At 32.4% G+C, this 72,089-nt stretch overlaps 6 protein-coding genes and 1 pseudogene across 8 annotated transcripts; 5 read left to right on the plus strand and 2 right to left on the minus strand.

Moving 5' to 3' along the window:
• The first annotated feature begins 7,864 nt into the window (after window positions 1-7,864).
• LOC105778476 ((+)-neomenthol dehydrogenase) lies at window positions 7,865-12,022 on the plus strand. Of its 2 annotated transcripts, none has more exons than XM_012602190.2 (4): window positions 7,865-8,058; window positions 8,178-8,439; window positions 11,202-11,384; window positions 11,454-12,022. In XM_012602190.2, the coding sequence occupies exons 1-4, from the start codon at window positions 7,994-7,996 to the stop codon at window positions 11,844-11,846; spliced, it is 903 nt and encodes a 300-aa protein (XP_012457644.1). In that variant the 5' UTR covers window positions 7,865-7,993; the 3' UTR covers window positions 11,847-12,022. The 2 variants fall into 2 exon arrangements, with proteins under 2 accessions (XP_012457644.1, XP_052477700.1); XM_052621740.1 differs by having other exon boundaries at window positions 11,490-12,022.
• A 2,741-nt stretch (window positions 12,023-14,763) lies between these two features.
• LOC105775332 (putative lipid-binding protein AIR1B) lies at window positions 14,764-15,621 on the plus strand. The gene is made up of 2 exons (XM_012597853.2): window positions 14,764-14,859; window positions 15,061-15,621. Exons 1-2 carry the CDS (start codon window positions 14,764-14,766, stop codon window positions 15,385-15,387), a joined length of 423 nt encoding a protein of 140 aa, XP_012453307.1. The 3' UTR covers window positions 15,388-15,621.
• A 2,121-nt stretch (window positions 15,622-17,742) lies between these two features.
• LOC128033721 (zinc finger BED domain-containing protein RICESLEEPER 2-like) lies at window positions 17,743-21,881 on the plus strand. Its single transcript, XM_052621691.1, has 3 exons — window positions 17,743-18,361; window positions 21,531-21,560; window positions 21,661-21,881. Exons 1-3 carry the CDS (start codon window positions 17,743-17,745, stop codon window positions 21,705-21,707), a joined length of 696 nt encoding a protein of 231 aa, XP_052477651.1. The 3' UTR covers window positions 21,708-21,881.
• A 7,645-nt stretch (window positions 21,882-29,526) lies between these two features.
• On the plus strand, window positions 29,527-31,058 carry LOC105776603 (uncharacterized). Its single transcript, XM_052621658.1, has 2 exons — window positions 29,527-29,690; window positions 30,648-31,058. Exon 2 carries the CDS (start codon window positions 30,690-30,692, stop codon window positions 30,873-30,875), a length of 186 nt encoding a protein of 61 aa, XP_052477618.1. The 5' UTR covers window positions 29,527-29,690; window positions 30,648-30,689; the 3' UTR covers window positions 30,876-31,058.
• A 139-nt stretch (window positions 31,059-31,197) lies between these two features.
• LOC128033712 (shewanella-like protein phosphatase 2) lies at window positions 31,198-32,760 on the plus strand (annotated as a pseudogene).
• Window positions 32,761-33,254: 494 nt separating this feature from the next.
• Window positions 33,255-38,187, minus strand: LOC105776604 (stearoyl-[acyl-carrier-protein] 9-desaturase, chloroplastic). 2 transcript variants are annotated; one of them, XM_012599359.2, is made up of 3 exons: window positions 37,952-38,187; window positions 34,381-34,882; window positions 33,255-34,081 (listed from the first exon to the last, which is right to left on the minus strand). In XM_012599359.2, exons 1-3 carry the CDS (start codon window positions 38,074-38,076, stop codon window positions 33,521-33,523), a joined length of 1,188 nt encoding a protein of 395 aa, XP_012454813.2. In that variant the 5' UTR covers window positions 38,077-38,187; the 3' UTR covers window positions 33,255-33,520. The 2 variants fall into 2 exon arrangements, with proteins under 2 accessions (XP_012454813.2, XP_052477616.1); XM_052621656.1 differs by lacking the exon at window positions 37,952-38,187 and adding an exon at window positions 37,043-37,104.
• Window positions 38,188-63,870: 25,683 nt separating this feature from the next.
• LOC105778627 (stearoyl-[acyl-carrier-protein] 9-desaturase, chloroplastic) lies at window positions 63,871-66,944 on the minus strand. Its single transcript, XM_012602353.2, has 3 exons — window positions 66,672-66,944; window positions 64,646-65,150; window positions 63,871-64,561 (listed from the first exon to the last, which is right to left on the minus strand). The coding sequence occupies exons 1-3, from the start codon at window positions 66,785-66,787 to the stop codon at window positions 64,001-64,003; spliced, it is 1,182 nt and encodes a 393-aa protein (XP_012457807.1). The 5' UTR covers window positions 66,788-66,944; the 3' UTR covers window positions 63,871-64,000.
• Between the last annotated feature and the right edge of the window lie 5,145 nt (window positions 66,945-72,089).

Below are 72,089 nucleotides of genomic sequence, written 5' to 3' on the forward strand. Positions count from 1 at the left end.
AAAAGAAATCCCAAGTTGTGATTGGAAAATTGAAGCAGGAGAGCGAAAGGCACTTTGAAAGTGTGGGATTCCAAGCATGCGGAGCGTAATACAACAGCCTTTAGCCCTCAATTTTGGACCTAACATAAAAATACACTGTCTATATGATATGATATATTAAAATAAACATTATAATACTATAATATTAGCACACCACACCACATCATTTTCTTTTTATATTTAACATTTATGTTCCAAATTTTAACAACATTCAATTATTTATGTCGAGTTAAAATATATAAAACACCACATGCATACTTAAACTACTAAATATATATTACATTATAATATAATTATAGTGTGAGTGGACAAGATTATGTAAAATTTTATAATAAAAAAACTCGAAAAAATTAACACGATAAAGATTATGATTTTTGGGTTCAAATCTCATGATTCTCATAATATGTACTTATTATTTTTAGAAAGGGCATAAATGTACTCAAGATAATATTTAGGTTAAAGCATACCATAAATCCTCATACTATTCAAAAGTTTGGAATTTAGTTCATATAGTTTTATTTCTAGGAATTTTGCCCCTACCCCTAATTATTGAGGTAAGTTCGTATGAGCTGAAATTGTTTTAATATTAGCTAAATTTGAATATTTGCTATGTTTTTGTAATATAAATGAATTTGAAGATAAATGTATTCATGCTATGATGAATTAATGGATAACGAGTCCCAGTTGAACCTTAAGAATTCTTAGGATACGAGACATGTCATTAGAGATTTCATGTTTCGGGTGTTGGCCTTGAATGTCCTACTGATGGCTAAGGTCTTGCATTTGTTGCGGATTCTCCATAGCTCGTGTGAGCAGCATCATGTAGCTTACATTCCGATCCACAGCTCGTGTGAGCAGGCCCATTTCACAGCTCGTGTGAGTATTAATGTAAATGAAAGGTTACAGTTATATGTAAAGGCACACTATGTGTGAGCTTTTTCGAGTATCCGATATAATTCTAGATGGTTAAGCGGGTAAGAAAAGGAATGGAATGATTAGTAAGTAAATGGAATGATTCATAATCTTATGAAAAGGTTGATGAATATGTGATGTATCTTATGAAATCCACTTATGTTATAAATGAACTTATATGTGGTGTTGATGAACTTACTAACTTGTGAATTTGATGGTGTTTCAATAGGCTTCTACTAAGCTTATGGCATCGGTAATGGTTTATGCTTAATCTATGAATTGTATTAATGAAATGGTAAGTTATGTGTAAAGTTTATACGAGCTTACTAAGCGTTCGTTGCTTACGTAGTTACTTTCTTTTGTTTTATAGTTAATCGGAAGCTCGATCGGTTGAAAGCTCGTCAGAGACCTATCACACTATCCAACAATCATTTTGGTAGATTTTGTGTAATTTGGTCAAGATTAATAATGGCATGTATAGGACCTTTTATGATGGTAGTTGATGAAAGTGTAAATGGTTGATTTAGTATGTTTATGTCTTTGAAGTTCATGTATGGTTGATGGATTTGTAATGCTTTTTAAGTAAGGTCATCTTGATCACCTTTAGGTAATTGAAATGCATGATATTTTGGTATGTTTGTGATGACTTGAAAGTGGCCATTATGATGTGTTTTGGTAGGAGTTTGAATTAGGTTATTATGTTTGAAAAATGGCAATATTGGCATGTTTTGGGTAATTGATGTTTTGATACAATTGTGGTGCCTTTGAATGGCATGATTAGGTGTGTTTGAATGATGTTTAAAGTCATTGAATGTGTGCCCAAATGAGATGGTTAGTTATGCATGATTTGGCTTTGAAGTGGCTTAATTTTAGGTACATTTTTTGGTTTATACAGCCTGGGACACGGGCTGTCACAAAGGCCTTCTGACACACACGGCCTAGCGACATAGCTGTGTGTCATTTGAGATTTCTTAGTGTTCCAAGTCAGTGGGTTACACGCCTGACCATATGACCGTGTGACCTTTGTTTTCCAAATTTTACAACTTTTTCTTAAAACTTTTGTTTTATTTCAAATTAGTCCTGAATTGCTTCTAAGCTATTTTTAGGGCCCCGAAGGCTCGATTTAGGGACAAAATGCATATGATTGAATGGTTTATAAGATGTTTAGTTTATTTAACGTTATGATGTAAAATGTTTTTTGATTGATCGGTAATGCTCTGGAACCCTAATCCGGTGACGGAGATGGATTAGGGGTGTTAAAAACTGCATGCTTGGAACTGTCAAATTTTGCAATTTTGCACTAATGTCTCAAGACATTAAGAACATATCTCGTGAAATCAAGAACATGTTTGACCATTTGGTGCATTTCTAGGTAAGAGTCTCAAGATATACCATGCTTATCTTGAGACATTGAGTGTCATATCCAAGACATGGAGGCCTAAGTCTTGAGACACAAAATATCGAACCTAAATTAGGAGAAAATAGGTCTAAGGTCTCGAGACAAAAGGTCTTGTCTAGAGACAATTTTTCATTTGTCTTGAGACACAAAACTTCAAAGCTAAAATGGTTTTTCAGGGAATGCATGTCTCATGACATGGTTGCACAACTTGACTGTAACACCCCTCGCTCAACCCGATTGTCGAGTCCGAGCTATGAAACGCTACATTCATTTTCGGAGCAACCATAATCGATCAAAAAACATATAATCATTTATACATGAAGTCAAGAGTTAATCATATTCAAAATTATGTTAAATGATCGATTTCGAGTCTTAATCAAGCTTATGAAAGCTCTTTTGACAATCTGAGTATGAAACAAGACCAAATTGCAAAGTTTTAAAATTTCAAGACCGATATCGTGACGTCATCTCTTCCACGTTGTGACGTCGTGAAGTAGTTTGTCACGTTGCGACCTCAAACCACTCAACATCGTGACCTCACATACTATCGGTTGACGTTGCGACGAGGAAAGATGCTCGTCAAGACAATGACTATTTTTTTGGTAAAAATAAACCATTTGGTATCTATTCCAAGTTTCCAACAACTACGATTCAACATATATCCAAATACCAATTTCATTTGAATCAAAACATACTAAAAACATACCAAATGAGTTCAAACATATAATTTAAATTTCATATCAAACATTCCACATCTATTCATCAATTAAACTTAAACATTTCAAGACCATTCAATCTAATGATAAAGTCATGAAATTTCCAAACTATACCTATGCCATACCATTTTGAAACTTACCTTTCCACTTCATTTACCTAAACTTGTGTGCCTTATGAACATCTAAGACATACAAGCCTTAAGCTTAACCATCTACCATAAAACTAAACCACATTTTTACAAGCATGTTTCAAGTTGCTAATGTTCAAATGCATTTCCATTTCATTCACTAATCAAACAAGCTACCATTTCTAACTTATTTCATATGCCATTCATACAGTTATCGAACATCACATCTTTAGCATAGAAGCACATATATCTCCAACATCATAGGCAATCCAAAACACCAATTCGATATAATAGGTAATGGTTAAAACAAACTTGCTACAAGTAAACACATTCACACACTAAGATACACTTATTGTCACTTATATATATGCCACAACATTTGACTTAAAATGACCAAATATCTACCAAATTGGGGATAGTTTGAGCTTCGAGATGATTCAATGTGATGTGTTTTGCAAGGTAGTGATCTACAAGGAAAAAAAGGAAAACAACTAGTTAAGTATATAAAATGCTTAGTAAGTTCATAGACATTAAACAAAACTTACATTATCTTTCAAATACAATAAGCTAACATAAATTTGGCATAGTTTGGCCAGAAATGGCAAATAACAACATCAATAAGGTGAGTTTTGGCATATATTCAAACCATGTAATATCACAAGTATTTAACATGCCATTTCATGTCACAATAGGTAACGAACTTAAATCTCAATCAGTCCAAGAGTAATGTAATCACATATATATCAAAGGCTTTATACTCAAATAATTCATTAATCTTTCATTTAAACATCGAGTTCATTTCATCTCATTTCAATTTCTCGTTTCATATAAATTGTTTCACTTGATGAACCCTAGTAAACGGACTCGGATACACAAGTAACTACACACTAGTTACTCGTTCAAGCTGAATATATTTGTGTCAGGTTACTCATCTGGACTAAACCTTTATAACGACTCATTCGATTGCTTATCCAAGTTGAATAAATATATAAATGTCAGGTTCACCGTCGGGGCTAAACCTTTAAAATGACATTAGGTTACTCATCCAAGCTAAACCTGTGTCACATGTATTTGAGTATCCGCAACAAATGTTGGACCTTGGTAACATCTAAAATCAACATATCCAAAAATGGTTAAATTGTCATTTTAGACCTTTGGTTATTTGCAATTTAAGCCCCTAAATTTTTGGCCAATTAAAACCTTATAGCGATTGGACTTTTACAATTTAGTCTCTGTACCTAAATCAAATATTAACAAACAAAATTGACTAGACCAAACTTAAATATATTTTTATACCAACTCCTTAAATATTCATATTTAATATTTACGAACCCGATTTACGGAAATGAGATTCCGAAACTCTCTTTTCTAGCACCACTAAAAATCAAGCTCTTACATTGACTTTTCAGCCCATGATGCTTATCTTGGCCCCGTTTTTGAATACCTTTGACCTCGTACGTTTGTAGTTGGCCCTATTCATAATGATTACACCCAATTACATTTGGTTAAAAATTTATTATGGACTTCTGCTACTTGAAAGTTTGATTGTTTGAGTTGCTTTGGCAACGAATGTGACGTCTTGCATTTGGATCTGCTGTCCAGGTCAGGTGTTACAAACATTTATCAAATCATCCGTAAAACTCAAAAAAATCACAACCATAATATGTTGTTTTAAAAGTAAACACAAAATTAAACAAATTCTCAATTAACATTGAATTTATTCTATTAACAAAATCATAAACAATTCAAAGCTAATAATATTAGAAATTAACTTTATCATTCAACCCTAAAGCGGAATTAAACAATGAAATGTTAGCATTATTATCTTTACTTACAAAATTGTTTAACTTTTATTAAATACCAATACTACATTGATAAAAATAGATGTACCACATTAAAAAATATTAAACTCTAATATATAAAACCTTTAATATATTATCTAAAATAGAAGACTTCATCTTATTCAAACTTTCATATATGTACAAAAATCAAGCTGAATTCAATTTAATTTTTAAAATTTTAGGATGAAAATTTAAGGGTAAATTATACAAATTGTTACCCAATTATGACCGCATTTCTATTTTGGTCACCTATCTTTGAAAATTTTCGATTTAGGCACTAATGTTTAAATTCATTCCTAGTTTGGTCACCCAAAGTTAAATTGATAATGAAAAGCCTTTTTTAATTGTTATAATAACACATTTAGTCCTCAATACTTATATATTCCATCAATTTGATCCTAATTTAAAATTTTAAACCTTCCCATTTACAAGTTTTATCAATTTGATCCTCAAACTTCCTAACTAAAGCTTTCACTTTTAAAATATAGGTATTCCACATCTATAAATTTATAAAACCCATAAAAGGAAAAAAATTTCTCTTAACTAACTAGCCGTTTTCGAGCCAATTCCATACTAATGAGTTTATCTTGAAACTTTATTTCTTTTTCTTTTATTAGTTTTCTTCTAAATATAATATTTTATAACCATTTGATTGATAAAATTTTGGTTAATTAAAATGAAAAATTCTTAATAAAAAACACTTTAGATTTACCCTTATCGTTAATAGTATGATATTTTCTTCAAGGTACATAAAAATAGTTCTCAAAGTTGGTCCTTGAAATTGGAAACTAAATCTAAACTTAAAAACATGGCTCTGAAAATCCAATTGTTCAATCAATAATTATATAATAAAAATTGTGAACATTTATTTTTCATAAGAAAAAATGTGAAAAAGTAATTGAATTTCCTTTTGTTACATTGATAATGATTTTTTAATTTATAAATTGATTAAGATATTATTATGTGTTATATTTATTTTAATATTTTGTTTTTAATTTTAAATTCAAAATAAGCAGTACATATCACTAATAATCTGATTTAATGTCCAATTATTTACCAAATTTATTAAAAACTAAAGTTATGCTAGTCGGGGTGAAAATTTATTTTTACAAATATTAAATTATTTATATACATTTATTATATATTATATTTTTAAAATTTGTAATTTCTATTGTTTTTAATGGTGTTTAGTTAATTTCTAACGCTAACTTCTTAAAGATATAAACAAAAGGGCTAGATATAAAATTGGATAATTTCAACCATAAACAAAACAATTAATAGATGTGGAATGCCTGCTTTTAAAATATAAAAGTTTTGGTTAGGAAGTTTGAGTATCAAATTGATAGAATATGTAAATAATTGAAGATTAAATGTGCATTATGCCGTTAGAAAATGATTTCTGTTATTAATTTAACGGTAGGTGACCAAAACAGAATAAATTCAAAACATTAGTGCCTAAATTAAAACTTTTTAAATTAAGCGACCAAAATTAGGTGATAATTTATATAGTTTATCCAAAATTTAATTAAAAATAAAAATGTCCAGAAATAAAGTCAGTTATTAAGCCCGTAATTGGAACATCTTATTTTAATTCTGAAGTCGTGATCAATAAAATTTACCTTAATCGCTTTTTGGTACAAGATTTGTCTTTGTCATTATCAGTTACTAAAATTTTCCTTCTTTCTTTCCGTAACAATAAATAACAATTTTTTTTGGATTAAAATGTTTTCGTACATTTAAATTTTGAAGAATTTTTTAATTTTTATTTAAAATATAAACTTATTTCTTAACACGATTAAATTTCTTTTGATAAATTAAATTCATAAAATATTTTTGTTAACATCGTTATCACTAAATTTTTTATTTTAAAATGTCATAATAATAATTTTGATAAAATAATTTTAACAAAGGTAATTATTTAAGTTAAATTTTTAAAATTTTAAAAATAAAATGATTAGATTCTTTAAATAAAAAAAGATTAAACTTTAAATATAAAAAAATATAGGGTTTGAAGTAAATGTTAAAAACCTTTACGGACTGACGGTGGTATAAAACCTGCCACGTGTCTGAAGGAGAGAGGAGGCTTGCGTTTTCTTTTGTTGTGTTGCATGGATAGCCTTATCTTTTCTTTTCTTTTTTTTTGTCTTTTTGTTTTATAAGTATGAATTAATTTTTAAAAATAAATAAAATAAAATAATCAAAATTTTATAATATTTGTTTGGCGAATTACAAAAATAAAGCAAAAATCGAAAAATAAATACGATTAACGCGATTCAAATTTAAGTCACATTTGAGACGAGGTTGTTTATAATATAACTTTGAGAAGAAAAAATAAAATATTTTATTGCTAAAATTGGATGACACTTTTGGATGTGAAATTTATGTATTATTTTGTTTACATATATTAAAATACTAAATGGGTGTCATTTTGCTTTAGAGACTTACTTGACCTGGGTAATTTTTCTAAAACTTAATAAAAAAAGAGGTGAAAGTCTAAAGGTGTACCGGCATAGCTTATATAAAAATAAATTTATACATGTGCAATGACATCCATCTACTAAATTTTTATTAGACTCTGTGAATGTAAACATGCAACGCAATTGGAGTGTGGCTTTCAACTCTCAGCTTTTCTTTTTTATTAACAACTTTCATGTGTGTAGGATTTAATTTTAATTTTAATTTATTTCTTAATAATACAAAACAATTTTCCTATTTTTGTGAAAATTCTTTTTTCTTTAATTATTTTAAAATTATAGTTTATAAATTGAAATATATATATATATATATATATATATATATATATATATATATATAAAGTTCAAATCTGCCCATTACCTGAGAAGTATAGTTAAAGAATTACAGTCATCTCTCCTTGTATACAATAATGCCATCTTAATTCCTTTCTCCTCTCTCTATATAACACAAACTACAGCAATTGATCTCTTGTAAACAAAACGAATGGAATCAAAACTAGTTGATCAGTTCCATTTCTCGTCTACTGTTTCCCTCCATTCATCAAATAGGTAACGATCCCTTTCTTTTTTGTTTTCTGATACGGGAATTTCTCTAAATTCTCGAAAATCTTGATGCAATACGATGCCCATTTGGATGTTTTAACATGGGTATTTGACGATCGTGGCAGATGGTGGAGCGGAGACACGGTTGCGGTGGTGACCGGAGCTAACAAAGGTATAGGTCTGGCGGTGGTGAAGCGATTTGCAGAGCTGGGATTAACGGTGGTATTGACGGCGAGGGATGAGGAAAGAGGGAAGAAAGCTACCGAGAAATTGAGGGAAGAAGGGCTTGGTAATGTGCGGTTTTTTGCGCTGGATGTTTCCAAGGCTGCTTCCATTAAAACCTTTGTGTCGTGGGTGGAAACAACATTTGGAGGACTGGATATTCTTGTAAGTAAATCTCTCACTTCCTTATTTCATAAATGTGATAAATATTTTTATTTTTTTTAATAGAAGAATAATAAATTAAATTTGACGTAAAATTATAATTTTATACAATTCCTTCATTCTAAATTAAACCTACTAAAATATCAAGAGATGATTATAATAAATGATTTGAATCTAAGCTGAAGCAGTAGATTATATGTCTTCAACTCAAGGGTTTATTCCAATCAAGTCAACAACTTTTATGAGACTCAAAATTAGAAAAATCAAATAAAGATAGGACTGGATTGGATTCAATTCAATGTATTTGGATTTAAATTTATGAATCTAAAATACAACCAAATCCAGCACAACTATTCAAATCAAGCCTTTTGTTTTTCAAATACGTAAAACTTGGAAAATGCTTCTGCGCCTTTCCATAATATGAAGTATGAACACAAGAAAACCAGTTTCACTGCTTTTGAAATTTCTATTTTTACTGATTTCCTATTAAAAAGGAAACTGCTTTTAATTTTTCTTATAAGTAAACTTTTTTAAAATAGACTAAAGTTACTGTGCCATGACAATAAATATATAATTTTATTGTATTATTTGCATATAATATATATATATTTTCATAACTGAAATATACTAGTTAAGAGTTGAGCTGCTCGTTTAACCTGATATTTGAGAGGGTTTAAACAATAAATATTAAGTTCAAAAATGAGCTTAAACAAAATAAATAGGCTCATTTAAAATATGGGCCACGTTTAGACTATAACATTTAAGTATAGCATATAAATTTAAATTTATAGTAATAGATAATATTATATTGTGAACATTCAATAATATGATTATATTTAAAATTTTAATAAAAACAAAATTAAATTATTAAACAATAAACTAAAAATAGCATAATTTTAAAAATTAACATAAGCGGACTTAAAACGAGGTTAGACTAATGGTTTATAAATATAAGCAATCATAGGTAAAAGTTTAGGTTCATATTTTGAACTAAGTCAAATTTAGACAAACATGAAATTTATTTATATCACACATTGATTTATCCTAAATCCAACTCAATCTGACTTATAAATACATATAATCATACACAAACAAACTTTTATTATATTTCCCAACAACCTTGATTAAAGAAAATAAAAATATATATAAAAAAGTCTACACAATAGTCAATTATAAATGATTAGAGAAGAATTTTTTTTTCATAAATATTATAAGCAAAGATTTCATATAAAAAATAAAATAAGTCGACATTGTTTTGAATATCACTTATCCGAATATGATTGTAAAATAAATAACAAAACTTGTAATTATATAAAAAATAATTAAAATCAAACAAATTAGTAATCAAATTTGAAAAAATAACTTGATTTTAGAATTTCCTCCTTGTCATTATATAAAAAAATAACTGGGAAAAATGAGATTTTAAGCATCAATTAAAAGGTATATATTTGCCCTCTTTACTGTTTACAAATTAATGCGACATGATTATGTGAAATGACTAAGATTACTCTCAACCTCCATTTATACTCTACTTCTCTACCAAATATTATATTCGCCGGAATATAAATTGTTTTATTTTAATTTGTGAAAAGAATGGTTAGCCCAGAAATTGAGTTGCAAATGTTTTCTTTCGGTTTAGCTTGAGTCTTATTTTATATAAATTATATAATCTTTATGATAATTAATTTTACTTGCAAGATTTGAATTTCTTTTTTTGTTTTATCTAAATTTACCAAAAAAAGAAAAGGTTACCAAACATAGCATGTGGCACATTCTTATCAGATGGCACGAAACCAATTTAAATATCAAAATGAATAAAAAATATAAGCTACTATCTAAAAATAGAAATTTTGACATTATTAATTAATTAATTAATTAATTAAAACACTTAAACTGTGATATAAATAGTTTACTATCAGTTGATATAATTCAAAAATTGGCCAAATGTAAAGGGTAAAAAGAAAGTTATTTTGTAGCCAGACATCAATTATTATATGAAGAATCTTATTTTGGTTTTAGTTGGCAGACTGTGTCGGACGGGATAGACTTTTTTTTCTTTATCACATGATTGGAATCCAAATCATTATTTAAATAATAAAAATGATATTTTATGTACACATAGTTATATAAAATAAATTTAAACAAGCTTCATGCAAATTGCAGTTAATATATAATATTGTTTTCATGCATGTAATACAATCACATCAAACTTCTTACCAATTTAACATGCTTCCCACTAGACGTCATCATGGTTGGGTTATCCGGTTCGGCCCGACGGCCTTCGGATAAAAATATAGGCCCGAAATATGAGTTTGGACAAAAAAATAAAGCCCGTTTAAAAAACGGGCCAGGCATCGGGTAAAACTTTTTTAGCCCGGGCCCAGCCCGAATTATATATTAAATAAATAAATATTTTTTATTTTTAATCAAATATACTTTTTAAATTATGCTATTTTGGTGTTGTAAATTTTAATATGGGCCGGGCCAAGCCGAGCTCGGGCTTAGAAATTTTGCTTTCGGGCTGGACTTAGATAAATTTTTAAGCTTATATTTTAAGCCGGGCTGAGCCCGAACCTAAAAAACCATCCTAAAATTTTGTCTGGGCTCAGCCCGGCCCGGCCCATGATCACCACCCAATTTTGTTTCTTACATTTCAAATCTTCTTTCTTTCTGCATTTTTCAACTTTGTTAATTATTTTCATCATTATAACTATAATTGATGTATATTTATTATAGCGGAGATAATAAAATATATTGTTTTTCAGGTGAACAATGCAGGTGTTTCCTTCAACGATATCCACGAGAACTCAGTGGAGTTCGCAGAGACAGTAATAAAAACCAATTTTCATGGACCCAAGTTACTCACTGAGTCACTCTTGCCGTTGTTTCGCCTTTCGCCTTCTATAAGTCGTATACTTAACATTAGCTCCAGGCTTGGCTCCATTAATGTAAGTTCCTATTATATCTTCTTTATTAACTTTACGTTCCCAGCTTGGATTAATGATGTAATATTGCAGAAAGTGAGAAACCATAATATAAAAGAAACTCTACAGAAGGAGAGGCTATCGGAAGAAGAAATAGAGGGCGTAGTAAAAATGTTTCTTGGAGACGTGAAGGAAGGGAGATGGGAAAGGGAAGGGTGGCCGCAAATATGGACAGATTATTCAGTGTCAAAGCTGGCATTGAACGCTTACTCTAGGGTTTTGGCGAAGCGATTTGAAGGAGGAAGATTAAGTGTTAACTGCTTTTGCCCCGGCTACACTCAAACATCCATGACACGTGGGCAAGGCACTCACACCCCTGATGCCGCCGGTGAAGTTGCCGTCAGCTTGGCCTTGCTTCCTCCGCATGACTTGCCCACTGGTCACTTCTTTCTAGGATTTGGACCTTATAATCAATCTAGACTATAAATAAGACTTTCTGATATTCAGTTTTTAGTTTTGATCAAACCTAAAAAAAAGAAAAAGTTGATCCGAAACAAAGACTTTTTGCTTTTGGAAAATATAGAGTACGTGCAAGTCTGAAATAGAATTAAAACTTCCCGCCTTATTGAGTATTGATGATCAAAGAAAATATCTTCTACTAATTCGGATATTAGATTTATTTTATACTAAATGTTTCAAGCACACTACCAACTTATAAAATTTTTACGATAGTAAAAGTATAATTTTATCATTTTAATATTTATATCTTTATAATTTTTAAAAGATTAAATTAAATTATTATTATTTTAGGAGCTAAAGTACAATTTTACTTTTACTAATTTAAATTTTTATAAATTTTAAACGGGTCTAAATGAAATATTTTCCATTTTAGGGGGGTCGGTGCCTTTGCCAGCCTCCCTGGCTACACCCCTACAAGTAGATATAAATATATATCATTTTAAAATAATTTTAGATTGGTTTAAAAATCCATTAGTTTTCTTGGATGAAGAACTCCCATCTAATTCGATGTCCATTTATTTATTTATGGGTAGAATTAGGGGTAGAGCCCTCTATTACAAAATTTCAAACATTGTAATAGGTAATACACTTATTGAAAGAAAATTAAAAGGATGTAAAATTGAAAGAGTAGAAAATTAAAAGATGAAAATATAATTTTTTTTCATAAGTGTGCTTGGTAAGAAAGATGAAAAAATGGAAAGAAAAAATAGTTTTCTTTTTATCCATTGCTTGATAGAGTTGAAAAATGAAAGAAAATAAAATAAAATATTTGAAAATGTATAATTTTGAACTAACATACATTTCTCTCTCGTTTTCTCTCCTCTCATCATTCTAATTCAGAATATTGACTTTTATGCATTGGGATGGAAAATAGTCATCCCTCTTATTTTCTGTCCTATCACTTTTTTTCCCAACCAAACACACTCCAATTTTATTTTCTTTCCACTTTTCCACTCCCTCCTCCTATCCCAACCCAGCACACCCTTAAAGTCATCTAGTAAAAACCGGCAAGCTTCTAAAGGTGGTTGCTTGAATATATGCATTTGGGAGGTATAAGCAATTGTTGTCGCTACCATTTGATCCGCATCTTTGTTGGAGTGAATCTCACTTGCCAATCTTTATTGCATAACTCCATGATATCCTTCAACGGTTGTTAAGAAACGTCAAATGTAACATTTCGACTGACATTGATAAAACTATCACGTTCTAGTTCTATCAGTAAAAAACCAACCTCACTGTAAACTTTGAGACCATTGTATATCGCCCTATTGAACTAATGTCGATTCTACGATTTAATCCCATTGATCAGCTCCCATCGCTTCCACGCAAGACACCTCCCTATTGAACCAAAAAGAGTCCTCGTCTATATTGAGATATTCATATTCACATTAATCCAGCAATTTGAAGGAGGTGAGGTGACCACCTTAGTTGCTTAACTTTACGTGTTTCCTTGTTAGGTTATTGTTTAAAGGTGAGGCAAAGGAATTGTCGGATCCTTTGAGAACCTTTAAACTTCTAACTAATGCTCCATATTTTGCTCTCTATATCTGTTGTATCTCCCGCGAAGGAAGACACGTGGCAAGATAAAAAATCACTAGAGAAATAAAATAATTACTACATGGAGATGATAGTCCACGATCTAATTATGTATCCCCAAAAAATATTAAAATAATAATTAAAGCACTTTAATTTCTAGGAACAACTTTGTCGAAATTATTTTATCATATAAATAATAAAATACATTCATTCACATACATAACCCAAAACATACTAATAATTATAAGAATGATACACCTTATAAAAAATTAACCAAACATGAAGAAGAGAGAAATTTGAGTAAACATAGCACAACTTCATCCTGATATCAATTGTTGAAAAAAATTCAGTTCAAAAATTGTTTTCTATCACAGCGGAAAATTAAAATTTGAAAACTGAGTCAATTTGTGATATATATAGCAATAAACTTTTCCTAAAAAGTACTTGTACTTTGTACGAGACGGATCCTTAACATTCACGACTTTCAACTAAACGACCTTCTCCACTATTCTTGTACCATGAATTGTTTCGAGCGTGGGCTCGAACAATCATGAATCAAACATGGAACCGAAAATAATTTTCTTACTTTCAATAGGAAAGTATCTCTCTCTCTATAAAAACTGGTAGAATTGTTGTTCTCGAAAATAAAATTTATACTTACAAATCAATTCTGACTATTTTTGGGCAAAATAACAATATTGAAAACTTATGCATAAATAGCTCTACCATTGCCATCATTTATAAGGAGAGATAAAAGAATCCTAGTTGAATTAGTAGAATACAAATAAATGCTTATCTGATAGAAAAGCAAGTCTCCTAGTTCTATTACGAGAGAGGGGCAACTAACCTTGGTTAATTATACTAGGGGTGAGCAAAATTCGATTCGATTCGAAAAATTCGAAAAAAATTTTGAATTTCGAATTATTTGAATCGAGTTAATCGAATCAATTCAAATTTTTTTTTGAATTTCGAGTTTGAGTCGAGTTGAATTTTCGAATTTGAATAATTCGAATAAAAACTATATTTTTTTATTTTTAAATTACAATAAATATATTTTTTATTTTTAAAAGTTAAAAGTTAAAACACAGTGCATTTAAAACAAAACCAGTAAACCACTTCCAAAATCCCTAACTAAGCCCGTGCCCTTCCTCCCCCCTTTTTATCCCAATTCGAAGACCTCCACCGGACCACCACCACCAATCCACCTCCACCGGACCACCACCACCAATCCACCTCCACCTCCACCTCCGGTCCTCCACGGCTGAAGGCTCCACCCAATTCCAGAATCAGATGTTAGAGGCTTAGAGCGGTACTTTTACGTCGTCTTCTACCTTTGAATTTCAAAGGTATGTTAAGTTTTATTCTTTTCCTTACACTGTATTTATATACGGTCAAGGTCTTCAATGGGTTTCTGCTTTTCTGGACTTTCTTCCTTGCAGTTGCAGTACTTTGATTTGAGCTCTTCGCATCTTCATTCTTTCTAAAGCAACTGATTTTAACCATACAGGTAACATTCAAACTTCCCTCTTTCAACAATATTAATTCTTCAAAATCAACCGATTTGGCGGTTTGTAAGTTGTCACTATTATGCTTATATTTTGGAAGAACATGGAACATTACAATGGGGATAGTCATTTAAAGTTAGGCTCAGGCAGATCCACAAATTATTGATCCAAACCCAAACCCCAACACCCCCACCCCTACTCCATCCGCACGAGGCAGGTGCCCTAGAGATGCCCTCAAATTAGGTGTATGTGCCAACGTGTTTAACTTAGTCAATGTCATCGTTGGTTCACCTCCAGTGATGCCATGCTGTTCCCTTCTCAATGGCCTTGTCGACCTCGAAGCTGCTGCTTGCCTTTGCACTGCTATTAGAGCTAACATCTTAGGCATCAACCTTAACATCCCTGTTTCTCTTAGCTTGCTCCTCAACGTTTGTTCAAGGAATGTTCCAACTGGGTTTCAATGCTAATTAAGTCATCACTTTTCCCTCCATTCTTTCTCAACTTCCTTATTGTTTGTGTGTTTGGTTTTTTTATAAAGTTATGATTTCATAATTTCATTGTTTTAGTTTGTATCATTGTTGCTTTAATTTCCTTGGGAGAATTGATACAGAATAATATTTTTCTTCAAAGTGTTTTTCTTTGAGTGTTTATTATATCTGTAAAGGACATGAAAAAACTTGTATTATTCATTTCGTTCTTCTTGATTCCTCGTCAAATTATTTATATGATGTCTATAGCTAGTTGTGGCAAAGAATTTATAAATAAGTAAAGTTGGGAATTTTTATTTTATTTTCATCCCGCAAAATATCTCCATCATTCTTATAATTTTCAAATCTGAAATGGAAACTCATTAGAAAATAGAAAGCACATTTTTTGAGTCTGTGACTCAGGATTTGTTGAATAATATGTAAGCATTTGAAACTAAAAAAGAAAATAGAAAAAAGCTTGCTGTTTCACTGCACCAAAAGGCAATCATTCCTTCCACTTTCTTTTAAGTTTTAACATTTTCATTTTCACCCAATTCAATACATTAACGATGGTTATTTTTGTAATTTTACATGGATTACCACCATATTTTATGGATCTAAATCACTTGGGCATTATGATTTTTTTTAATTTATATATAAACTAATACACGATTTTCTATTAAAAATAAGTGATTTTTTTACAACTTTTTTTAATCTGTTGACTGTTGCTGTACCTTAACTCCTTCAATGCCATAAAGTTGTTTTTATGCTCATCCTATCCTACCATGCTTTTGTATTGTATTATTATGCTCTTAAAAAATTTAAGTTTGATTTATTAAGTTTGATTTTAAACCAATTTTTGGTCATGGTTCTTGATTGCAACAAATGTTTACTTGTAGATGAGTGATCCAAAGCGAGATGGTTCAACTCAAAGTTCACAAAATTCTTCCCAAGTAGAGATGATCAAACAACAACCAAGGAAAATGTTCGAAAAAGATTATTCCAAGGGCGACTTGTTGGAACCATTTCACCAAATTTGTGGTCAAGAGGGGAGAAGAGAGCAAGGTGCAATGCATGTGATGTTACTTACACAATGGAATCAAGTTCGGGTTCTACAACGAATTTGAATAACCATTTGAAAGCATGCCCGAAAAGACCTCGAGGTAATACTTCTAATCTGAAGCAATCGAATTAACATTTGTGAAGGTTAGCCAAGAAACAATGATTTATCAACTTGGGTGTTTGATAAAGATGCTGTTAGAAAAGCATTGGTTCGTATTATAATTATGGATGAACTACCTTTTAAAATTGTAGAGGAAGAGGGTTTCAAATACTTTCTTTCTATAGCATGCCCACGGTTTAGTCTTCCATCTCATTGGACAATCAGAAGGGATTGTCTTGATTTATTTAACTCCATGAAGAGTGTGATGAAGAATTGTTTTGAAAAAGATATAAGTAGAGTTTGTTTGACGACAGACACTTGGACTTCATTGCAAAAGATATCTTATATGGTTTTAACAGCACATTGGGTGGATGATGAGTGGAGGTTGCAAAAAAGGATTATAAATTTTTGCCCAATATCCGCTCATAGAGGTGAAAGCATAGGTCAAGCCATTGAAAAATGTCTTCGAGATTGGGGGATTGAGAGGGTCTTCACTATTACAGTTGATAATGCATCTGCCAATAGTGTTGCCATAGAATATTTGAGAAAGAAATTGAATCATCGAAATGCTTCTGTTGCAAATGGAAAATTTATTCATATAAGATGTGTTGCACACATTCTTAATCTCATTGTGCAATACGGTATTAAGGATGCTTCTGTGTCTGTGGATCGAGTTAGAGGTGCTGTGAGGTATATAAGAGCATCACCATTGAGGTTGGCAAAATTCAACCAACGGGTAAAAGAAGAAATGATAATAGTAAGGCTCAATTGTGTTTAGATGTGCCTACTAGATGGAACTCAACATATATGATGTTAAAGGTGGCCGAAAAATATGAGCGTGCATTTGAATCATATGTACGTGATGACCATAATTTTTTTCTTGACCTTACTGCTGGAGATGGAGTTCCTACATTTGATGATTGGGAAATTGTTCGAAGAATTATAAAAGTATTAGAGCCTTTTTATCATCTTAATGTTCGAAGAATTATAAAAGTATTAGAGCCTTTTTATCATCTTACATTGAAGGTGTCCGGATCTTTGCATGTTAACTCTCATTCACTTTTTGAAGTATTGGCGAATGTGCATTGTCTTTTTGATGGGTGGCAAGGGTGTGGAGATCTAGACATAATTTCTATGACTTGCAAAATGAGAGAGAAATATAATAAGTATGGGGTGAAGGAAACAAGATCAACATGCTAGTTTACTTAGCGGTCATCTTTGATCCGCGATGTAAAATGAGTTTTTTGGACTTTGGGGTCAACTTGCTTTTTTCTAATGTTGCTAATGACATTATGAAAATGATCGTTAAAGATTTGCATTGCTTGTTCAATGAGTATTCTTCTAATGCCGGAAGAATTGAATTGTTTGAAGGTAGATCTAGTTCTTCGAAAAATCATTGCAATTCAATGGAAATAGATCAGTCAGAAATGAAAACGGGCTTGGCCAAGCAAAGATACCTTAAGAAGAAGAAACAAGTTGGATTAGAAAGCAAATCTGAGTTGTATAGATATTTGGGTGAGGATGAAGAAGTAAATGATTCAAGTTCATTTGATTTACTATTGTGGTGGAAAATGAATAGTCCTAGATTTCCTATTCTTGCACAAGTGGCTCGAGATATTCTTGCTATTCCTATCTCAACAGTTGCCTCGGAAAATGCATTTAGCACGGGTGGACGTGTTCTCGATAGTTTTAGAAGTTCTCTAACTCCTGTCATGGTCGAAGCTTTGGTTTGCACACAAGATTGGCTTCGGAAATTTAATGGTGTCATCAATCTTGAAGATTATTTTGATGAACTTCAAACAAGGGAAGATTGTAACACCCCTTACCCATATTTGTCACGGAATTAGGGTTACAAGGCATTACTGAACAAACACAACCATCTCAAATTCAATACATATATATTAAATATATATATTTAAATATAATAAGTTTGGTCTATTATAAAACAAAATGCAAAATTTTAAACTTCTCCCTTCCAACCATTTTTAAGAAAAAAAACAAAGACATTAAAATCTAACTAATAAAGATATTGCAAACTAGCAAATCCATAAGATGATAAACCATTTTAGTATGGCTATTATAATCATATACAATACAACAAAATACGACCTTCAAAACATTTATCTAGTCTATACATGCCATAGTTAGAATTTAAATATTTTAAATACTGAGATAATAGATAAGGTAATGAACTTCTTGACGATCCCCGAGCTTGAAGCTTGATCTTTAAGTCTATAAAATAGGAAGACATAAGTAAACAAAGTAAGCTTTTATAGCTTAGTAAGTCTATAGCATAACCATAATATATATATATATATATATATATATATATATAAATTATAAAATTTCTGGTACACTTAATGAATTCACAAACACCATTTCATTAACAAATGTCTATAGACAAGTATACATACGCATAATTGTCAACAATTTAAAATAAAAATCGAATGTATAAACATTTTAACATAAATATTCGATTTCATATATATAAACATATGTTTAACAATTTTATAACCGAATGTGTATGCATCTTTATTACTGCATACATCCAATGCACATATGTACTTATCATATGCATATAATTACTCATACACATATATACCAATCACATTGTATAATCGTTGTGTATATATATATATATATATATATATACTCATTATAAATTTATACCGAATGCATAGCTAATACCTACATTCAATATATATACATATTCTTCATATATATATAAATGAGCACATTTATATATATACCTCAAATGCATACATAAATAATTATCAAACACATAGACTCAATATATATATATTTAACAACCGCATATCACCATACGTAATTATAAATTCAACAATCGCATATACTTAATATACATATGCTTTTATTAATTATATATATATTGAAAGCATACAATTATATTTAACCAATGCAAAACCGAATGTAGGTGAATACTCACCAAGCATGTAAAATCGAATGTTTATGTATTCATCAATTTCATATAATCAAAATCATAAATATATCAATTGCATATTCTCACATAACTTAAATAGATTCACGGCACTTAGCACGCTAGGTTTTAAAACTCGATTCGATACAAGCTTTTAGCACTGCTAGACCTATAGTCCGAAATGTATCACCAGGCATTAAGCACGCTAGACGTAAAGTCGAATTATTTCACCTAAGCATTAAGCACGCTAGGCACATAGCCCTGAATAACTCAAATACAAAGTTAATCTTTCATATAATTCTTTATAATTCACATAAATCTTTCTCAATAACTATATCTCGATAAGAATTGTTTTATATTCAACTCTTCATAGCAACCTCACATTCGAACCACATATACATGATTCATAACATTAAATTCAACTCAAAAACTCAAATCCTATCTTCAATCCACATGTATAATTATATATAATTATTAACATTAAGTTCACTCAAGAAACTTGTATCTTATATTCAAACCTCTTTTATATATATATATTTCATAACATTACATTCAATTCAAAACATTACATCATTTATTCGAACCACATATATATATACAATTTATAACATTAAGTTCAACTCAAAGAATTTGTATTATAAATTGAACATCATTCTATATTTATATAATTTATGCTATTCATTTCATCTTATTAAACTCAAACATACATGATATAACATATACAATATTTGTACAATAAAATTTCAACCTACCAATTTCAACTTGTATATTCTATTAACAATATGAAATTAACAAAGTTAATTCAACTTATTAAATAAATGATAGATTTCCATATATATATATATATATATATATATATTCTAGTTTAATAACATTATTTTGCTAATAGACTTACCTTGGACGGTGTAAATTCAAAACCAGACGATTACTCGACAACTTTAGTTTTTCCCCGATCCAACTCTGATTTCTTCGATTCTTGATCTAATTATATTAAAAGTAAGCTAGTTTAAATATAATTACATTCAATTTAATCCAAAAACACATAAATGGGTAAATTACCATTTTACCCCTAACATTTACACTTTTTACAATTTAATCCCTATTGGATAAAACACAAAATACACAAAAATTTGACTACACTCCTTAAGGGCCGAATATTCCTAGTGTCTATACAACTCCATATTTTTCATTTATTTAGCATTTTAGTCCCTTAAAATTTTATTTTCACAATTTAACCCTAATTACTCAATTTCACCAAAATTCAAAATAAAACATGTTAATCTAACAAATATATTTCATATTTCACCTACTAACATCATAAAACTCAAACATTCATCAATGGCACATTTCAAAATCATCCACAATTCACAAAATTAAGACATGGGTTTTGAAGTATTCAAAACAACGATCTCAAAAACGTAAAAATTATCAAAAACCGAAACAATTTCATACCTTAATCAAGCTAGTAAAGTGCCGAATCCCTAATAAGCTTTAATGGTTTTCTTCTTTGTTCATTTCGGCTAAGAAAGATGATGAAATGACCATTTTTTTTATGTTTTAACCTAACATATATTATTTATTTATTATTTTACTTATTTAACCTTTATTAATTAATTTAATAAACATATAATATAAGGGTAATGTTGACTATTGCCACCCACTATCTTATTTTTGGTTTTATTACACTTTTAAACCTTCCATTTAAAAAGACAACAACAATTAGGTACTTTCATATTTAACCACTAAATTTTTATTTTACGCGATTAAGCCCTTTTTTATCAAATTGAGCCTTCAAACTATCAAATTTTCACACGAAATTTTCACACATATAACTTAAACTGCGATACACATTAAAAACATTATAAAAATATTTTTCTGACTCGTATCATGGTCCCGAAACCACTCTGTCCGATTAGGGTCAAAATTGGGCTGTTACAAAGATAGTAATATATAAATTTTAATTTATAAAATAAGCTTTTGCATTCTTTATATTAGTAAGCATTCCCATAATTTAACTAACGCTTTTTTTTTTAAATTTGCTAGACTTATCCAAAATACCCGAAGATCAAGAAGGTAACATACTTAGCATTAGTTTATAAAGTTAAATGTTTATTTAATTTATTTTTGCAAATTTTTATTATTATTTAACTAACTCATTCAATACTTTTACTAGATGTTTCAAGGTTATCAACGGTGTTTGAAGCACAAGAAAAAGCTTAAACGTTTATATAATAGTTCTTGAACTGATGTGTTATTGTTATTAGTTCGGTTTGGTTTGTTATTGGTTAATTGGACTTTTGTTGTGTTCTTTTGGTGTAGGTTTCTATAGTATTTTGGACTTTTGCTTATGTTTTTTTTATTATAATGTTGTTGTTTATTTCGACTCATGCTATTTACTTGGACTTTTACTTATGTTTTTTATTATAATCTTTTGTATTATTTTTTGTTTATTTAGAATCATATTGTTTATTTGGGTTGATGATGTTATGTTGCTTTTATTTATTCACTTATTTACTTCAATTTTTTGTTGTATGATCATGTTTAAAAACTTTAAATAAAATTATTTTTGAAAAATTACATAAAATAAACAACACAAATTTTTTTAACTTTAACTCGAACAAATATATTCGATTCGATTCTATTCGAATTCTATCTCACTCGATTTGATTCGATAAAACTTCAAATAAAGTTAGGATGATAAAATGATATTCGAAAATTCGATTAACTCGAAAATTTTTGATTCGATTCGATTCGATCAAATGCTCACCCCTAAATTATACTAAAGTTGTTGTCCCTCATACTTATTATGAGGGGTTTTGGGCCTCTTTTGTATTGTGTCCAATTAAATGTGGTTCCTAAACTTTTAACCTAGTACTTTATAATTTAATCCAATCCAGTACATATTTTTTCTATTTCCCTAAATAAATAATATTCATTAAATTAATTTAAATAAATTATTTTTCAATTAAATATTTTCTCAACTTAATTCTAATTTCGTTAAAGTCATGACAACTTTACTGTAAAAGAATCTATGAGAAAATATATTTAATTTTCATATTCAACGGATTCACAATGACCAATTAATTTAATTCTATTTTCGAGCTTCAATTATTTACTTTATAATAATTCGAAAAAATTAAATTAATTCTCGGTCATTTTCATACTTAGTGAGAAACCACATTCATTTCCGAATCTAACATATTTCTCTAACTTTATCCTCTCTATCCATTTCTATTCATTTGATTCTAAATGCAACTCGTTTCTAGTTTCAATGAGCTAGCAGATGAACCGATTGAACATATATAATTAGGGCTCAAATGATTTATAATAAGTTCTAGCTTTTCGCTTATTAATTATAAACTCATTTACTCATTATCGTGATTGAGCTCTCCCCAATTACATATCATTACGAAAGCTACTCGATTAGTGCTAGTCCAATGACCTTGTCATAAGTGTGTTACCCTCATAAGATATCCTTAATCTTTTTGGGATAAATTCGTTCTCCTAATATGATCATATTTTAGCTCATGGTAACCATTATATCTTCCTTCATAAAAAGACATTTACTATTAATTAGTAATTAAGTCATTTATCACAAAGACAAATGACTCGTGGTCATGTTTACTTTTCATCTATCACGTAATGCCAATAAGATGATATCATTTACCCATTTCCTGGTCTATGAATTCTGCTATTGTGAATGGTGCTACATACTGTAGAAGTCGTATACCCAACGCACCAGCTTTCGGTTCCTTATCTATTTGAACTTAGACTTTTACTTACAATAAAGTATATGAGTCACGTATACATAGTCCACTATCCACTTAGGATTAAGGTATGCCACACTATAAACATCACAAGTGAGTAAATCCATACACGGAGTCAAGATCTATTCTACTTAGGTATTGCCTTATGTACTATCAATCCAATTATCATATCTATGTCTCTATCTTCCGAGAGTCATCCGCTTCAATGCTTAAGATAAAACATCTCCCCAATTGGACTTGATAGACGACATATTAGTCTTTCAATCGATTTGCTCATTTCCAATTAGACTAAGGACATGTTTAGGTTCATCTACTAATATAATCTTTTCGTATTACGATTCAACCACATAATACTGCTTAGTATTAGTTAAACATTAGATAACTAGTGAGTTAATATTTGCTTCCATGTCACTTTGCGCGCAAAAACCATTAAGAATAATATACAAAATGTATTAATGTAATTCACAGATAATTTTATTAAACCAATCTATTCAAAAAAATACAAGTGTACATAAATAAAAATACTAAACTTATGGCATCAGATCCAACACTCTTTAGCTAGGTTCTAGGTCTCAACCTCATGATTCAGAGACCCAATAAAAATTGTGGTGATTGGAAAAGCAATTCTCTCAGCAGGAGCGTCATTTCAAGGAGCAGCAAGAACAATAACACCTTTTTGATCAAAGGAATGCTCAAAATGAGTAGTTGATTGGTGAATTAAGGGCTACACGGGAGGTCCCCAGGCAAGAGAACCTAGTTCACCAAGAAGATGAAGCTCTGCCGACCCTTTGTGGAGACAGTGTGCATGATCTCAAAAATTGTCATGAAAATAATGATGATCTCCTGACAGTGTACCAACATTCTCAAGGTAAAAAATCTCTGTGGAAGAGCAACTTAGAGCTTTCAAAGCAGAAATGATGTAATGAATGAAATGGGTTAAAGCAAACAGACTTGTCTAGAATTACTCCAATGAACCACTCATCCCGAAAGTGCTCGCCAATCATAACTCATCCTCCTTCAAATTCCCAAAGTTCACATATAATGATCAAGAGATCTGGAAGACCATTTGGCTCGATATAAAAACCACATTAATATTCTAGAGGCTTCTTATACCATCATGTGCAAGGCATTCTCCATGACCCTCTCACAGATAGTGTGTAACAGCCCATTTCTCTGTGACGTTAGAACAGTGGTTTTAGGGTCACAAATCTAACATGTGAGTTCGTAAATATTATTATTTAATATTTACAAATAATATACGGGGTAATAGTAAAATTTGATTTAATAATTTATGTTGAATGGAAGAACAATTAGGTTCAAGAAGTAAGACTTTAAAGTCAAATGGTTTTAGAAAATGAGGTATCGAGACCTCGTTTTTATAAACCAAGCCGTAAATATTTTTTAAAATATTTACGAAGTGTTATTAAGGTAGTATTGAAGTTTCATTAATAAATTTTGATGTTTCAAAGGGTAATTAGGTGAAAAGGACTAAATTGGAAAATGTGCAAAAGTTGAATGCATTAGTTAAATGGATCTAATAACTATGAAAAGGTGAATTCATGGACTTGGATGGTAATTATACCATATTTAATGTGAGTGGATAGTCATGGATAGGTTGCACGGTAAATTTTATAAAATTTAAAAGTTATATTAGTAATTAAATAATATAAACTAAAATAAACCTAACCTAAAATTATCATCTTCTTTGTTCTTTATTTTCTTCAACCGAATGGCTACAGTGAGGGGAGGAAAACCATTCGGCCAAATTGTTTTGGGGTACATGGTAAGTGTTTTGATCCCCTTTTTAGTGATTTTTATGTTTTTAAGTTCGTATTAGCTCGATTTAGCTAACCCGAAGTCTAACTTGTAAAAATGTCAAATGTTTTGGATTTTTCCATTAATTAATTTAGTGTATTCTTGAATTTTTATGAAAGATTATTGAGCTTGGTTGCTAGATAAGACTTTTTGTAAAGTAATTTTTGGTAATTTTAATGTTCAACGACTAATTCGTTAAAGTGATAAAAGTAAAAGGACTTGGTGTGAAATAATAGTAGGTATGGGCTGTAGAGAAATGGTGAATAATTTGGTTGAAATGAAATTTGAATAAAATGGTTAATTTGCATGATTTGGGTTGAGTGACTAAATTGAATAAAAGTAAAATATTATGAGTAATTTTGTAAAATTACAAAAGGAATTAATTGTATAAAATGAATTGGTTTTTCTATTACAATTATTGAATTGAATGGAATTATTATTTTAGATCAATAACAAGAGGAAAATTGAGGAGAAGAGAAAATTACCAAATAACCCCTGTAATTAATCATTGCTGCAATTTAGCTAGGTAAGTTCCTATGAAATATAATCACTAAAATTTTGTTTAAATTAAATGTTTATTATGTTGTTTTAATGTAAATGAATCAAAATATAAATGTAGCAAAGCTATGATGCATTGACGAATATCGAGTCCTGGTTGAACCTTAGGAATCGTAGGATACAAATGACATGTCATTAAGGATTTCATGTTTCCGGTGCTGGTCTTGAATGTCCTACTGATGGCTGAGATCCTACATTTGTTTCAGATTCTCAATAGCTCATGTGAACAATATTGTGTAGCTTACATTCTGACCTACAACTCTTGTGAGCAACGATGTAAAGGAAATGTTACGGTTATATGTTTAAGCACACTTCCTAGGAGCTTTCCCAAGTATCTGATGATATTATAAGTGGTTTAACGGGCAAGAAAAGGGATTGAAATGGTAAGTTTACAAATGGTATTATGCATATGTTCATGGAAAGGATGAATGATGTATTTTCTCATGAAAATGGCTTATCATGTGGTTAATCCAAATGAATTATGTATAAATACACTAACTTGTGTATTGATGATGATGTTTAGGCTTGTGCTAAACATTTGGAAAGGAATGATAAGTAAGTAAACGGAATGGTTCATAAACTTATAAAAGGTTGATAATTATGGTATGTTGATGAATTAAAATTATGTTCATAGATGGTAAATTTCATATATTATGGATGATTTCATATGCAACATGATATTATAAGTAAAAAGAGATTGATAAATTAAGATGTGCTTGTATATGAAAAATTTACTTATGCTATGGATAAGTTCATTTATATTATGTATAAGTGAATTTACTAATTTGTGAATTGATGGTGTACTAATAGACCTATAATACACTTATGGTTTTGGTAATGTTTTGCGTTTAATCTATGAATTTTATTAATGAAGTGGTAAGTACAATTTAAGTTTATACGAGCTTACTAAGCACTCGTTGCTTATGTGTTTTCTTTTCTATGTTTTTTTTTATAGATTATTAGAAGCTCGATCATTTTGGAAGCTCGTAGGAGATCTATCACACTATTCAACATAAATATCAGTAGTTTTTGATGTTTTGGTCAAGGTTATAATGACATGTATAGGTGGACTTGTATTAGTACATAGTTGAATGTTAGTTGATGATTTTGGCATGCATAAGTTACGGGCATGTGACTTAGCCGTGTGTGACACACAGCCCGGTGACACAGCTGTGCGTCCTCTGTAAGTTTTATTGCATGCAAGTCAGGCAGTTACACGAACAACCGTATGACCCTACTTAGAGAGTTACATGTGACCCCTGCAGTCAAATTTTTCTAAATTTTTTTTAAACTTTCCAAATGTTTCCAATTTAGTCTCAGATTGTTTCTAATGTATTTCTAAGGCTTCAAAGGCTCGATTTAGGGACAATATGTACGTGAATGAATTATTTATGTTATATATGTATTAATGTATGTAATGTATGTTTTAATGTTTCGTTTGTATGGTAATACTTTGTAACCCTATTCCGACAATGGATACGGGTTAGGGGTGTTACAAAGTGCGACAATAGTACCTGTCGCTGCCCAGGGGCTACGTTCATTGTTTTGATCAGTTAGTCAGGCAATTCATGAGCCGCTTCTTGGCCAACAATACACTCCAACAATCCCTGGCGTATAATCATCTGCCAAGAAGCAAATGAATCCCTTAGGGATTATGCCCGTCGATTAACACAACGACTATGACCAGAAAAGGGGTTATTGACAAATGGGCCGTCCAAGCCTTCATTGTTGGAACCACCCATAAGCATTTGAGGTACTTCATCATCGGGAATACTCTGAGCGAGTTTTCTAATTGATATGAGATGGTTCACAAATTCTCAGAAGGAGACGAAGTTAAAAAAGTTCGTGCTAATTCCTTTGTCCCTAAAGCTTTACGGATGAAATTCGTCCCTAATTATTTTGATATATTATTATGTATTTGGGGATGATTTTCGTCTTTAAACCTTTAGGAGGGAAATTCATCCTTGATTATGAAGACGTTTTTTTCATAATTGTCCTTAAAACTTTTTAGAGACATGGTTTTAAAGGACGTAGGTAAGGGACAACCTAAGTTGTCTCAAATATATTGGAGATGATTTTCAAACTTTTAAAGACGTTTATGATCATCCTCAAAGCCTTTAATTTTGTAGTGAACATAACTATATTCCTTAAAGAAACCCCGAGCTTCAATCCAATAAGAGAAAGGAAAAATCATTCTATTGATCGCTTTATCCCTAAACACACTGGTTTCAAATAGAGCAACAACATCTAGATTAGACCTAATCATAGGCTAGGCCACCGTCTAAGCTCGAAGGCCTGCTCAAAAAGTGGAAGGGTTTAAGCAAAAATAGAGGCCCGAAAAATGGGCTTAAACAAAAATAAGAAAACGGGCCGGGACTTGGGTAAGATTTTTTTGGCCCAGGCCCGACTTAGCCCGAATTTGCCTAATTTTTTTTCTTGTTGCTGTTTTGTTGCCATTTTGCTCTTAGATTGCTGCTATTTTGTTGTTATTGTTTAGATATTGTATAGATCTTATTTTTTTGTTAATTTTACGACTATTTTAGAGTCATTTGCTTGCTAAGTTGCAACTATCTTAGTGTTATTTAAGTATAAAGACATTTTTTAATGTATTTTCAATTTGTTGAGAAATATTTATTTTAATAATTTTTAGTGCATTTGAAGTATTATATTTTTTAAATTTTTTATATAAAAAATTAATACGGGCGGGTCGAGTCGAGCTTTGGTTGAGCATTTATTTGTTTAGGTCGGGCTTGGGTAAAATTTTAAGCATATTTTTCAGGTCTGGCAGAGTTTAGAAAACATGCCTAAAATTTGGCATCGGCTCAGCCTGTGATCAGGTCTAATCTAGATCATGTTGTTTACAATATTCTTTTATGTAGTGTTTGGAACGAGTATTTTAGAATTTGTATTTGAATTTCAAAAACAATGTAAATTAAGTAGTGAATTATTTAGGAATATAACATTCGTGATCATTTCTCAAAATTTAAGGATTTGTTAGAAGTCTATTTAGTAATGTATTTGAAATATTTAAAATATTTTTGAATTTGATAAATTCATATTTTTATACTTTTCTAATATATGTTAGATAGAATCTCAACTAATTCGTTGACTTCGTTATTACCATTTACATAATAATAGAAATTTTCTATATTTCTAAACTACCAAATTCGAGATTGCCACAGCCTTGAAAATTGCACATCAACATTCTTAAATAAAAAACCCTAAACCCTAATACGAAGAGAAAAGAGATGGAAATAGACGCATGGCAACCCTTCCACATCTTTCGCTTAACACCATCTCTGCACTCATGGTAACCATGGCCTCCTTAGGATTTGTAAGGTTGGTCGCCACTGTTTCCATTGTCTCTAAAGTAGGTACAAGTGCATTGGCGCCTGATGTCTTCATTTTCCATGGTATGGTAAGCTTATCTGGTGGAGGTAAAGTAGAAATTCCCTCAATTTCCTTCTGCATATCTTCCATAAAATCATCAGGTCAACTACAGTGTTTTCGTCAACCCCAACTGCGAAGTGCTTTGATTGGTCCTGGGTGGTTGTAACTGGACATTTTATTTTGAATACCACAGTGAGCATTTCAAAATACAATCTAACGTGGATATACAGTATAATTTCTATTTTTTAATAATTTAAATTTAATAATAATGTCAATGTAATAATGTAATTAGCAATAAAGATTTTAGTGTGTTTAAAAGGTTAAATAAACTCATGTTTTTTAAATCTCATGTGATGGCCTGATGGTCAATAGTATTTACTATTTTAGGTGTGTTTTAAATTTGAATCATATTAGTTGCGAAGGTTGTTCGTATTTTGTCTTGTTATTATGATTCACCAAAAAAATACTCATGTTTTTATTTGTTAATGATATTACTTAATGGGCCAATATTAAGGCCCACGCTGTTTTGCTTGCCCAACCATAACCAATCCAGGCACCACCCATTCCTTCGTTTCCTTTACCTTTCAAATCTGCAGCATTTCCTTTCTGTTTCTCTTCTCTGTATTCAGGTTAAGATAAAAAAAGAACCCCATCAGTGCTTTGGGATTTTCAGGTCAGCTTCCGCTCCACCGCTGTTTTTTTATGGCTCTTTATATGTGTTACTTTAAAAGGGAAAGAAATTGCTTGGTCAAGTTGAAAAGTGTGAGAGAAAGATTGCTGTTTAGCAAAACTTGGAGGAACCACTTATTTGTTTTAAGACTTTGGGTTGATTTTATATGAATTTAATTTGTTTTCAGTGGTATGAGAAATGGGTTTTTCTTGGATAGTTGATAGCTGGTTACTATTGTTACGATTTGTTACAAATATTCGTTTGATTTAATGATTGTTTAGAGGATGAAGTATGAACAATGCCTGTTTTTGTTGCTATGAACTTTTTGCTTGAAATCAGTATTATTTGTGTTTGAATTTTGATGCCTTATTTGCTTTTTCTGTTTAATAATCTAAACATCACTTGTTGTTACCAAACTGCTTAGCCATTTGTTTCCAGAACCAAGAAGCACTAAGTTATCCGTTGATATCAAAGCAAGTAGTATTGTTTTGAATAATAAAAAATTGAAACTATATATATCTTTTATAAAATGAATTGCATGATTTTACTTCATAAGGAACAATGGAATTACTGTTGCACTTTAACTGGTTATATATTTTTTATTTGGAGAAGGGGATTATAATCTTGTTCTTTCTGTAGCGATCATGCTGTAAATCAGCAATGAAATCTCAAAAATAAATCAACATGATGTGCTAGATAATTTGTTTTTTCTTCTTGTTTGTTAATTTATAATCATGTATCATGCAATAGAAGATTCCTCAAATTGCTGTAATATAAGATTGGGATTTTTTTGGATATTTCCTTCTTTTTTTCACGTTTTGTTGCTTTCCATCGCCTTTCTGAGGAACCATATAGGCTAATAGAGTTAATTTCTAAGGGAGCATGTTTTTGTACTCCTTTTTTCCCCATTTCCAAGTGGAGTTTTGGAAGATAGTAGACTAATATCTTGGTGAATTTCAGCTTGGACGGTATTAACACATTGGACCAATTTTCTGCTTTGAGATGGCTGGACTATTTGCTTATTATGGCAGCCTTGCACCAAAGACTAAGAATATGGTAGTCGCGGGGGGTTTGACAGCATTCGTATTTGGTGTATATTTCTATACTATGAGAGCTGTTGGAGGTACAGATGAGCTTCAGGTGGCTATAGATAAGTTGGAGGAGCTGAAAAAGCAAGAGGGGAAGTGAAACATGGGATCAATGCCTTGATCTCATTAGTCTTTTTTGTGACAATGTAGTCAAGATCTAGGCAAAGGTCATTTAAATGACAGACAAAATTATGTGTTTAAAATCTGTGTTTTGAACTATTTGTCTTTGTTTGTTATACATTATATTGTAGTTGATAATAATAAAAACTTATTACTAGTTTTCCCTTGGCTGTATTCTTTAAGTTTTTATGGTGTTACGACCTTTTGTGATGACAGCACTGGTTATTGTTGGAGAAGCTCAAAAGTCAAACCCTAATTTTTGTGTGTTTCTGATGTTGTTGCCCCTATAGCAACCAGCCAATTGCCTTTCTCCGGACAGGTCCAAAGGCAAGCGCAGGCGCTTTTATAGTTTAAAAACTTCATCCCATTGGTTATTTTTCATTTATATTTTGTATCTTGGAAGGTTTGGTTAACCTGTAGTAATACTTTTTACTGCATAGAACTGTAGGCAGCCATTGCGATGTGGAGATTTGTCACTTTTCTTTTCCATTTGCTTGAACATTCCAGGCAACCATAAGTGTTCCTTGACATGTCCTGATGGTTCCTCCAGTTGAAAACAGTAATGCATTAACTTCATCATAATTAAATTCAATTCGGTAGTTTGATCCTAGTAAAGCAATTCTAATGATTTCTAATAACCCGAAATAAAAATGACCCAAGTATTTGTTTAATCAAAATTAATCTGGTCGAAAATAAGTTGACCTGTCGTCAAGTCAACCTTTAATGGTGGTTGGTTTTTAGACTTGATGGCCAAAAGCAATCCCTAAAAAATAATGGAAAACAGCATCAGTCCACAAGAGAAGATGATCATCAACATGTGGAAACCTTCATTTCTTACATCATTTGTTGACACCTTCGTAGACTTGTCTATCAGCGGCCTCATTTTGCCCAAGCATGACCATCAACAAATTCCTCAAAAATCCCTTCAAACTCATTACCCTTCCCCCAGTTGTGTCGTTGCTACTGGTGGCCTCCATGGCGATCTCGAGAAGACCATGCAAGCCTTCCGTCTTGGTGGCCTCATTGATGGGTCCAATTATTGGTTTGGTGCGTCTACCACCGTTGTTCAAATAGGTGATGTGCTCAAGATCCTTTATTTCTTAAAGATGTTGAAGCGTGAAGCTGTTAAAAATGGTGGGCAAACTGATAACTTTGAATGGCAATCATGAGATAATTAATGTTGAAGATGATTTTAGGTAGGTAACTATAAAGAGTTTGGAGGAAGTCATTGTTTGGGCTTATTGGTATGGTGTTGGGAACAAATGAAGAGTTTGTGTCGTGGGTTGGAAATGCCTTTCCAGGGGATTCCTTCATCAATATTTCATGGCATGCTTGAAAGGTTTTGTGATAGTTTCAGAGATAGAACTGCTACACTGAGACCTAATGGTCCAATTTCCCGTAGATTATTGGCTGATAATGCGACTGTTTTAATGGTAGGAGATTTTGTGTTGGTCCACGGAGGGGTTTTAAGAAACATGTGGATTATGGGTTGGAGAGGCAGATGTTGACAGGAAACAAGGGCTTGGATTGTTGATACCAGTACAAGTCGAAGGGAAAGCTTAAAAGTTTCGAGTATCTAAGCTACCAAAAGCCGTTGCCTCGTTAAGTACTGTACCTATATTCGTTTTCCGGAAACATAATGAGTTATGAATTTCTTGAATTTCAGTCTTGGTTTTGTAGGATACGAGTGTTAGGGACTTGATCGATGCAAACACTTGCTTAGCAATTTTAGGTATTGATCAATTTGTTTGACTTTGTCGTCGTCGTATTTATGTTAGGTTATTATCGTTTTGTTGCTTGGACAACAAATCTTAAGCCTGGATTGCCATAGCTGTTGTTATACATGACATGGTTGCAATTTACTATGGTAACATTCATTACCTCGCTTATAAGTTCTTCTTAAGTTTTCATTGTATATAGACTTGTGTCAAATGATCCTCTTCAAAGCTTTGAAGACGTACATTAAATATTTTACACTGCATTCCGATCTAAATATCAAAGGTAGAAGTTCGCCCGAGAAAGGCCATTTTAGGAGGCAATTTTGTTGATAGCTAAATCTTGATAATGAGTTCATTTTTCTCAGTTACCAAACACTAAAAAAACTTGCATGCAGATGAAAAATTTGGAAATGAATTTGCTTGGTACCCGAATTCGAGAATGTTCCAAGTCAAATCCAACTTGATTATTCATAACAAGCTGAACTTAAATAACCCAAACAATCAAAGTGTAAAATATTAAATCCCAAACTCAGAAAAATTAAAATGATAGAACTCAAACTCTATAATTTAGCTTCAAACCAAAAGTCATCAAAACCAGACTCAAATTCACCGAATCTATATCAAAACATTAAAACCCAATCGACACAGAAGCATAAGTCTGTATATAACTGATCGGAAATCAATTGAATTTGATCCAGTTCATAGCCACTTTGGTTTGGGTACTAACGGATTATAAACATTATTTATCCAGTTTAAAACTTTTAACTTGAATCTGATCGACTGAAACTTGTTCAAGCAAACATTACATGGGGGAATTTAAAAAGAGAAATTGCATGTTGAAAACTTCTACCTCTGTTGCAGGAAATTGAAATCACCATTTTTCATCTTCAGAAAATTTAAAAAAGCCTTAGAGCTGGACTTCTCTATCAAATATCCAGCTGAATGGAACCCTGGGTGCTTCCTTGGCCCTTCCTTGAGCTCTCTCTTCCAGCCTTCGAATTCTTGGTGGAAGTCCGCACACATAATCCTGAGCTTTACGCCCGTCGGCTGAAAGTCCAGTTAACTCCGTCACCTTCCATTTGTTCACCAGGAACTCTAGTATATCAGCATAGTCTCTGGCAGTGTAAACCCCAAGTCTCTGTGCAACAGCTGAGAAATTATCAAAAAGATTGTCATCTTGGCCATCATACATCAAGTGTGCTGGCATGGAGATTTTCTTCCTCATCATGTCAGCAAAAGCCAGGACTGTTCCGTCGGGATCGATCTCAAAGAGCTTTTCAACGATTTTAGTATATGCAGTCTCGTGGCGCTTTTCATCAGAGGCAATGTTACCACATATCTGAGCCAACTTGATGTCACCATGCTCCTTTGCGAGCCGGGCTGTATTCCCATGAGAGATGAAAGTTGCCCTTTCTTGGAATGATGTGTAGATGAATCCCAGATAAGGATTATTCTCAGTACGTGGATCCTATTAGATATACATTAGAAAAAATAAGAAGAAACATGGCATATTGAATGCATGTTTTTTTTGTGAGAGAGAAGTGATTTAACTTCCTCAGGGTGGTATACGGGGAAGGCGACATCAGTGGGCCAGTTTCTACACAATTTAGTGAAATTCCAGAAGTGATATAGTGCAACGTTTTAATGCATTCATTTTCAGAAGATGAACAACAAAGGGTTTGATAAAGTTTTGCAAGTTAAGTGCATCATAGGATTCAAAATTAAACTACACAATGTGAGAAAATTTATAGTAAGCATCTTACTTACCATTCCTGATCCAATCAAATACTGGATTGTCTTCTCAATTTGCCTCATGTCGACCCTTCCGGACAAGTAGAGATACTTATTAAGTAGATCACCATGCCTGTTTTCTTCAGCAGTCCAAGCCCTTGTCCATATTGCCCAAGGAGTAAGGCTAGCACCTGTTTCATCACGAACTCCATCTAAGGTATTAAGCATTGTTTGGTAAGTTGGAAGAGCTTCCTCTGTGATCATGTCACCAACCAAAACAACAAAGTAATCATCTGGAATCTCCTTTGCCCTTTCCCTAAGTTCTTTGACTTGCTCGTGAAATCCATCTGATGCAGGATCCGGAAGAAAATCTTGGGGTTGCCAACATTTCTCAACCGGTTTGAGGTAAGTTAGAATGTTGTTCTCAGCCCAGTCCTCCAAAGATTTGAAGATCTCAATCTTCTGAGGTGGCATCGAGTGCGTGACCTGAACATGCACCTCCCTAGGAGGCATGAAAGGCTTCTTGAGATCAACCTCTCTGCATTAAGTGAAATGAATTCCCAATTACTTTCTTATCAACCAGATATGTCAGTAACGATAAAAGGAAACAATAAAATGTAAAAGCACAAAACCCATCTCACAAATTTGTCCACGGCATGTACCAGGAAATACAGCACATGAAATGCAAAAGCAATGCAAAGAAACAGGCATTATATATGCACAACAGGACTAAATTTCATCTTTGAGGGTAGAAGTTCACATAGACCAAGTAGAGAATCAAATGAGAGACCGGATGTTACAATTGTGAGCATCGGAGTAAAATATAAGGACCAATGCAGCAGCAGACCCACTTGCAGAACTACAGTAGTATAAATAAGTGATACCATCTGAGAATTCATCTCATTAGATTTGAAGTAGGCATGGAATGTAAACTATCCTGCTTTTAAGTGCAATTATCAATTATATAACTTCGTCTTTCATTTCAAAACAAAATTATGACACATCCAAGGAAAGTAATCAAATTATCAGAATTTTCGTTGGGTGGGACCCATTTATATGCAATGTCAAGGCATTAAATTACCATTTATTTATAAGGAAAAGCACAAGTAACTATCAGCAACTCTCAACAACCATAAGAACAGACACCATATGAGGGAACCAACAGAGAAACTCAAACCAAACAGAAGGAAAAGTGCATCAAACTAACAGGAGAAAATGGATAGATGTCTATTCATCATTACCTAACATAGTATTTGAAAACTAGATCAAGAATGGACCACAAAGATGCCCAAAACTGATACCAGGAAGAAATCTAAAAAATTACTTGAAATGTTCATTTTCAAATACATGAATATTCAGCCATGACTTAAAATTTGTAAGGAAATCACCAAATTTCGGTGACCTAATAACGGAAGGTAAGAATGTCAAGAGTATCAATACTAGGTTCAGGTTCAGCAATTATACTAGTCAAACATACACAAAATGATACAAGTTAAAAGATAAAAACAAAGAAAAAGTACGAAATACTCGGTTGATTAAAATGTTAAATGAAGTAGATTCAAAGGAGAAACGCAAGCATTTTCAAAAAATTGTGCAAGAAAAAGAAGCAATCATGGAGACATTTTATTCAGTTTAAATACCATGTTTATATGAGAGAATAAAGCGTACAATGAATGAATGGTGATTGCTGTACTTATAGCCAAATACTTATCCAAGAATCAAAAAGAAAATAAGTCCCAAAATTCAAACTGAAAGAATTCAACTTGAAAGATAACCAAAATCCTAAAGACTAGGAACTAAATTAGATTTCTGACAGAAGTTTAAATAATTTAATGATAAGATCACTACTAGTTTAAAGAAAAGAAAAGGAATAACACAATATCAAATCAAGGAAGGAGGACAACATATTCTGAACTACTTCAACCAAATTGAATATTCTTTTCAAAATGTAGATTCAACTATATTTTAAAAACAAAATGGAACCATTTGAAAAAAAAAAGGAAACATTATGTTATTCATCAGCTAGTCTAGAGAATCTGAACTACTTCCACCAACTTGAATTTTCTTTTCAAAGACAGATTCAACCATATTGAAACAAATTAAAATGACATAAATGGAAAATCGGAAGACCGTTTGTGTGGAACACTTGCATGATTCGCAATCAAGTTAAACACAGTGGATAACATGGATGCAGATGCAGCATGCACAATGATATAACATTAGCATTCTCTTCATAGAAATAAATTTAGAGATGGGCACGGATGAAGCAACACATTTAACTACTTGCATTTGTGGATGAGCCCCAGAAGTCCATAAATGAGACATTATCAATTTCAGACAAATGATGCACTCTCAACCGATCAGTTGATCATAAACTTGGAAGAACATGCTTCAATACAATTTGCATGAATACTAATAAGGAAAATACGGATTAACTAGATAAAATATAAGATTCTTTAAAAGAAAAAAAAGTATGTATATCACAACAGAAATAGCTTCCCAGTAATTCAAACCCCAAGAAAAATTTAATTCCTTCAGAAAAAAATAGTTGAGAAAATAATTAATATCCTAACCACTCCCAAAACTACCAAACTGTAATAGACAAATAGAAAATTAGTGAAGGCCCTAACATCATAGATTACAGCAAAGAGACCAGACAATCAATAATGGTTAAGAATATTTATAAAATACAATTTACAGGGTATTTTCGGTTTCGTTAACTCCTCTCAAACAAAAACGAGACATGAAGCAGGAAAAACCAAATAATTGATTTTTCTTGAAAGTTAACATCACAAAAAAAAAAAAAAAACTATTGATAAGAACAAGCTATCGAAAAACATGTTCCACATTGCTTTGTTCTTACATCTTTCGTTCAAACCATCCAAAACACATTTAACAATGGAAGCTGTCCACATCAAAATAAGAAACCAGCATATCTTACAGTTAAACAAATCTTAAAATCCAACAAGAAACACGCGCATCAAGATTAATATACTAGAGAATATGCTAAGGACAAAAAAAAAAAAACCTTGGAGCCTTCACATAATAGCTACATAAAGCTAGAAACTTAAATATGACACATGGACCTCTTTCACTCTCAAGATCCTTATCAGGCGATAATTCCAATGAAGCACATAACTCAGTCTAAAACCAAGTTATCAAAGTCTCAATTTTTATAATAAAAATACAAAACAACCCACCAAACATGAAACCAAATCACAAAAAGATCAAAATAAAGAAGGAAAACACAAATTTAAAAAAAATAAAGAAAAGAAAAGAGAGAGAGCAAAAATTATTTAAAGAAACGTGTTTTCCCTATTCTTGCACCTTAATCAGTAAACCTTACATACATAAAAACATAATACTGAGCTAGAAAGTATAAACATTTAATAAGAAACGAACCTTATTTCAGTCGTTTCTAAATTGAAAGTATTATCCCAAACAGAAAAGAACAACATTACCATTAAACAACAAGAACATTAAGATCACAAGATATATGTTAGTTAGCAGAAAAGAAAAAAGACCCAGATGCAAAATGAGGTAAAAATAACGGAAGAAGAATCAAAATCCATGATTTAACAATAAAATATGAAAGAAAGAGACGAACTTGGAACCAGAACGAAGAGTAGAGGCCATGAAAAACTTGGGAGACCTAAGGCCGGCCATTGGTGGAAGAGCAAATGAAGGGAGTTTCTGAGATTGAAAAGTGATGGGGTTGAATTTCAGAGCCATTTATTTTTAGGTATTTTGGGGGGTTTAAGAGCACTTTCTCTTTTTTGTTTCGGTTTGAGTTCTCGAGCTTTGGCAGCTTCAGTTTCCTCCACAGAAAGTGCAAACGCTTCTCGAAAGAAACATAGCCTATTTAAGGGATACTGACCTTCATTATATTTTAACATTACCCCTCACTTTCCTTTTAATTACTAATTGCGCATTCATTTATTCTTTATAATAATAAATTAGTAAAAACGACAAAATAAATTGGTTAAAGTACGAGGTACAAACACATCATTCCTTCGGTTAAAAATTTTATTCATGGGTATGATATGCACATGGTACGTCATGTATAACTGTCGAGTTATTTCGTTTACTATGTCAGTTTTTAACGGTAGAATAGATAAAATTTCTAACAAATTGATATTTTTCTAGATGAATTAATTTATTCATTTTTTAAGTGAAAGGAGCCAAAATGTAATTGAATTTATAATATAATGGTAATCATCCTATTTTATATTACAATTATAATTTTATTATTCAATAATACTTCAATTAAATTAATTAAAATTTGTAAAATTTTAATTTAAAATCTGAATCATATCAAGTTTAAGGAATAATGGTAAAAGGATTGTTGTTTTGTCTACCAAATCTTTTTCAAATGTTAGGTTGGTATTGCGAAAGTTAATTAATGTTTACTCTTTCTCTATTTTCAATTTAGAATATTAGAAAAACTTATTAAATATTCAGAATTAGAATTTGAGTAGTAATATAAAATATTCCAAAATAAATAAAATCAAGAACGTGATTACATAAAAGGAAATGTTTCATCATAAAAAAATGGTATTAATCTTTTTCATTCAATATTATTTTGATCTTAAAAAAAAAAAAACATTCCCATGTAGAGGTCTCCATCAACAGCACAAATATATGCTTGGAATTCCTTTAAGAAAGATAATGGTCACTATAAACAAATTCTTCCAGCCAACCAAAAATGAAATTTGTAAAATAATTACAAAGAAATTTTCTATTATAAGGTATGCCGAAGTTAAAAGAATATATGCATATACACGATATATATTATTATATTATTATATATTTAAGTTTTTGATTAAATTGGTGTAACCTATATTAATCGAGTTTCAACCCAACTGAGAAATTATCAAAAATTATTACTTTTATAAAGTAACAAATATTATTTTCAGGGTATTTGGACGATTATGTTTCAATCTGACAAGATGGTAGTATCCATGTTACATTTAAAACAACCAATCAGAGGTCTCAACTAGTACCATAGGCGAGGTTGATGCTTGAAAGATGCACCTTGGACACATTGGAAAACCATAGTTGCCTCTCGCCAATCTTGAAAGAACGTGTCTACAAAAGAAACAATTTGGGAAGGTTGAATCACCACATTCTTCCAACACAATAGGTTTCGGTGGAACCAAATACTCCAAGAAATAGTGAGAAAACATTTGCTACAAGAGGAGTTCGAAAGATGAAGAAAAGTAATACATTAAATCAATAAATGAATTATGCGCATAAACCATGCCAAGACTATTCCAAATAGTCGCAACAGTTGAACAATAAATAACAACATGCTTTAAACTCTCATTTTCCACACAACTAGTGCAACTTGGATCAATGACGCAACCCTTCTCAAGTAAACGACTTTTACTTGGGATAATATGTTACAACCCTCGCCATACAAAGGATTTAGTTTTTGATGGAAGAGTCAAGTTCCAAAGTCTCTACCAAGATTCCTCAACCGCAAACGATGAGCAACACGATAGTTGGACTTCACATTGTATCGACCATCCTTAGGAAAATGCCATATAAGTTGATTTGGTGGCTTAGAAATAAAAAAAAGAATGCTAAGAATTTGCATAGCATCTCGAGGTGCCAAGAGTCCCTCAACGAGAGAAGAATTCCAACTTGAACCATCATTATTCAATAAATCTTTCACAAAGAAATTTGTAGACCTCCGTAAAGCCTCAAATTCAACAAAAAAATTATCATCATTAGGTAACCAAGGATCCTCAAAATCCCAAATACAGTTACCATCTTTTAATCTCCAATAAAGACCTATAAAATACAAATTTAAGACCACAAAGACACTCCTCTTAATGAAAGAGTTGAGACTTTGAAAACCCATACCACCGTGTTTTTCAAGCACATAGAGCTTATACCTAGAGGACTAATGAATACCCTTTTTCGAACTTGACCTTGAACCCCACCAAAAGGAATTCATCATTCGTTAGAGTTCCTCACAAGGACCTAAAGGGATCATAATTCATGAAGATGCTCATGCAATAAACCAGTAATGCTTGGGCTAATATTTTAATAACAATCTTTTTTACCAATAATGACTATGAGAAATCGGCTCCGACTCACTCAGAATGGAACAAGAAGGTTGCCTTCTATGCTAGCTTGTATTAGAGCTAAACATGATACTAGAATTTTGGAAATTTATAAGTTAACCCAAAGCTTCTAAATATGTTGAAATAATATTTTTAACAGTTTGAAACTCTAAATTAGTTGCCTAAAGAAAGAAAAAGTTATCATTCACAAAAAGGAGGTAGGAAACACAAGGGTTTCCCCTTACAAATACAAGCCCCATAAAGCTCTCTATGCACTTTAACTTGTCGAAACAAAAAGCTCAACCCTTCTGCACATATGATAAACAGGCAAAGGGATAGAGGATCTCTCTAACACAAACCCCTATACGGGATAATGAGACTAATTTACCATTCAAAAGAATCGAATATTAGACAAGGGAAACACATAACCTCATCCAACTAATCTATTTCTCATCAAACCCTAATTTAGTCAAAAGAAAACCTAAAAAGTCCTAACTAACATTGTCATATGCCTTATTGATATCTACTTTCATAGCAACCTCACCCACTTTTCCATGCCCTTTACTCTTTATATAGTGAATGATTTCAAAAGCCACTAGCACATTATCAGTTATAAGCCGCAAAAGAACAAAAGCTTGTAAAGGCGAGATGATCTTAAGCAAAATAGTTTTCAATCGGTTGGCAAAAGTTTTAGTAAGGATCTTATAAACAACATTGCACAACATGATGGGTCAAAGATCTTTTATACAATCAAGCTTTTTTTAGGATTAAGGACCACAATAGGTGTTGGAAAAAATTTGGTTCGAAAACGACTTCATTGCACAGCAGAAAATAAAAATTTTGAAAATCAAACCGGTTTGTGATATTTATATTTCTTTCCAAAAATAGTACATGTTCTTTGAGCGAGACAGATCCTAAATGTTCCTGACTTTCAACTGCACGACCTTCTCCACTATTCTCATATCATAAACTGCTTCGAGTGTGAGCTTGAACAATTTTGAATCAAACACAAAACCAAAAATAATTTTCTTACTTTCAATAAGAAAGTAAATCTCTCTCTTATAGAAACTAGTAGAATTGTTATTCTCGAAAATAGAATTTATACTTAGAAATAAATTTTGACTATTTTCGAGCAGAATAACAATATTGAAAACTTATGTAGAACTTTTGTTCTTGTGGTGTTTTTTTAGCCATACTGGTGCTATCTATCTATAGGGAAAGGAAGTGAAACCCTAAATGTAACACCCTAAATCCGACCTAGACGGAAAGACCAACTCTAGGATGTCAAATGAACTTACCAGAAAATAGATACACTTAAATTCGGTTTAATCGATACATAAATAAGTCTTAAAACCATCAATCATTCAACATAATTAGATATTAAAACTTACATTCAGAAACAAATAACAAGTTTAAACACACACACACACACACACATTTAAAATAAAACCATTAGATGACTGAGTACCGTGTCCTCCGGCCGTTTAGTTCTAGGAGATTCCTGAAATTCATTCAGTCTAGTTAGTACGTTGCAACCAAATGTAAAATATTAATACTCAACATACGTAAAATAATTCAGATATCATTAAGAATTAAAATAGCACACTCAGTCTTATTCGATCAGATTAATAATTCACAATAGTTTCGGATACAGAGCAATTCAGATACACAGCAGATCAGATACAAAAACAGAAACATATTTAGATGTAAATACAGATATAGATGCAGTTATCCTACCCCCATCCGCAACACACCATCTCCAACCAACCCAACAAACTAATAGGTATATAATACTCATCCAGCCCTACACACCTCATAGTGTCGGTACGACACGTTACAGTGTTTACAGTATCACTACTAGATTAGATATAATTACGGGTGGTTTGACCACCAAATCAGTACAGAACACTTCATTCAATTCATAATTCCAACCCCATGTAAATGCAGAGAACAAATGACCAATATATATTCATGCAGATACAATTATACAGTTTCAATATAACAAAGGGTTGAAATTCTTACGAATTGTCTCATACAGTATGTAAAACCAATTTATAATCATGATAAAATAAATAATACAGATTAGTTTAGTTCTTACATATCCTACAGACGGCTTACACTCGCCTCGTATAACAATTATGACGTTAATAAAAATTTGGTGATTTAGGCTCACATGCTCATGTAGGTGCTTGAGTGACTCCACACGATCTCGCACACGGCCGTATGACTACCCGTGTGCCCCTATCACTAAGTCAGTGAGTTGCATAGTCTGGACACACACCCATGTGCTACCCATGTACCTCACATAGTCCGACAAAAGCCCGTGTCCCCTGCCCATGTGTCTTTAATACATAAATAATGAGTCACACGATCTTGACACATGTCCGTGTGACACTACACCTTAATATCTCACTCATGGCCTACCACATGCCCATGTAGCTCATTCGTGTGTCTCAAATCTAAAGCCAGTCAGTTACACGGTCCACCGCATGACTTTCACATGGCCTGCACACACGTCCGTATGGCAGCTCGTGTACCGTAAACTATCTTATTTTTTACGATAAAAAAACACAAAAAAGAAAGGTTTCAATATCTTACCTGAAACACCGATAACCCAGAAGCAATCCCGAGACTCTCAAAGCCTAGAAACCAAATTTAATTACTCAATCAATGGAGATTCAAAGGGATATGCTAAATCACAATAACAATCAATGTCGAAACCTTCAACGCACAAACCCAAAACGAACAAAACTTGCTTACCAAAAGTTCAACAGTGCACACTCGAGTTCTAGATGACGATAAAAGTGTTAGACGTCACTTGACCTTCCCCTAACCTTCTATAATCACGAACAAACAAAGCAAAACAAAACCAATCAACACCATTACTTCGGGATTTTAAAGAAATTCATAATTCATACCTAACAACTAGAATTACTATGGTTTAATCTTAACTTTAAGCACTGAACAACCAACAGTACGACACAATTCAATAATTAACCCAATAGAATGTTATACGAAGAGGAATTCAAGAACGATGCCAAAAAGAAAGAAAAAATAAAAAAAAGTGAGGGAAAAAGAAGTTAAACGTATAAGGAAACTCATTTCAAATTTTAAGATCGGTATTTACGTAGAAGTGCAAAAATAATATTCTTTAATGCACATGCAGAGATTCAAATACAAGACTAATGAAACATAAAAATACTTAACCATTGAACAATTAGACATCGTTGAGACATCAATGCACAGAATTTAACTTATGTGACACATGCAAGTCTAAAATTTAATCAAAGAATACGCAAAACTTCAAAAGATGCGACTCGAACTGTAGACCTTTAGTGAGCAATCAGAGTACATTACCACAGAAATACCCACATTTTCATTAACACAACCTAATAAGAAAACTCACATTTTTTCGGTGTTACAACTCTCTGCTCCTAAAAGAAAATTTTGGCCTCGAAATTTTACTTAATTCAAACAAATGCGGATATTGCTGGCGTATCAAATCTTTAGGTTCCCAAGTGGCTTCCCTGGTACCTTGATTCTGCCACAAGACCTTAACTAGAGGTATAGTCTTCCTTCGTAAGACTTTAACATCCCGCTTCAGAATTTGAACTGATTCCTCCTCAAAGGTCAGATCAAGTTTCACCTCAATCTCCTTTATAGGCACTATGCGAAAAGGGTCAGACTGATATCTTCGTAACATCGAGACATGGAACACATCATGGATTCGATCAAGTTTAGGTGGCAACTCAAGTTTATACGCAACCAGTCCAACCTATTTTAGAATACAGTAAGGTCTGATAAATCTCGAACTTAACTTACCCTTTTGTCCGAACCGAAGGACCTTTTGCCATAGTGATACTTTCAGAAATACTTGATCGTCCATAGAGTACTTAATATATTTTCTTTTTAAGTCAGCATATGAATTTTGTCGGTTAGAAGTACTTTTAAACGATCTCGGATCAATTTAACTGTGTTCTCAATTTCAGATACTAACTCAGGACCCAAAACCCGTCGTTCACCTAACTTAGTCCAACATAGTGGGGTACGACACTTACGACCATATAGAGCCTCGTAAGATGCCATCTGAATGCTAGACTGAAAACTGTTGTTATACGCAAATTCAGCTAATGGTAAGTGATCCTCCCAACTGCCCCTGAAGTCAATCACATAACTCCTAAGCATACCCTCTAGAATTTGAATAACTCACTCAGATTGCCCGACAGACTGAGGATGATAAGCAATACTGAAATCTAGTTGTGTACTTAAAGCCTTATGCAATTTCTTCTAGAATCGGAAGGTGAAAAGCGAATCTCTATCTGTGATAAGCAAAATCAAGATTTCATGTAACCTCACAATCTTAGACACGTACAGTTTAGCTAACCTCTATAGCAAATAATCGGTTTTGATTAGAAGAAAATGTAACCTCTATCCGTGATAAGCAAAATCGAGATTTCATGTAACCTCACAATCTTAGACACGTACAATTTAGCTAACCTCTATAGCAAATAATCGGTTCTGATTAGAAGAAAATGTGTAGACTTGGTCAATCGATCAACAATGACTCACACTGAATCTTTTTTAGTAGGTGTCAGAGGTAACCTGCTAATGAAATCCATTGTCAAATGCTTCCACTTCTATTAGGGAATCTTAACTGATTGAAACAACCTTGAAGACAACTGATGCTTAACATTGACCTTCTGACACGTTAGACAAAGAGAAGTGAAAGTAGTGACTTCTTGCTTCAAACCGGACCACCAGTACAACACTCGTAGATCAAGGTACATTTTATTCCCATCAGGATGCATAGCGTAAGGGTTGTTATGCACTTCTTTCAGGATCAATTGTCGTAATTTACGGTCTTTAGGCATAAAAATCTGACCTTTGAAGCACAGAACCCCATCATTGTTCAAGCTAAATTTAGAATCTTCACTAGACACAACCTGTCGTAACCGTTGAACTAAAGACTCATCATCCAACTATTTAGCAAGGATCTAATCAACCTAAGTTGGTTTAACTTGTAATTCAGCTAACAGACTTCCGTTATCAAATAAAATCAATTAAGCGAGCATCACTCGCAGATCAAACATCGCTCGACAACCAAGAGCGTCGGCTACCACATTAGCCTTACCAGGTTGATACTTTATGGTATAGTCATAATGTTTAAGTAGTTCAACCCATTTACGTTGTCTAAGGTTTAACTCCTTCTATGTTAATAGATATTTGAAGCTTTTGTGATCGGCATAGATAATACACCTTTCACTGTACAGATAATCCATCTAGATCTTAAATGCAAACACTACTGCAGCTAGCTCAAGATCATGAGTAGGATAGTTACCCTCATGCGACTTAAGCTGGTAGGATGCATAAGCTACTACTCTACCATCTTGTATCAGAATACACCCTAAGCCGAAGTGTGACGCATCACTGTAAACCACAAAATCTTTACTCGGCTCAAGCTAAACTAAAACAGGAGCTTATGCCAGAACGAACTTGAGCTTCTCAAAGCTCGACTGATACTCCTCAGACCACCTGAATAGGGCATTCTTACGCAGTAACTTAGTCATGGGAGATACAATCAGGGAGAATCCCTTGATAAACTTCTAGTAGTAACTTGACTTCTTAAAGCTCAACTGATACTCCTCAGACCACCTGAATGGGGCATTCTTACGCAGTAACTTAGTCATGGGAGATACAATCAGGGAGAATCCCTCGACAAACCTCCGGTAGTAACTTGCTAACCCGAGGAAACTCTAAAGTTTAGATACATTCTTCGACTATTTCCACTCAACTATAACCTCAATTTTCTTAGGATCCCCTCGGCGATCACAACATGCTGAGAAAGGCAACCTCAGACAAACAGAAATTGCACTTACTAAACTTAGCATATAGTTGTTTCTCATAGAGTGTTTGTAGTACAATACGAAAATACTCGTCGTGCTCGATTTCAATCTTTGAGTAGATCAGAATATCATTGATGGACACTACTACAAATCGATCTAAATACGACTGAAATACTCGATTCCTCAAGTCCATAAATGCAGTCAGGGAATTTGTTAAGTCGAAAGGCATAACTAGGAACTCGTAATATCCGTAACGAGTCCTGAAAGCAGTCTTAAACACATCTGTCTCCTTAACTTTGAGCTGATAGTAATCATAACAGAGATCAATCTAGGAAAACATAGAAGCTCCGTAGAACTAATCACATAAATCATCGATTCTTGGGAGCAGATACTTGTTCTTGACTATTAACTTATTCAGTTGATGGTAATCAATACACATTTTCATTATACCATCTTTCTTCTTGGCAAAAAGTACTAGTGCTCTTCATGGGGACACACTCGGTCTAATCAACCCTCGATCGAGAAGCTCTTGAAGTTGAGCTTTCAGCTCAACAAGCCATTCGGTGTCATGCAATATGGTGCAATTGACACTAGAGCTGTTCTAGGTATCAGATTGATACCAAAATCAACTTTCCGATTCAGTGGTACACCTAGCAATTCATCGAAAAAGACATCTAAGAAATCCTGGACCGTCTGAATATCATTAATAGATACCTTAGCTGAAGTAGAGTCAGAGATGAAAGCAAGGGAGGCCTCGCATCCTTTTCAGACTAATTTTTTGACTACGAGGGTGGAGATTACATTGGCAAGATAATCTCGATACTCCCTTATCATCACTATCTCACAGTTCTTTTTTGTTCTCAAAGTAACCCTCATAGAGTTACAACCGAGAGTAACTCGGTATTCGACGAGCCAATCTATTTCCAGAATCAGATCAAACTCTTCAAAAGGTAGTTCTATCAAATTAGCTAGAAATACAACCCCCTGAATCTCTAATGGTACACATCCGTAAACCTTGTCAACCCGGACGAACTGATCTAAAGGACTAACCATAGAAACCTTGCTAGTATTATAATTAGCAGAAATATCCAATTTCACAGATACAGTTCTAGCTATGTAGGAACGAGTAGAACCTATATCAATCAAGGTAAAATATAGTACATAGTAAATAAAAAATGTACCCGCGATAACATCGGTGTTGTCTCTGTCCTCACGACGTCTAGCCGTGTACACAAGTGTAGGCTAATGTGCCTCAATCTGAGTCGCACCTTTGTCCGGTGCTCGTTGACCCCTACTAGAACTACTACTACCTCTACAGGTACCCTGACCTTTAGGTGACTGTGGAGTTACTTTTAGAGGTTAAATAGTACTCGTAGTCATAACTGGTGCCAAAGTTGGCACTTGACCAGGTTGGTGAGGCAGTCTCAAACTTGATGCTCCATCGATCCACAACAGAGACAATCCCTAAATTTACTCCAGCACTCACCCGGATAGTGTCTACCGTAATCAGCACAGCCCGAGATCATATTAGAAGCAACTGACGCTTCATTCCTGAAAGGTCCATCGGATTTAGCTCGTTTCTTGGGGCACTAAACAGAACTAGAAGGACCTAAATCTTTCCTCACCTTACTCTGAGCTCTCTCCTGATCTTTCATTTCGTGCTCAATGCGTTTGACTTCTTCCACTATTTTGTCTTTATCAACTAAGAACGCAAACACCCGCTCCCTCTCAGTAGCTATCGAACACGTAGATTATATCGCAATCCGTCCTCAAACTGCATGTATTTAACATATTCAGTCACGACCAGTGCTCGAGTATACTTGCTTAATCTTAGAAACTCGGCGTTATACTCAGCTATGGACCTCTTCCCTTGAACTAGATATATAAACTCGCATCTACAAGTCGCAACATAGCTAGGCCCTACATATTTACCCTAGAAGGTGCTCCTAAAGTAATCCCAAGTAATCAGTTCAGGTTGGGTGCCCTGCTCAACTGTTAGCCACACTGCTAAGCCTCGTCTCAGAGAAGAGATACGACACCTCTTAATTTTTTTTATAGGTGTACAGTCGATGTCGTTCATGATGTGCTCAATAGCGACGAGACAGTACTTAGTCATGATAGAAGCTACTCTAGTGACGCCCCTGAACAATTCGACACCGTTCGATCAGAGCCGTTCAATAACTGACCCCTAAACTCTAGGTGCAATACGATTTTCAATGACCCTCTCCAGTACTCGTAATATCACCTGGGACACAAGATCATCCCTAGTTAGCGCAGTCTGAGACATTGTCTCAGTAGTAGGAGTACTAACGGTCTCGTTAGTCTCCAAAATGGGTATGCTACCCATGGAGGATGACTTAACTCGAGCTCCCTCATGACGTCCACGACACCCATGTGACCCTCATCCACGACTTCCTTGTGAATCCACGACTTCCTTGTGAATCCACGACTTCCTTGTGAACTCATAAGTTTCAATGTCTACAATGTTAGAAGCGTACATATCAATTTAATATTTCCATCAGAAATATTATAATAGTTTATTTCAGGTTACAGAATTAACCAACAAAAACTAGTTACCACAATACAGTATGTACACAACATATCAGAAGAGATACTTCCAGGCTCGGTGTCGGAGACTTGGTCCTTTACTAAACCAGTTATTTAACTCATGATATAAAAATATTTTATTTAAAATACCTTTTTATCAAAAAAGAGGCCCAATTACACATTCCGAGTGTTGTTTAACTTGGCTCTGATACCACTAAATGTAACACCCTAAACTCATCCTAGACGAAAAGACCAAGCCTAGGATGTCAAATGAACTTACCAGAAAACAGATACACTTCAAGTCGGTTTAATCGATACATAAATAAGTCTTAAAACCATCAATCATTCAACATAGTTAAATCTAAAAACTTAAAGTTGGAAACAAATAACAAGTTTAAACACACACACAAACATATTTAAAATAGAACCATTATATGATTGAGTTTCGTGTCCGCGACTACTTAGTTTTGGGAGGTTCCTAAAATTCATTTAGTCTAGTTAGTACGTTGTAACCTAATGTAAAATATAAATTCTCAACATACATAAATAACTCAGATATCATTGAGAAGCAAAATAACACACCCAGTCTTATTCGATTAGATTAATAATTCACAATAGTTTCAGATACAAAGTAGTTCAGATACATAGCAGATCAGATACAGAAACAGATTCAAATATAAATATAGATACATATGCAGTTATCCTACCCCCCATCCGCTACACACCATCTCCGACCAACCCAATACACTAGTAGATATATAATACATGTCCAACCTTACACACCTCATAGTGTCGGTACAAAACGTTGCAGTGTTTATAATCTAACTGCTAGATCGGATATAATTACTAGTGGTTTGACTACCAAATCAGTACAGAACACTTTCTTCAATTCATAATTCTCGTCTCATGCAAATGCAGAGAATAGATTACCAATATATATATTCAAGCAGATACAATCATATAGTTCCAATATAACAAAGGGTTGAAATTCTTACGAATTGTCTCATACAGTATGTAAAACTAGTTTATAATCATGATAAAGCATATTATACAGTTCAGTTTAGTTCATACATATCCTACAGACAGCTTACACTCGCCTTTTATAACAATTATGGCGTTAACAAAAATTTGGCGATTCAGGCTATAAAGATCTCTTATGAATAAGGCAAGATAACAATTTATTATTCACAAACGAAAACTCTCTCTTTTCCACTTATAAACTCAGTATTTAAAGAATATACTACCTAGCTATTGTTGATAACTGTTGCTAATGTTTAACAGACTGAACTGAATAACAAACTAACTGCTTAGCTAACTCCTAATAGTATTAGTTGATACTTTATAATTTAACATTCACCCATCTTCCTAACGAAAAAAACCTGAAAAAAGAATTTGAAACGGAGACAAACAAAGGTTTAGTAAGAACGTTCGTAACTTGATCATACGCAGGTACTCACCCACAACTAAAGATCCATCAACAACTTTCTCACGTACAAAAAACAAGTCAAGCTTTACATGTTTAAACTTAGAGTGTAACACAGGGTTTGCAGCAATTGCAGCTACACTTGAGTTATCACACCAGATATTAGGAGAGTCATCAGATTGAAGTTGTAACTCCTTTAGTAATGACATTAGCCAAATAACATCACTTGTCTCCGCAGCAAGACTTCGATATTCAACTTCAGCTATGGACCGAGAAACAACTACTTGTTTCTTAAAACACCAGGACAATGGATTGTGACCAAAATACACACAGTAGCTGGTCGTGAAGCAATGATCATCAAAATCCAGCCCCTAATTTGTATCGGCATACCCAACTAAAGAAAGTCGAGTAGACAGACGAAAAACAACCCCATAATCCAGAGTTCCACTCAAATACCGCAAGATGCATTTTAACGAAATTAGATGAACAATAGTGGGTGCATGCATAAATTGACAGATGCGATTTACTGCGTAAGAAATATCAGGCTGAGTTAAAATCACATACTGTAATGCCCTTGCAAGACTCCTGTATTCAGTGAGATCAGAAAGACATTCCCCACTATCTTTAGATAGATTCGAGGAGCTAACCATAGGAGTATGAACACTCTTTGCATTAGTCATATAACACCAGTCAAGTAAATCACGAGTATACTTTTGTTGGCAGAGATGAATATACCTAGTAGAGGAACGAGTAACTTCAATACAGAGAAAGTAATGAAGATCACCCATATCTTTTAGTGAAAACTCCTTATGCAACTGTTTAACAAAACTATCTATATATGTAGGCATGCTTCCAGTAATAATAATATCATCTACATACACAAGAACGTAAATAGTGAAGGTAGATATAACTTGAACAAATAAATAAGCATCAAAATTTGATATAAAAAAACCAAGGGAAAGTAAAAAATCCTTTAATTTGGTGAACCAAGCACGTGGGGCCTGTCGGAGCCTATATAATGCCTTCTTTAGATGACACACCAAAGGTTTCCCATCAGAACTAAATTGAACATATCTCAGAGATTGCTGCATAAACACTTCATTAGTAAGATCCCTATTTAAGAAAGTATTATTGACATCTACCTGATGAATCGGCCAGCCTTTTAAAACAACAACTGATAGTATAACTCGAATAGTAGCAAGTTTGACCACCAAACTAAACGTTTCCTTGAAATCACATCCAGGCACCTGAGAACATCCTTTAGCTATAAGCTGAGCTTTTCGACGAGCAATTGTGCCATCCGAATTTTTTTACTTTGAATAGCCATTTACACCCGATCACCTTTCGACCACTTAGAAACGGAACAAGATCCCAGGTGGAATTTTTAATAAGGGCATCATATTCAGCTTGAGCAGCAGCATGCCATTCTGTGGTAGAAAACGCTTCCTCAATTGAGTGAGGCTCAACATCTTCAGTGAAAAGAGCCTTAGGTTTGAATATGTCGGCCTTAGACCTAGTAACCATTGAATGTATATTAGTTGGGGGTAGCAGAAAGGTAGGAATAGAGGAATGACATAAGAGATTTGTTGATGATGAAGGTAGAGGAGAATTTGGGTTAGTATATATATCATCACGAGTAGAACACAACGAAGGGACAGAGGTGAGGTTATTCTGAAGAACACCAGAGGACTAAGGACTCATAGCGAATGAAGAGGATACCTTAGGAGGTGGAACAACTGGCTCTGTGGGTTGAGAAGTGAAAGACCGAATAAGAGGAACATATGTCGGTGAAAATGATTGCTCAAACAAAGATGAGGAGTCGTCTAGACCAGACTCAGTAAACAGGAATTGACGTTCATCAAACACAATATGACGAGAGACAACGATCTTACCATCCGGTGTAAGACATTGATAACCTTTAAGTTGAGAGCTATATCCTAAAAATGTACATGGTTAGAGCAAAAATCCAACTTGTGATGCAAAAAAGGACGCAAGTATGGAAAACAACAGCAGCCAAACACCCGTAAATGAGCATACGTTGGATCTTTCCCATGTAAAACCTTGTACAGAGATTGTCCCTTTAACACCGAAGTAGAAAGACGATTAATCAAATGAACAACACAACTGAATGCATAACCCCAATACTTCATAGAGATATTTACTTGAGCCAAGAGGGGTAAGACCCATTTCAACAATATGTCAGTGTTTACACTCAGCCACCCCATTTTGTTCAGACGTATGAGGATAAAAGAGTCTATGAATTATCCCTTAACATGCCAAAATAGAAGTGAAAGCTCAAAACTCACCCCCCAATCGCTCTGAAATTGACAAATATTCTTGCCAAACTGAGTTCTGACTAACTGTTGGAACTAAACAAAACATTCCACTGCCTGAGACTTTTGTCAAATAAGATACATCCAAGTAAAACATGTACACATATCAATAAATGATATATAATACCAATTTCGTTCACAGGCGATAGAGGCAGGTCCCCATAAATCTGAGACTTATGAGACTGGAAATGACAACTTATGAGACTTTTCTTTTTGACATGCAACACAGATATTATCAAGGCATAGCTTCTTATAATCAATATTATAATTATTTAAAACAGATTTAACAATAGAAGCAGACGAATAACTAAGATGACTATGCCACAGCACAAAAACATCACAGTTATCAGATTGATTTTGAATTTCAACATTGGCAAGAGTCGGACCCACAGCAGACGCATCTGGTAGAGAAAAATGATAAAGCCCATCACGAATGTGGCCCTTCAACAAAACGAATCGAGTCTGGATGTCCTTAACAACACAATAGGTTGGATGAAATTCAAAAATCACATTGTTGTCAATCGTAAACTGAGACAGACAAGATTTTTTCATATAGTTGGAACACATAAAACATTAGACAGATGAAGTAATTTATGCCGTGTAGGAATGACCGAATTACCAACAAACGAAATCCGAGTAGAAGTTCTATCACCCTTTAAAAGGGAAGATTTACCTGAGTAAGGAGTAAAATCATTCAATGCAGAGTTATCACGACAAACATGATGTGTGGCTCCCGAGTCTGGATACTAGGACATAGTACCCACAAGTAAGGGAACATATGAGTCAGTACCATCAAGATTAGACCCAAACTGAGCAGTATGAATATTAGACTCAGTAGAATTGGACACATCGGATGTACATAAATCAAGAATACAAGGAAGCCCAATACATGGATCGATCCCAGTGTACACACGAGCCCTAGGTTTGGTTCATTAAGGAACGGAGGGCCCAGATTCAGGACATACATCAACGCCAGACTGATCATTATTAAACTGCCCCAGATTATAACTTGGCCCATGTGAAACTTGATTGACTTGTGGCCCAAACGTACGAGGGTGTACATGAGGCCAAAAGTAGCTGATCTACAATGACCAGCAAGATGCCCAAATTCAGCATGCTGTCTATGCCCAGTCGACTGCCCAGCAGGAGCAACGTGCGACCCAAAAAAAATTTATCCCAGGCGCAAAAGAAGAAGGAACACACCCAGTCCAATCAGGAGCACGCCCAGTCCAATCAGCCAAACTAAAACCATTCACACATCCAAACCCTTCAGCATAATTGGGAACAAATTGAGAAACCCTAGAGGTCCAGTGTCGCTACGGCACCCTAGTAAAATTCGCAGAAACACCACTAGAAGCAAACTCATTCGATGCTAAGAAGCCACCAGAAACACCATCAGTCGCACACAACTGAGCCACAGAGGCCGAGCCATCAAACTCTCAATTAAAGCGATAGTAACATCACTGAGCAATGTGCCCAAATCGTCTACATATTTGGCACTGAATCCGTAATCGAAAGCCTCTACCACGTCCGTTATGCAACCACCACGAATAGATTCGACAGCTATCGGCGACGATACAGACTCTATAATATTCACATGAATCAACACCTCTGGAACAACGGGCACCTGACGATTCTCAAACTCGAGAAGAATATCCACGAGGCACTGAAAGGGCAACAGCTCAGAGGAAAACGAAGCTAACATCAGTACTGCACCAAACTCCGTGAGAGACCTGCCAAAATAACTTCAACCTTTTCTACCTCCAAGACCCGAGAGCTCGAGACATCAAGCAAAATATACAGATTTTAGGCTTTTGCAACATATTTTGTAACCGAAAGAGTACATTTCTTAAGCGAATGCATCTCATGACAGATACGAGATACTTTCACTCCTGTGACCGCCGCAAACAACTAAGTGGCAATGGTCCATACATCAGATGTTGTTTGAGCGTTAGTGAATGAAGGTAGTAAAGAGGGATGAATAGTGGAAAGCAACCATGAATCTAGCAAACGATCTTGTTGATGAAAAGTCGATGCACTAGGATTCAAAACTAAAGATCCACCATCTGATGGCACAAATCGTGATGGAGGCGGTAAAGTCCCATGCAAAAACCCTGTTAATTCATAGCCTTCAACAACTAACCTAACGTGTTCTTGCCACTGAACAAAATTGCTATTGTTTAGCTTAATGATGTAATGACGAGGGAAGGAATGCACAACCTGATCACCAGTAAATGTCAAGCAACCAGACTCAACCAAAACAGAATCAACAGATGTAGCCATGAGGAAGAAAAAGAAAAGCAAGAAAAGGAAAAAAAATCAAAGCTCTAGGAACAAGAACAAGGAGACTGATACCATGTAAACATATCTTATGAATAAGGCAAGATAATAGTTTATTATTCACAAACAAAAACTCTCTCTTTTCTACTTACAAACTCAGTATTTAAAGAATATACTACCTAGCTATTGTTGATAATTGCTGCTAATGTTTAACAGACTGAACTGAATAACAAACTAACTGCTTAGCTACTCCTAACAATATTAGTTAATACTTTATACTTTAACACAGGCTCACATGCTTGTGCGGGTACTCGTATGGCTCCACACGATCTGGCACACGACCGTGTGGCTGTCTGTTTGCCCCTACTCACTAAGTGAGTGAGTTACATGGTCTGGGCACACGCCAATGTGCTACCCACGTACCTCACATGATCTGGCACACGCCCATATCCCTTGCTCGTGTGTCCCTAATACATAAAAATGAGTCACATAGTCTGGACACACGCTCCTATACCAACCCGTGTGACACTACACCTTAATATCTCACACATAGCTTACCACATACCTGTGTAGCTTGTCTGTATATAACAAATCTGAAGTTATTCAGTTACACGGTCCACCACACAACTTTTCACACCACCGCATGGCACACCTGGCTTGCACACGCACCCGTGTGTTGTTGGCTGTCCCGTTCTGACAACAACAAAAAATACAGAAGAATAAGAGTTTCAATACCCTACTTGAAACAACGACGACCTAGAAACAATTTTGAAACTCTCAAAGCCTAGAAACCAAATCCAATTACTCAATTAACAAAGATTCAAAGGGATATGCTAAATCACAATAACAATCAACGTCAAAACCTTCAACATACAAACCCGAAACAAACAAAACTTGCTTACCGAAAGTTCAACAGTGCACACTCGAGTTCTAGATGACAAGAGAAGCGTTAGGCGTCACTTGACCTTCCTCTAACCTTCCGTAACCACGAGCAAACAAAGCAAAACAAAACCGATCAACACCCTTACTTTGGGATTTCAAAGAAATTCACAATTCATACCTAACAACCAGAATTACTACGATTTAATCTTACCTTTAAGCACCGAACAACCAACAGTATAACATGATTAACAATTAACCCAACAGAATGTTATACGAAGAGGAATTCAAGAATGATGCCAAAAAGAAAGAAATAAAAAAAAACAATGAGGGAAAAAGAAGTTATACGTATAAGGAAACTCGTTTAAAATTCTAAGATCGGTATTTATGGAGAAGTGCAAAAATAATATTCCTTAATGCACACGCAGAGATTCGAACACAGGACCAATGAAACAAATAAATGCTTAACCATTGAACCACTAGGCTCATTATTTAGACATCAACGCACATAATTTAACTTATGTGACACATTCAAGTCTAAAATTCAATCAAAGAATACGTAAAACTTCAAAAGATAAAACTCGAACATCAGACCTTCAGTGAGCAACCAGGCACATTACCACAGAAACACCCACATGTTCATTGACACAACCTAATAAGAAAACCCACATTTTTGGGGCGTTATTCTAGTTGAATTAGTATAATACAAATAATATTTATTTAATAAAAAAGTAATACCTTGTTGAATTAGGAGAGAAGGGAGGCAACCCTAGTACCCCTCATGCTTGTCATGATGGGTTTTGGACTTCTCCTGTATCAGGTCCAACTATATGAGTTTCCTAGATTTTTAACCCTGCATTTTATAATTTAATCCAACCTAATACATGTTTTTCTATTTCCCAAAATAAATATTATTTATTAATTTAATTTAAAATAATTAATTTTCCAATTAAATACTTTTCTTAACCAAATTCTAATTCCGTTAAAATTATGACAATTTTACTGTAAAAGAATCTATGAGAAATATATTTAATTTCTATATTCAATGGATTCACAATGACCAATTAATTTTATTTTTAAATTTCAATTAATTCTCAAGTCATTTCCATACATAAATTAATCATGTCTCCAAAACTCTTAACAAGCTTGTGAATACAATTTTTGACATCCTAAAATTAATCATGCAACATGATTCATGACCGTCAAGGATCTCTCGGATCCATGCCTCACCTAATTGTTTTGAATCCAAGCATGGTTGCTTCAGTATATACTTTTTATAATATAATTGCACAGAAGAAGACGCAACATGAAATAATTGGTTAAAACTTTCCATGCATTGTAAAATCTCTTTCTTTTCCCTTTCATCATCACTTCCATCACCATTAGAATTGTCAACCATACTCAGCACATGTGAACAAATTCTATATAAAAAAAACAAGCATAAACAACTATTTATAAAACTAGATTTCACATAAATAAATAGTCAAACAAAGATTACACATGGATGGCATTTATAAGTCGCATAGTAGATATCTCAATACCTAGAAGACTACAAAATTTTGAGCTCTCCTTCATTTCCATCTTAAGCCACCAAGCTCTAATATTGGGATTAGTTGATAAAAACACAATTCGCTTGTCCTTATTGATTAATAATTTCATTGAGAAAAAGTATAGCAGACTAGCTTCTAGAACTTCCTCCGACAAGCTATCAAGCACTTTGATTGCTTGTGGAATACCATATGGATCTATAATAGGGGTCAAACTAAATGTGACTTGACTCATATTGTTAGTTGCACTGCATAAATTTTAAATTTGTCTGGAAAATCTTGTAGTCCCTTTAATTTTCTTTTAGGATTTCTTCCTTCCAATTTTAAAATGTGAAGTTCATGGCTTAAGTGTTTTTCTTTTTTTATTGTTTCCATTAAAGTCATATCCCACTTGACTTGAAATGTGAAAATCATTTATTGCATTTTCTTCCTCATTCTTTTCAAGTATTTCATTGTCAACATCCTCAAAAAATTCACTAGGGAGTGTACTCGAAGAAAGTGCCCGTGCTTTATCACCGGTGGCAACTATCCCCATGAACATCTAGTTCAACTTCCTTTCAAATTTAGGATTAATGCTTGAAGTTCTAAATTTTTGAGCTTTAGGCACAACCTACATATAAATTGATAGTTCAAAAATCATCTGATGCATTAACGGTTCCTTTTATAGGATTCCACCCTAGATCAGTATCTTCACCTTTAAGCTTTTTCCAAGCCTTCCATTCTTTTTTCAAGGCATCCCACCTATTTTTAAATTGTCTTTTTGAATAAGCGTTATCTGTTTCATTCTCGAAGATGACCGTTATTTTCAGCCATCCCTCTTTTGTGAAATGAGTACCAGGTCTATTGCCTTTCAATATCTCTTTAATAAATATATCAGAATATTTCTGTTAATCTCTTATCTCACATTGCTTTGACCTTTTCACCACTAACTTCAACGACCGAAGTACTTTCCATCTATTATATAAATATATATGATCACATAGAAAATTGAAAATCAATATTACAAAAAATTCTTAAAATATAAATAAATAATCTTTAAATTTAGTTTGTATATATCAATCTTCCCCTGCATACAACAATACTATTTACTTTTGTTCATGAATTTCACCAAATTTTTTAGATTAGTATTTTACAAGTTAAACATTATGTATATGAACATATATCTAAAAGCATACAAGTGAGAGTTTAGTTGGGATTATGCTTTCGGTGGACGTGCTTCTTCAGCCAGTGAAGCAAACAATTTGACAGGGAATTATCAATAAACTACTGTACATTACACTATTAATGAACACAAAAGCAAATCCTATATAGCTTGTCAAGAGTTAAGAACAACAAAGTGAATAGAAGGAGACCAAACAAAACCCATTTTTAGATGGAGACTAAAGCCATTTACCTCTCACGGAAAAAGTAAAAAAAAAAAGAAAAAAAAGCATACCTTGAAGGAACAAATATCAAAAGATGTATCTTTGAAACAGAAGGGCAAGGTCCTCTTCCACTGCTACTTCACAAATCAGACTTTTATTCAAAGAAAATGATAGAAGGAAAAGTAGTTCAAAGAACTCTGCAAAAGTTGAATGACCAGAGAAAGAGAAAGTTGGGAAAGTAGTTTAAAGAACTACTGCAAAGTTGAGAGAACTAGAAAAAAAAGTTATTTTGGTTGGTGTATGGTAATAAAAAATACCATCAGGGCACGTTTGGTTCGCTGTAATGGAATAGAGACGTAATGGAATAGAGGCGTAATGGAATTGAGGCGTAATAGCAATTCAATTGTTTGGTTGAATGTAATGGAATAGAGACGTAATAGTATTCTTGTGTTTGGTTGAATGGAATGGAGGTGTAATAGCATAAGGGAAAAAACTGAAATGACTAGAATACCCTTAGCAAAAATTTGTTTAGGTAAATGATTATTGTTATTGTTATTAAATTTTAATAAGATTATTAATATCAAAAATAAATAATTTAATCATATTTTAACATAATTATTATTAAATATAATTTAATTAAAATATAGAATTTAATAAAATTCTTAATATTAAATATTCTTATATGAATTTACTAAAATCATAATATATAATACATATTTAATGTGCTAAAATATCATTAGTGAAACAAATAATTTAATTATTCTACAATAAAAACAAAAATATTAGAAGTAATAAATAACTTGAGAATTATATTTTACATCCAAACATAATATTCATATATTAACAAAAAGTTACATAATTTCATTAGTTTACATGTCATAATATCCAAGCATAATATTCATATATTAATAAAAAGACTAATTTACTTTTTGATTTAATGTATAAGGAGTAATTTACTCATTTTTTCAGTGGAAAGGGCAAAATACAATGCAACTCCTAATATAATGGCTTCTATAGTACTTTTACCGTTTTGTTTGTTTTTCAAGTATTCTGAAGGAATTGGATTGTTTTTAGCATGGAACAGAGACCTATTACTGTGCAACTTATCAAATGGAGAATTGGAAGGTTGTTTTTTGGTAACTTTGATGTGCAACATTTGGATTATAATTTCTTTTGCAGAAATGATCATATGAACGAATTTCTTCTTCTATTTTTTTGTTCATTATAACTTGAGAGAGATTTCCCACAGACAGGATGGCTGTTAGAATAAAGCCTCATTGTGAATTCTATATTATATATTGGGATGCCTGCACATAGATCGGCCAAGTGCTAAGAAAAGCCAAGTAAACCGCAAGGAGAGTTAAACTATACTTCATTTTCTACCAAATTAAGACCATCTCAAATATGCACAAGGACTTTGACAAATGTTGATGAGGCAAATTCATCTTTTGCACAAGGTAACTTAATGACATTTACTCGAGCAAAATCAGAATATAAAATTGGTGAATTCATTCAAGGGTATGTCAAGTACATACCTATATCTAACGCTCATCAATTACATCCAGTTATAGATGTGGAGTATCTTTGCTTTTCTAAACTCAAAATCAATACTTGACATTGGTTTGCTTAAAAAATGTAAATAGTAATAATGTCTATCAGAAGATCAACAACAATAATAATTAGAAAGGTTTGAGAGAAAAATCCATGAAAAAGAATTAATATGGCCATTTCATGTGCCAAAGAAGTCCTACAAAGTGCATTTATATGAAAAAGAAACATTGGAAAATCAGCCTGTTTGCTGTTGGAATTATGGTAAATGATCAGCTACACAAAGCCAGCCTAGAAAAGTAAATCAACAATACAAAGAAAAAAAATGAATTTTTCAATGAAAATATTTATGAGCTTGCACATTTCCCATCCTGAAAGTTATTAAGACTATTATGATAGCTCAAGATACAATCTATTAAATATATGCATAAAACAAAGTCAAATCAGTACCTCTAGGAAATCTAAAGCAGCCGAGGCAGAATTGAACCCTGTTCTTGGATCTTGACTAGAAATTCTTTCATTGCTGTTTCGACAACCGGCTACGAGTTGCTTTATAATGTCGTCCTTAAGTTCTTTGTTTGAATCCTTGGTTTTACTTGAGAATTTCTCCAGACAGTTGGATTCAAATACTAAAGCAAGAGCCTCACATGCTGCTGCACATATTGCTTCATTATTACTGTCTAATATGTTGGAGAAGTATGTAATTGCCCTGCATCCAAATTTGCAGATCTATCAATGACATTTCAAATTTGTTTGCAGATGGAAAACAAAAAGAAAGACGATAACTATCTAGAGGTTGTAATTGTTAAAAATTTACAATAAATGAGACTTTTTAATTAAAAGGCTCACCCTTGCCAATTTTTGTGACTTAGCATCCACCCATCAATGGTAAAAAGAAGAAAGGACCAAGCGGATATCATGGTCAATGACATTTCAAATTTGTTTGCAGATGGAAAACAAAAAGAAAGACGATAACTATCTAGAGGTTGTAATTATTAAAAATTTACAATAAATGAGACTTTTTAATTAAAAGGCTCACCCTTGCCAATTTTTGTGACTTAGCCCCCACCCATCAATGGTAAAAAGAAGAAAGGACCAAGCGGATATCATGGCGTTAAAGCAATTTGGTGAATCTTTCCTTTCAATCGATGAGACATAGAAGGAAACCTATCCTTTTAGGCTCCAATTTAAATTACGAATATATAGATAAAAATATCGTTAAAATTCATACACTAGAGTCGGCCCAGGATTAATTAAGTCCCAAAGTAACTTCATTCTTGATTCGGTCTCATCCGAGTTGCTTGCAGAAAAATGTAACAACAATCAAGCAACCAAGAATCTGCAATACAAGAAACTAAACCTTACATCCAATGCATATGCATAACTCGCTATATGCATATATATATATATATATATATATATTCAATGCATAACTGTTTGACTTCATTCATTCAAACAACTAGCATTAGTTTTCAACATATTTTCACAAAATTTCCTTCTTACCACATTATCATAAAATTTCATGCCAAACATTAACAAATCTCCCTCTAGATATACATATAATAAACCATAATTATCACTTATCACATTAATCAAAAACATAGGATTCGGATGCTAGCCGCAGTATAGAAGCAATATTTGAAAACGAAATTTCATTATTTTTCCTACTGAAAACATGAAACACCATCAAGATACATCTAAAAACACAAATTACAATTACAGGTTCATATTGCTTACAAGCTTATGATTTGATGTATTCAGGAAAAAGCAAAGATAGCAATGACAGCTTTATGATGTTGGAAATCCATGAGAACTCGAAAAAAGATAATGAAACTTACTATTTTTTATCCTCTTGTCCATTATCTTCTTTGACTAAAGAGATCAAGTAAAACCCCAAACTTTTACAATTACTGCAAAGTAAACGTTAACTACTGCATAAACTCTAAACTTTTACTTATGCACTTCTGGAAAAGTTCAAGTTCTGAAGCCAATGGTTGAAAATACTCGGCTAACATACTTTCATCGGTTCCTCGTAAATTACAAACATAGATGGAACCATTTGTAGGTATCCTCTTCCGAATTGGTTGCTATAGTTTCTTCACCTCATCAAAATCCTTCTCGAAAGTTCTAAACAAAATTAAATGCTTCGCTAAATTTATAATTAGAAATAAATGTAAAAAAATGCTTAATTGATACTGCATAGTGGCATTAACAGAAAATATTATAAAATTTATTAATATTACAACGAAATAAACACAGATAGAAAAAGAAAAGATTGAACCTAAATCAAAATTTTAAACTAAATAAATTAAAAACACTAAAATTTAGGATAATCGGAAAACATAGATAAAGATCTAAAGCGTAGAAATTAAAGGAAAGGAGACAAGGTATTCTCACTGGTAGTAGAGGCGCAGGTGGCGGTGCTGGAAGTTCAAATATGTGAAAGTGATGACATTTTTCGTTCCTGATAAAATGAAGAGCAAAAACGTAGGAGAAGATGGAGCTGAGGGCAGAAATCGGTTTTAAGTTCCCAAATGTAAGAAGGAAAAATCAATGAAGAAAAGAAGTAAAAAGATTACCTCTGCAATCAATGGAAGGGAAACGTCGGAGAGGATAAGCTTGATGAGGGCAGAAAAAGATTACCTCCTTCCCGCCATCGTTTCTCGATCCGCGCAAGAAGCGGAAGAATGGTGAAGCCCTTTGGCTATCAGCGTACCTTTGGCTGGAAGAAGATGAAGGCGAATCGATTTGGCTGGAAGAAGATGTGAAAACATGAAGGTGAATCGATTTGGCTTGATTTGAGGATATGAAATCGATGGGAAATTTTTGGGGAGAAGAAGGCAGGCTATTTTGGTCTCAAAATTAAAAAAGAAAACGGTGAATAGCTATAACAAACTAAAATCTCGGAGTACCTATTACAGCTGCAGAGGGAATAGGCAAGGAATAGCAAAACCTCCGAATCAGTAAACGGTGAACCAAACGGCGTATTGGGTGGGGCCACCGAATCGAGGTGTAATGGCTAATCCATTACACCCAACCAAACATGGTGTCAGTGTGTTTAAATAAGGGTGAAAAGTAATTTGACACCCAAAAGTGATTTTGCAGCAAAAGCGATTTTACAGCAAAAGCTCAAATTTCATGCTTCCGCGTTTGGCCAATTTTTGGCATTTGAAAAACACTTCTTTCTCTCAAAAGCGTCTTGTTTAGGAATACTTTTATCTCAAAAGCGCTTTTTGTCTCAACAGTGCTTCTTAGAAGCATTATTAAACTAGCCCTTAATACCTTTCTCCTCTGTATCTGAACTCATAAATTTAAAATTTGATTTCATAAACTAAAAAATTGCTGTTTTAATGAAATTTAGTTTATTTAAAAAATTGATTTATTTTAAAATTTCATTAAAATTACACTAGAATAAAAAAATTAGTGACGACTTTTTATTTTAAAAGTTGGTCAAACTATTTTAAGAATTTTAAAATGGTCACAACATGTATAGTACAAATCACAAGTAATACATATTGAAATAATTAGAGTTAAATTCATCTCAATACAAAATAGAACAGATAGAAACCCAAAATATACTAAAAAGAGCACAAACATAATAAAACTTAAATCCGTAAAAAAACTACACATAATATTTGCAAAATTAGAAAGCTATACCTATACCTTTATATGATAAAACATCCATAAAATATTATATTTAATAGTTTAAGAAAATCAAATCTCCATAGAAATACTCAAACTTTTATACTTTATAATATTTTGAATAGCTATGACTTTACTTGAAAGATAAGATCGCATTCCATAGTTGTTGTTTCAAGACTTTAGAGCATGACTTCTCTATTAAAAATCCAACTGAAGGGAAGACTTGACGCTTGCTTTGCTCTTAATTGAAATCTCTCTTCCAATTTTCTAATTTTTGGAGCAAGATTACATACAAAATCCTGAGCTTTACGCCCATCAGCTGAAAGTCCAGTTAATTCCTTCACGTTCCATCGATCCACCAAGAACTCCACAATATCAGCATAGTCGGAAGCAGTGTAAACCCCAAGTCTTTGTGCAACAGCCGAGAAGTGGTCGAAAAGGTTTTCGTCTTGCCCATCGTACATCAAGTAAGCAGGCATCGTGATTTTCTTCCTCATCATGTTGGCAAAGGCTCGAACGGTTTCGTCAGGATCCACCTCAAACAGCTTGTTAGTGAGTTTGGTATAGGCTGTCTCGTGCCGCTTTTCATCCGCGGCAATGAAACCACATATTTTAGCCAACTCAGTGTCCCCATACTCCTTAGCGAGTTTTGCAGTGTTTCCATGGGAAATAAAAGTTGCCCTTTCTTGGAATGATGTGTAGATCGCTCCCAGATATGGGTTGTTTTCGCTCTTCGAGTCCTACAAATATAAACTCAGATTTAGCTCAATTGGTTCTGAATTAAATAATAAGATAGTGGAGCAACTGGCAACCATCTCACTTACCATTCCTGAAGCAATCAAATACTGGATTGTCTTCTCGATTTGCCTCATGTCGACTTTTCCCGACAAGTAGAGATACTTATTAAGTAGGTCGCCATGCCTGTTTTCTTCAGCGGTCCATGCCCTCGTCCAAATGGCCCAAGGAGAAAGGCTAGCACCTGTTTCATCACTAGTTCCATCCATGGTGTTAAGCAACGTCTGGTAAGTTGGAAGGGCTTCCTCTGTGATCATATCACCAACCAAAACAACAAAGTAATCATCTGGGATCTCCTTGGTTCTTTCCTGTATCTCTTGGATTTGATCATAGAACCCATCAGACGTAGGATCGGGAAGAAAATCCTGGGGTTGCCAATTGTTGTCAATTGGTTTTAGGAGACTGAAAAGGTTTTCCTCTACCCAGTTCTCCAAAGATTTAAACACCTCGATCTTTTGCGGGGGCATCGAATGTGTGACTTGAACATGCTTATCTGGACGAGGCATATATGTCTTTTTCAGATTTTCACTTTCCCTGGATTCAAATATATATCTTTTGAGTTACTTTTATATGTCTTCTACTCAAATTTTGATTCATAGTTTCTTTTAGAGAATCAATATTAAGCACAAACAATAGAAGAATAAGAATAATTCGAACTAAAATTAGCTCACTAAATTAAAATTTAGATATAGCAGCAACACATAATGAAATTGAAGGCTCACATATGATAATTATATAAGATAAATCTCGAACCTAAATATTTAAGTATCTAATAACTCAACAACTATTGAAAATAATATTATAACTAATATGGTTTATTCACGTTTTGTGTTGAGTTGATTATTTATTTGTGTTAATTTATAGAATAAAAATTGAAAATTAAAGTACATCCTAAGTCTTCGTACATTTTAAATTTAATCCTCTACTTTTTGATTTAAAATCCACTTTAAAATTATATATAACCATGTAACATTTTAATCGAAAAATTAATGTTATTAACTATTTGAACTAATTAAAATTGTATGATTTATAGAGACCAAATTATGTTAGAAATTAAACTGTAAGAAGTATATCTCAAATTCAAAACCAATAGAGGGACCAAATGTGAAATTGAACTATTTTTCTATAATGTAAAGAAAAGAATAAAAACAACATGGTACATTCTTGTGTCGATAAAAGAAGGTCGAAAGTGACATTTTGAAATTAAAAAAATCACTTGATAGTTATATAACAATAAAAATAACATTGAAAATACTTATTGAATTTTTCTTAAAAACACTCGTTCAAACTCGTCATGATAAAATATTTTTCTATTGAAAATGGTGTTCGACATCAACATTTTGATTGAAATATTTAGCAATATTAACTATTTATACCTATTAATGATATTATAAAAGTAGAGGGCCAATTTATGTAAAAAAATTAAAGTATATAAATTAAATCTCAAGTTTCAGATAACCTAGATGCAAAATTTTAGTTTGATTAATGAGAAACTATATGTCGGTTTGTAAGATTTTTAGGGCATTCAAATTATATATAACACTATAATATTTTAATAAAAAACTAATCGTAATAACCATTTAAACTAATTAATAAATTTATTAAAATATAGGGATAAAATAATGTTATAAATTAAAGCGTAGAAATTAAATCGGAAAGATTAAAAGAGGTGAAAAATTAAATGGAGAACTAAGATGGCTTTCTTTTTATACAATTGGAGGACGTCTTCTTTTAATATCTATTTTGAGTAACTTACCAGCGAATATTTTTAATGTTAATAACTATTTTAAGTAACTTACCAATAACTAAAATTACCAATTTTATTTAAAGTATATTTTAATGTTTGATGCAAATAAATGTTGAACCCAATACCAACTGTGAGTGAACTGTATATATATGTTTTTAATAGAAAATTCCAGCCAATAACCAAGTTCAAACACATTTTTCAACATATTTCTCTCTATATATTAATATGAAGTAGAAAGAAAATGATGAAAAAGGAAGAAAGATAAAGAAGATGAAGGGGATATTGAAAAAGGAAGAAGCAGCACTAACTTGGAGGCAGAAGGGAGAGTGGAGGCCATGAAAAACTTGGGAGATGAGAAGGTAGCCATTGCCGGAAGACCAAAACATGGGAGTTTTTGTGGGATGTGATTCAATTTCAACGCCATTCTTTCTTTATTTTCTTTCGATTTCAGTTTGGGTCTGCCTTTCAATTTTCTCTACAACCGGGAAATCTTGTTTGGACTAACCCAATTAAAACTCCCACCTTTTATCACATTACCCCTAATTTTGGTTTTAATTACCAATTCAAATCTTCTGTCTTTCTTCTTCTTTTTACTCAACAATTTTACAATTCTAATAATAATAAAAGTATTATTAATTAGATATTGTTTAATATAATAGTATATCAATCTGAAATTAATTAATTTTGTCATATTTTTAAAAATTTCTACTTAAAAAATAACATACTATATTATTAATTAACAAAATTGTAAAACTATAAAATAAATCATGAAATATAATTGGATAAATTAAAATAATATAATTCAAAGTTCTTTAATTAAATAAATATAATTTTATTTTAAATATGAATAGTAATTAATAATATTAAAATCAATCAATAAAAATTAATTGCATCAAAATAAAATTATATATAAAAAAGATAATATCAAGTATATTGGTAATCTAATCTATAATGTAAAAATTTATTTATTTATTTATAATGTTTTCATTATCAATGTAATAGTAATTATCACTTAATTTGTAACCTCCCCAACCCGGCCTAAACGTTAAGCCCGGTTTCGAAAGATTACATTAGTCATCGAAATGGTCCAATAAGCTATTGAAGTTTTTAAAACGGTCATATTAAAACATTTGTTTATTTTAGAAGAAAATTTAGTCTGTTTTTAGGAAAAAAAAACAACAACTCATGGGTTAATAAAACCGATTTTTCTTGTAACGGTGTTCTACATTTTGAAAAGTTAGTTATTTTCTAATTTATTTATTATCCAAGATTTAATTATTATCTAGCACCAGAAAAATGATAATTCACTTAATTTAAATAAAAATTGTATTTCATGCAAAAATAATTAAAATCCATATTTCGATATCCTAAGATCAAATTAAAAGTCAAGTAGGCTATAAAAAAACAAATCATAAATCTCATGTCATAGTTCTAAAATAAAATGGTACAGTTTCTGAAATGTAAAAATATCGAATAATAAATCTAAAATATTTTAATAAATTAAAATCAAGCTGAGACCCTCTAGATGTCGTGTCCGCATTCTAACCTAGTGGGTCATCTATAAAGATGGAAATAAAAGGGGAGTGAGCTATGAAGCTCAGTGTGAGTTCCATCACAAAAAAATCAGTGCAACCAATTAGCATGCAAAATCACATCACATAGAATAATCCACAATAGTAGTTTCAGAATATTGATATATCAGATCAACTCAACAATGTATATGTATATGTATCATCTTAGAAATCTCATAATTGTATGCACATTCTTTATGAATGCAATACAGATTTCGGTTTAATAGAAAAGATCTTACCCCGTCGTTACACACCATAGTAAGAGTTCCTAAGAACTCATTCATCCCTACACACCGGGTTATGGATAAACCACAAAAGTTACAGGTTAATACGCTGGCAAATGGTTGTGAGTACACAACGTAATTGCAGATGAGAGCAGCCAGAATGTGGGTGGATGAACCACCAATGTTGCAGGTTAATACGTTGTTAGATGGTTGTGGATACACAACATAATTGCAGATAAGAGTTGCCAAAAAATGGGTGGATGAACCACCAATGTTGTAGGTTAATATGCTGTCAGATGGTTGTGAAAGCACAACATATTTGCAGATAAAAGCTACCAAATAATCTGTGGATGAACCACCAGAGTTGCAGATTATTAATCTGTCAGAACTTCCTCCTTTTAAAGCGTCTCGTCCCATAAAATGCAATATGTATGCTTATGAAAGATCAAAACGGTAACGAATAATATGCTTATATAGATCAATATGACAACAATAGATACGCTTTTAACTAATAAATACAGTAGCAAAACATATGTTTTTCATGGATACGACTTAACAGTATCGTGAGGTATGTTGAAAGTACAATAAAAAAATATAGATGCAACAAACATATATAATTCACATATCATGCATATATATAATAATTCAATTAATTAGATCATGGATTCTAACATTATTCACCTTGTCAAGGACTCAATTAAATAAAATAAAACACTAAAAATAGTTTCGAGAATGTTTAAGGACTAAACTACAAATAACATAAATTTCTGGGTAAAATTGTAAAATAGAGGTCACATAACCGTGTCGCCAGGCCATGTGGAAGGGTATTGTCGTGTGGGGGCTCGTGTGGTCCACACACCTGTGTGGGAGATCGTGTGGTTCTATTCCTACACTCGTTTTGCTCCAATTTACTTGTAAAAGAATACACAGCTTTCATCGAAAGTCCAAATGACGTTCCCTGTGGTCAAATCTAATCTGACACACCTAAAATAGGTCCTTTAAACGACATTTATACATGAGTTAACGATTGATTTCAAGATTTGTCAAGATTATCGAAAGATTCTGCAAGAACCGAAAAAGATTAAGTAATTGAATTGAAAGATTAACGTTAGATAGAAATTCTACGAAATATAATGAATGTTTATTGATGACAAATCTAAACTCCGATAGAAAACGATTGAACGGGGAATGATTTGATTCGGGGTAGCAAAGTGATCAATAACATTTAGGATGAAAATATGGTGTAAACAAAATGGAAGAAAATAAAAAGAGAATAAATAGAAAGATGGAAAGCAAATTCTATTAGGATTTGAAAAGGAGTAATACGAAAATCTAATTAGGAAAAGAAGATAAAAAGATGGTGGAATTCTAGTTCTATTGGAATTTTGAGGAAGGAGCAAATTGTGAATTATATTGCTTTAACCATTGGGCTATCGTCTATTTCTGATTTATTTTTTACGCTTAATCATATTGATATGTTTTTGGGCCGTGAAATCTCAAAATTAAAAGGGAATGAGAGACTTGAACCTATGACCTCCAAAAATGATTTTAGCATGCTAACCATTTGATCTAAGCCTATTTCTTATTTAATTTTTACCCCCAACAATATTTATTGTAGTGTGGTTTTTATCTTAAGTTGTTGAAAATTAAAAGGAAAAGAAATGGAAAGATGGGGGTTTGAGCCTAAGCTCTCAAAAGAGGAAAGCTAGCATTTAACCATTAAGCCTAAAGCCTACTTCTTATTTAATCTTATTTCTTAACTGTATATATTTATTTTAGACTCAACTTACATATTTTTTATTAGCTTACACATTTATTCAATTTTTATTAACTTATAGTTCTTGGCACATTCTATTTTAGTTTATAACAACTAATACTCATAGTCAAGTCTCAATATTAATATTTTAATTCATTTCACCTTTAGTAAACTCTAATAAAATGACTTAGATACACGAAAACCATCAAGCCTAATATTCATTTCTTATTTAACATATGACATAAGTAACATTCATAATTCAACAATTAAATCATATATACAGTATAAAACAATTTAATAAGGGCAATAATTGAAAAAAATTCTAGAACCGATAAGTAAAACTCATTTAATTTTTAAAGCAAAGTCTAAGGACTAAATCATAAATTTAGTAAAATATTTTAGTTAAATTTTTTGTAAAATCAAGAGTAAAATTACAGAATTATCCAAATAAGATTTAGTAATGCAAATTTTCAAGTAATATTTAGGGACTTCAATTGCATAGCATAAAAATCAGGGCTTACTTGCAAAGATAACAAAACATGCCCAACCTACATACGACATATTGACACCTATACATACTATTTTGTGTTTTCATGCCAATTTTTCCTATTCTAACATATTGTATATCATACATAGATCATACAAATCATGCGTATTTACGCTTAAATCTAATCAATCAATAAGTCATAAACCCAATTCTTCTAATCCCATTTTTGTGACATAATTAGTGTTACAATTACATACCAATTAAAACTAATATTTAACACTAAATATATGCATTAGCAAGACATTTTCATTTAAAATAACATCTAAAAATTACTAAAAGAATCATATTTTAACATTATTTAATAGGTATTGTTTCTAAAAAAAGATACAATTTTCATTATTATTTGAGATGTATACTTTTTATTATTTGATATTCAACAGTTTTATTATTATTATTTGATTTTAATAGCATTTACATAATTGTGAATGTTTGTGAGATATTATGTGAAAGGAAATGAAGTATTAAAGTAATAGTTCTTTGTAGATGAAATTTGGACTCATATTCGAATAACAAGTTATTTAATCTAATTATTTAATATTTTACCATTGGATGTTTTCTACTTTTTTATATTTTTTAATTTTAAGATGTTATTTTATTCTTTCAATTATTTTTCAAAATTAATCAACTTTTATTATAAGTTAGACCAATTCTCATTTAATTTGTAAATATATTTTTTCAAAAATTATAAAATGTATTATTTAATAAAATTTAAAAATAAACATGTAAAATCACATGCAACACATGTAAAATGGGAACTAGCATCTATATATACATATATATACATGTATATATATATAGGCATCAATTACACCATGTAAAGCTTAAGTAATTTTACACCCTTTCATAACTTCTTATACGATTAATATTTATACAACTCATTGTTGAATTAATTAAGATATTTGTACTTGTCGTGCATGTAAAATTTTTAATTAATCGATATCTCTATCATATTGATTTAAAATAGGCTTACCATTTCCTCTGTATCATAGTGAAATTCTCACTTTAGCCATTTTACTATTTTTGGTCAGTTTGCCCTCTATTTTAATTTTGTCACTCAACTTAACCATTTTAAAAGTTTCACTGAAAAATAAACCAACCAATAACATGCTACCATGTATAAAAATTTAAAAATTACTTGTAAATTAGAAATCATTAAAATCCAAAAAATTATCATAGAAGTATTTTTAAAAACATTATAATTATGCGAAACGTCCAAAATTTTCATAAAATAAAAAAATTGCATTTTTGAATTTTAAGTTTTCAGAAATTTTAGAATTTTATTAAAATTTTAAATGATTTCATGGTATAGTTTTGGGAAATTTTATGGTTTTTATTGCATTTTTATATTTTTAAAGAAATTTGAATTTTAAGTAAAAATATCATAAAATTTTCTAAAATCATAAAATTCCAAATAAATACTTTTTAAATTTTATGAAATTTAAAATTTTTTGGAAGTCTTGCATATAAGTTAAAATTTTTTTAATAATTTTGAAAAATAGATTAAGTTTTATTTTTTAATAATATTATCTATATTATTATATATTTAATGGTTGGAAGTTTTATTGATATAAAACGAATAGTTATAAATTTTAATTTACAACAAATTAGACATGTTTGATCTATGTGAA

Source organism: Gossypium raimondii, chromosome 10, assembly GCF_025698545.1.
Source record: "Gossypium raimondii isolate GPD5lz chromosome 10, ASM2569854v1, whole genome shotgun sequence".
Taxonomy (NCBI): Eukaryota; Viridiplantae; Streptophyta; class Magnoliopsida; order Malvales; family Malvaceae; genus Gossypium; species Gossypium raimondii.

Excerpts from the sequence above, each read along its gene's own strand:
- LOC105778476 (XM_012602190.2), top strand. The coding sequence starts at position 7,994 with ATGGAATCAAAACTAGTTGATCAGTTCCATTTCTCGTCTACTGTTTCC. Across the intron at positions 8,059-8,177 it reads TCCCTCCATTCATCAAATAG|ATGGTGGAGCGGAGACACGG; the intron begins GTAACGATCCCT and ends CGATCGTGGCAG. Across the intron at positions 8,440-11,201 it reads TTGGAGGACTGGATATTCTT|GTGAACAATGCAGGTGTTTC; the intron begins GTAAGTAAATCT and ends ATTGTTTTTCAG.
- LOC105775332 (XM_012597853.2), top strand. The coding sequence starts at position 14,764 with ATGTTAAGTTTTATTCTTTTCCTTACACTGTATTTATATACGGTCAAG. Across the intron at positions 14,860-15,060 it reads CTTTCTTCCTTGCAGTTGCA|GCTCAGGCAGATCCACAAAT; the intron begins GTACTTTGATTT and ends ATTTAAAGTTAG.
- LOC128033721 (XM_052621691.1), top strand. The coding sequence starts at position 17,743 with ATGCTAGTTTACTTAGCGGTCATCTTTGATCCGCGATGTAAAATGAGT. Across the intron at positions 18,362-21,530 it reads ACTTCAAACAAGGGAAGATT|ACTTATCCAAAATACCCGAA; the intron begins GTAACACCCCTT and ends TAAATTTGCTAG. Across the intron at positions 21,561-21,660 it reads AATACCCGAAGATCAAGAAG|ATGTTTCAAGGTTATCAACG; the intron begins GTAACATACTTA and ends TACTTTTACTAG.
- LOC105776603 (XM_052621658.1), top strand. The coding sequence starts at position 30,690 with ATGGCTGGACTATTTGCTTATTATGGCAGCCTTGCACCAAAGACTAAG.
- LOC105776604 (XM_012599359.2), bottom strand. The coding sequence starts at position 38,076 with ATGGCTCTGAAATTCAACCCCATCACTTTTCAATCTCAGAAACTCCCT. Across the intron at positions 34,883-37,951 it reads ACTCTTCGTTCTGGTTCCAA|AGAGGTTGATCTCAAGAAGC; the intron begins GTTCGTCTCTTT and ends CACTTAATGCAG. Across the intron at positions 34,082-34,380 it reads ATTTGATTGGATCAGGAATG|GATCCACGTACTGAGAATAA; the intron begins GTAAGTAAGATG and ends TATATCTAATAG.
- LOC105778627 (XM_012602353.2), bottom strand. The coding sequence starts at position 66,787 with ATGGCGTTGAAATTGAATCACATCCCACAAAAACTCCCATGTTTTGGT. Across the intron at positions 65,151-66,671 it reads ACTCTCCCTTCTGCCTCCAA|GGAAAGTGAAAATCTGAAAA; the intron begins GTTAGTGCTGCT and ends ATTTGAATCCAG. Across the intron at positions 64,562-64,645 it reads ATTTGATTGCTTCAGGAATG|GACTCGAAGAGCGAAAACAA; the intron begins GTAAGTGAGATG and ends TTATATTTGTAG.